This window comes from Styela clava, chromosome 12 (assembly GCF_964204865.1).
Source record: "Styela clava chromosome 12, kaStyClav1.hap1.2, whole genome shotgun sequence".
Lineage (NCBI taxonomy): Eukaryota > Metazoa > Chordata > Ascidiacea > Stolidobranchia > Styelidae > Styela > Styela clava.
In genome coordinates, this window is record NC_135261.1 from 630,182 (window position 1) to 702,270 (window position 72,089).

The 72,089-nt window shown below is 37.3% G+C and overlaps 2 protein-coding genes across 2 annotated transcripts; both read right to left on the reverse strand.

The window, feature by feature from the left end:
- Window positions 1-13,248: 13,248 nt before the first annotated feature.
- On the reverse strand, window positions 13,249-13,862 carry LOC144430410 (uncharacterized). The gene is made up of 2 exons (XM_078118344.1): window positions 13,731-13,862; window positions 13,249-13,659 (listed from the first exon to the last, which is right to left on the reverse strand). The coding sequence occupies exons 1-2, from the start codon at window positions 13,860-13,862 to the stop codon at window positions 13,249-13,251; spliced, it is 543 nt and encodes a 180-aa protein (XP_077974470.1).
- Window positions 13,863-17,046: 3,184 nt separating this feature from the next.
- Window positions 17,047-36,653, reverse strand: LOC120329714 (zona pellucida sperm-binding protein 3 receptor-like). The gene is made up of 15 exons (XM_078118677.1): window positions 36,499-36,653; window positions 33,504-33,562; window positions 33,307-33,346; window positions 32,595-32,708; window positions 32,285-32,410; window positions 26,490-26,675; window positions 25,772-25,873; window positions 25,178-25,316; window positions 24,358-24,442; window positions 23,378-23,459; window positions 23,055-23,228; window positions 22,491-22,664; window positions 22,002-22,178; window positions 19,641-19,849; window positions 17,047-19,063 (listed from the first exon to the last, which is right to left on the reverse strand). Exons 1-15 carry the CDS (start codon window positions 36,566-36,568, stop codon window positions 18,869-18,871), a joined length of 1,932 nt encoding a protein of 643 aa, XP_077974803.1. The 5' UTR covers window positions 36,569-36,653; the 3' UTR covers window positions 17,047-18,868.
- Window positions 36,654-72,089: the final 35,436 nt, after the last annotated feature.

The window sequence follows — 72,089 nt, forward strand, 5'->3', positions numbered from 1 at the left end:
TTTCTCAAGCCCCGATATTACCATCTAACATGGCGAAGCTAGCTGGAGGCTCGGATGTAGGTATTGGAGCCGAGAGAGCCCTCCCCGTCGCGAATTTGTACGGGCCTCTCCACCAGCGTTGAAAGTATAGCAGGAAGCTTTGTATACTTAAGCTAGGAAAAGAATCTATAATTGGATTTATCACCTACCTGGATATTATGTGTAAAACATATCTTCCACGAGAACTATACGTACCAACGTGCGGACGATGCCTGCAAACAGGGCACACCTTTGCAGAATGCGAAAATGAAGCCGTTTGTAGGCATTGTAAAAAACCTGGGCACGTTCAAAAGAACTGTACCTTGCGGGCGAAGGAGTTTCCTGCCCTACTTAGCTCGGGAAATGGATGGGCCTTACCAAAACAGAGGAGAGGAGGACAGACACAACAACTAACTGTCCCAAACCTTGCTGGAAACCCACCACCAACTAACGGACAAAAGCTAGTAACTAACCCAGAAAAATCAGGGGAGATGATTGCTCAGAACAAAACGTCAGAGAAAGACACCAACAATAAAAAATCTCATATTACCGCTAAAGCAATTAAAGAAGCTGTAAACGCATCCACAGTTCCCGAAAATACAAAAATAGAAGGAAACAACGAAAGAATTATTCATGCGGAAAAAACAGACAAATTAGATGAAGATAATCAAAACAAAACGAACGCAGACATTTATGAAATCTTATCCACACAACCCTCTGCTGACTCGTCAAAACAATCCAATGATTGGTCAGAATGTTCTGAAATTGACAACGTCAGTCCTATAAGAACCTCGCCGCCACGGATGAACAACCAGCAGTTACCACGATTAAAAACAACATCAACGATTGGTAACACCCCATTCCACGCACCACCAAAAGGAGGGGCCTATGTCAAAGTTAGGGTTCATAACTACGAGTTGCAGGACACAACATCGTCCTCGCTCTTTGCCGCATCGCCCCATGAGATTCTTTCGGCCCCAGCAAATATGGAAACACCTCTGCTAAACCTGGACCTGGCCCTAGAGTTAGACGAATCGAACCCGGATAATACAGACCACAACAAAAGATATAGAGAAGACACAACCTCGTCTGAGTCGTCTCTCGCAAGCAGCAACCCAAAAAAGGGTGGGACAGGTAAAAAGAAAAAAGAAAAGTGAGTAAAAATTTTGTGTGTCATTACCTCTCTGTTGAATTTAACTAGTTCTTCACTCTACCCACCACAACCCGTAGGATAGTCAGCAAAAAAACATCCCAATATGGCCGACTTGAATATAATTTCCTTGAACGCCAATGGCCTCGAACACCATCTAGCGGAAATGATGGCCTTCATAGGGCACGAAAACCCGAGTATCGTGTGCGTCCAAGAGGCTCACCGCCTAAATAAAGACAAAATTACGCATTGGTCAAATCAGCTAGGTTTCAATGCTTTTTTTAACACCTTGGATAAGGACGAAAAGCACCACGCATCCTTTTGGCAAGGAACTCTGATAATGATCAAGCTAGAGAACATCTTAACACCGTCCAGTTATACCATACATATTAGGCATCGCTGCGACAGTATTGAAGTTCAGATCGATCAGAAAATCATAAAAATATTTAATGTCTAGGCCCCGGCACAAAACGGGCCCCGAAAAACCGAATTCTACGAAAACCTAGTATATATTTTAGCAAATTACTCTGATACAGGAAACTTAATATTAGCCGGTGACTTTAATATCATTCTGGAACCGATTGATGCACAAAATATCAATAACTTTAAATTACGACCACCCGAAAAAAATTTTCGCCACTTTATACAAGCCAACAACATTCTGGATACTTTTAAGGACAAATACCCCAATAAACAGATTTTTACTTACAAATTCGGAACTCAGGGACGGAGAATTGATCGGATCTACTTCTCTTTCGACCTATACAGTACAATCTCAACCATCACCCACACAGTGAATACAGTTTCGGACCACCTGCTCTGCCCTCAAATTAAGCTTAAACAAACAAAGAAAATCCGCTGGGGTAAAGGAACCTGGCGGAATAACATCACACTCTACGGGGATCAGACTTACATCGAAATAATAAAACATTCATACAATTTGGCCCTTCTCGAACTAGAAAATAATGACTCAATACTTGATTGGTGGGATAGTACAAAACAAAAAATCAAAAAAGTCACCGTCGCCTTCTCTAAAAATGTCGTAAAAAATAAAAAGAACAGGATTACTCAGATACGTGAAATGTTGCATAAACTCATTAATGAAGGAAGAATGGAAAATGTGGTAAAAATCGAAAACCTTAAATCCCAACTACTAACGTTGCATGGTGAGCGGAGTGGGCTGGACATACTAATGGCAAATATGAAAGAAATGGAGCAAAATAAAAAACCCACATCCTCCTTCTATGCCAGAATTAAGAAACGCGCGAAAAATACCACAATAGGGAGTTTAAAAACATCAAATAACGACCTAGTTTCCGACCAAGACGCTATTATGTCCTTAGTTGAAGGCTTCTATTGCGATCTGTGGGGCAAAGAACAAAAAATAAACAATTACCACCAGCGATACTACTTATCCCTAATGGGCTCGTCCCAAATATCAGAACAAGAAAACTGCGTTATGGAGCAACCCGTTAAGAGCGGATAAATCTACAGCGCAATGAAATCACTTAGCAACAATAAATCACCTGGTTTCGATGGACTCAGTAAAGAATTTTACATAACCTTTTGGAGCACCATAAAAACTCAACTCACCCAAGTCATCAACAATATCTTCTCATTCGGCCTTTTCCCAAAATCTTGCGCATTAGCTAAAGTTAAACTTCTGTATAAAAAGAACGACGAGACGGATTTGAAAAGCTGGCGGCCCATATCAACCCTAAATATGGACTATAAAATCATATCTAAAATCGTAGTAAAAAGATTGGAACCGGTCATATCGAGAATAGTAAGTGCGTCGCAGAAGTGTTCTTTAGCCCAAAGGAGTATACATGACGTCCATTACAACATCGATGTGATTGTAAGATACTGTCAACACAAAAACATCCCAGGGACATTGGTCCTGATAGATAACTTAAAGGCATTTGATAACGTCAGTCACACTTTTCTTTTTAATATCCTGAAACAAATTGGACTGGGAAACAAAATTCATAGTGTAATAAAAAAGTTGTACCAGAACATAGAATCTCAAATTGACGTCAACGGCGAGCTATCAAACAAAATCACCATAAAGCGTGGCATAAGGCAGGGATGCCCTCTAAGCATGCTGTTATACGCAATAAGCGTAGAACCTCTGGCAAGATCCGTACAGATGAATTCCAACATTCACGGTATAAAACTAGGTGTATGCGAACACAAGCTGGACCAATACGCCGATGATGTCACCTTTGCTATAAGCGACCAACCATCTATAAATGAAGTATTCAAAGAACTATACCACTTTCAATTGGCGTCAGGACAAAAGATAAATCAAGAAAAAACAGAAATTCTATGTATAACAAAAACCTCCCATATTTCAATATTCAACTCTCCATTTAGGCAATATATTAAACAGGATGTTAAACTACTGGGAGTACATTTCGGACGAAAGCCACTAGACAAAATGTGGGATGAAATTGTGACCAATCTGATTCGAGTAAGACTCGGACATGAAGTGTCTTTTAGACACCGATCCGAAAACTGGAAAAATTCTGATCCGCAATAAAAAAAAACGTGCGTGAGATTTTAGTGAGTGGAGTGCCAAAAGTTCAAGAGAGGGCAGCGGGATGAGGCTGGCGCCGAGGAAAGGAAGACAGGTTATAGTGTCGAGAATAGGAAGGTTGGGGCAGTGGGTCGAGGATATGGGGAGCTGAGAGAAATAGGGTGAGTGGGTCGAGTATAGGAGGAGTGAAGGAGATAGGATGTGGGGTCGAGGATAGGGAACCGGGAGGAAGATAGGGTAGTGGTTCTGTAGTGTATTCTGCCTTTAGATCTTTATAAACAAGCACCAAGTTTCCATTACAACTACTTTATTATAAGAGTCGAGCACTTCAACATTAAGACACCATAGCAGTAACAGACTAAACAGCAAGTCAGCACTTAACACGTGCACAGATAGAACAAGAATGACAGCCTCGGATATACAAGGTCAAATCAGTCTGGGTCAATAGCGTCACCTAGCGGTATTACATCATATAATATACAACACTTTTTCCCCCCTTCAAAAAAATGAGAATGTCATTACATTTCATTTACATTGTTCCAATCAACCGCTCAGGCTTAACCCTAAGACGTTTTGGATAACGTGAAATTTCAACAGATGTTTCATCAGGGCACAGGGTTTCACTTTCAGTACTAACATTAGGATTAACAGGTAAATTTTCATTAGCACTAGGGATATCAACATTAAGATCAATTACATCAGTATTTGGAAACACAGAAGGCAATGAAACGTCATCATCCAAACTACTATCATATGATTTCTCTAATTTCACTTTAGACATGTCCAATATTTGATCAATATGTCTTTTCCAGATCATTGAACCAACTTTTACACGATAGGTTACAGGACTCAACTTCTTTACGATTATTCCATGAATCCATTTTCGGTTTGGATCTCTATAATCACAAACTTGAACACGATTTCTAACTTCCAGATTTCTAATAGGCTTTTGCACTGGAGTTGTTCTTTTCTGCATCGAATTACTCAAATTAGGTTTCATTAAATCTAATCTTGTTCTCAGTCTTCTTTTCATGAATAATTCAGCTGGAGTACATTTCGTTGTAGAATGTGGCGTTGTTCGATAAGTTAACAAGAACGATGCCAACTTCTGATTCAGTGTTCCAGGTAATCTTTTTAAAGTTTTCAGTGCAGTTTTGAAGGTACGCACATTTCTTTCAGCCTCACCATTAGAGGACGGATGATACGGACTTGAGAAGATTTGCTTAATTCAATTTCGTATCATAAAATCTCGAAACTTTTTCGATGACAGGTTAGGAGCATTGTCGCTTACCAATATTTCAGGTAGTCCATATTTTGAAAATAAATATCTCAATGCATCAACAGTCTTTTCAGAAGTAGTTGAAGGCATTCTCAACACTTCAGGCCATTTAGAATGAGCATCGACCACCACCAGAAAGTTTTCATTCATTATTGGACCAGCATAGTCAATATGAATTCTTTGCCATGGCTTCGTAGGCCATATCCATGGATTTCCAGACGTTTTATTCGCAGGACTTCTTACTTCCTGACAATTTGAACAATCTCTCACTTTCTGTTCAATTCTTTCATCAATATTCGGAAACCAAACATGCAATCTGGCTAATGATTTCATCCGAACCATACCAGGATGATTTTCATGCAGTTCATCTAGTGTAAGATGATATTTATGACGTCATTATTAATGCTATACTTGTCACCTTTGACCTTGCTTGCTTGCTCTCTCTCTCTGCTTGTGCTGCTAGATGTTGAGTGCTGTGATCTATGATGTCTATGTTATATCTATAATATACTCAAGCATCCTGAATAGTTGTGTATTTACCCACAAACAAACATGGTGTCAGAATCGGGATTGATGTAAAGTTGCTTGAAAAATATTCTAAAAATCGCGTCAGTGAGCAATCAATTAAGGATGGCTGATTCGTCGTTGAACAGACCAGATCCTCTGATTTTTGATGGAAATGTTGCTGAAAACTGGAGAATATTCGTACGTGAATATGATATTTTCATCGGAGCACTGCACAGTGATAAAACTGACAAAGCTAAAGCTTGCATATTGCTTAATTTGATTGGGAAAGAGGGCAGAGAAAAAGAAGAATCTTTTACATATGAGGCAGCTGAAGGTGACGTTCCTGCTGAGTCTCGTGATGATCCAGAATGCCTGAAGAGAAAATTTGCAGAAATATGCCTACCCAAGTCAAACATAGGACTAACAAGACATCACTTCAACACAAGAGCACAGATGCCAGATGAATCTATCCAATCATTCGTTGTAGACTTGAAAAACAAAGCCAAGTCTTGTGAATTTGGTGATCTCAAAGATGAGTTGATTAAAGACAGAATTTTGACTGGCGTTCATGATGATAACCTGCGAAGGCAATTGCTAAAAGAAGCTAATCTTACATTGAAAAAAGCTATTGATATATGTGTAATATATGAACTTACAAATGAGAGAATGAAATTCCTATCGATGAATGCAACGAAAGAAGTTGATTCCGTATCTCATCATAGAAGAAACACACGCTATAGTCCGAAATTTAGACCTAACAAGTTCGAAAAGAACAATAGAACATTTCGTGCAAATAATGACAAATTTTATAAGCCTGATTGTCATTTTCAGAGTGTGTCTAAATTTAATTCAGCTTGCCAATATTGTGGTTTAAATCATACTAAATCACGTGATTCTTGTCCAGCATTTGGCAAGAAATGTAATTTTTGGCACAAAATGAATCATTTTCAAAGAATGTGCTTTATTAAACGTGGTCAATCAAAAGAATGTCATAGATCTTCATATGATGTTCATGGCAATCAAAACCAGACCCCAGTTCATGAGATTAATGACCTGTATAATGCTGATTATTTTTATGTTGGTTCATTTGATTGTGTCAATTCAGTTAAGACTACTGGTCCTGATGAAGCTTTTGCTGGTTTATATGTGAATAACAACCATGTCAAACTCAAAATTGATACTGGTGCTAAGTGTAATGTCCTACCATTGCATATTTTCAATTGTGTCAGATCTGATGAAAAGATTGACAAGAGAAATCCTGCATTTTTGATTGGTTATGGGTCTAGTAATAGAATTCCTACAATTGGATCTGTTGTTATAAAATGTATTTTCCGTAATGTCCCATATTTGCTTAAATTTCAAGTTGTTGATAGAAATGTCACACCTATTCTTGGAATTAATGATTGTTTAAATTTGAATGTTCTTTCTTTGAATGTGCATGAGTTGAAACCCCAAAGTGTTCCCTCTGTACTTTCGCCCGAGTCCGTTCAAAAATATGTTGAAAATAAGTTTTCTGATCTATTTGATGGTAAGCTAGGTGAATTGCCTATTACTTATCACATGAAACTTCGATCTGATGCACAGCCAGTGATCAGACCTCCCAGAAAAGTTCCTGTTGCAATGCAGAAACTTGTGAAACAAGAATTAGATAAAATGGTTGCCAATCAGATTATTTTACCAGTTGACGAACCAACTGAATGGGTGTCAAGCATGGTAGTCACAAAGAAAAAATCTGGTGCCATTCGTATTTGTTTAGATCCTACTTTATTGAATACATATATTTTACGTGAGCATTATCCAATGAGAAATATTGAAGATATTGTTGCCACAATGCCCAATGCTAAATATTTTGCTGTATTAGATGCATCTTCTGGTTTTTGGCAGATTAAGCTTGATCATGAATCCTCACTGAAAACTACCTTTAACTCACCTGTTGGTAGATTTCGTTTTTTGCGTATGCCATTTGGAATTTCGTCTTGCCCAGAAGTGTTTCAGAAGGCTATTGATCAACTTTTTGATAAGCTACCCTGTCGTATTGTTGTTGATGACATTCTAATTTGGGGCTCGACTGAGAAAGAATTATTTGATCGTATTTTGCTTATACTTGAAAGAGCTAGAGAAGTCAATTTGAAATTGAATTTGTCCAAATGTAAGTTTATGACACAAGAAGTTGAATATTGTGGTCATATTTTGACTTCGAATGGTTTAAAACCATCTCCTCGAATTACCCAAGCTATTCGTGATATGCCAGAGCCTACTGATAAACATTCTTTGCATCGATTTATTGGAATGATTACTTACCTTGCTAAATTTTTGCCGAAATTGAGTGAACATACTGCTAATTTACGATTATTGCTTAGAAATGATGTTGAATGGTATTGGAATGAAAATGAACGTAATGATTTTAATATGCTCAAAATTATGCTTTCTAATATGCCAATTTTGAAATTTTATGATTGTAACAAAAGTGTAACTTTAACATGTGATGCATCCCAGAAAGGGTTGGGAGCTGCTTGTTTACAAGATAATGTACCCATTGCTTACGAGGTGTGGCTAAAAAGAAACGAGACTGACGTCACAGATTGCGCAACACGATTAACCATTGGTAATCAACACTTTTACAGTGTGGTGTAATATGTGTTCTTTGTTCAACAGCTTTTTTGACACAATATCGCAATTATTTTTGCTCTTTAGGAGCCATAGGTGAATGTGATTAATTGCTTGTTGAAAAAAAAATTGCCGTGCGAGATCTGATTGAGTTTTTTGGCGATAGGGGGTTCAATTGCAGAATGACGATTGAGCAATGAATTAACATTAAATTTTGTGTCAAACTTGGAAAAACGGCGACTGCGACTTTGAAGAAATTGTGTGATGTTTATGGAGATTCTTCCATGTCCAGAACAAGAGTTTTTGAATGGCACAAGCGATTTGTGGGATGCAGGGAGGATGTGGAGGATGATTCGAAGTCAGGAAGGCCTTGCACTTCCACAACTGATACCAACATCGAAAAGGTATCAGTTGTGAGTTCAGTTGTGAAAGGCAGTTGATTCGCAGCGACCGTCGCTCAACAATTCGCGTCATTGCGAAGTTGGAAAAGACAAAAAAAAACGGTTCGCACCAGTTTGGTTGACACTTTTGGCTTGTGAAAGGTGAGTGCCAAAATGGTGCCAAGGCTGTTGACTGAGGAGCAGAAAGCTCAACGATTAAATGTTGCCCAGTTGACATGCATTTTTCCAAGTTTGACACAAAATTTAATGTTAACTCTTTGCCCAATCGTCATTCTGCAATTGAACCCCCTATCGCCAAAAAACTCAATCAGATCTCGCACGGCAATTTTTTTTTCAACAAGCAATTATTCACATTCACCTACGACTCCTAAAGAGCAAAAATAATTGCGATATTGTGTCAAAAAAGCTGTTGAACAAAGAACACATATTACACCACACTGTAAAAGTGTTGATTACCAATGGTTAATCGTGTTGCGCAATCTGTGACGTCAGTCTCGTTTCTTTTTAGCCACACCTCGTATGTGTCCCGTGCATTAACCGATACTGAAACAAGGTATGCACAAATTGAAAAAGAACTTCTAGCTGTTGTTTTTGCTTGTGAAAAATTTCATCATTATATATATGGTAAAAAGATTTTGATTGAATCTGATCATAAACCCCTAGAATCTATATTGTCGAAACCTTTTCTGAGTGCACCTCTCAGATTGCAAAAAATGATGTTACGTTTACAAAAGTATGATTTGAAAATCATTTATAAAAAAGGTACTGAAATGTATATTGCTGATACATTGTCACGAGCATATGTTCCAAATGATAAACTTGTTGATATTATGCATAATTATGATGATTTTGATATTTTGACAATTGTTTCTATTTCCCCACCAAGAGCACACGAGTTGGTTGAAAAAACCAGGACTGATCAAACATTACAAGAACTGATTAAAATTATCAAGCAGGGATGGCCTAATACTGTAAAAAGTTTGCCAATCCAAGTTCAGAAATATTTTCCATTTCGAGATGAACTCATTGAACATGATGGTGTTGTGTACAAGTCAAATAAAGTTGTTGTTCCCGAGTCATTACAACAAGAATACATTGCACAAATACACCGAGGACATATAAATGTTGAATCCACAAAGAATCGTGCACGTGATTATTTGTTTTGGTGCAATATGTCCAAAGATATTGAAGAAGCTATTTCACATTGTTCTGTTTGCAATAGTCTGAAGAATCATCAACAGAAAGAACCATTGAAATTACATGAAATTCCTGATCGTCCATGGTCTATTCTAGCTACAGATATATTTCACTGGTATGGAAGTGAACATTTAGTACTTGTTGACTCTTATTCTGGATGGTTTGAAATTAACCACTTGCCTGATATTTCCTCATATACTGTTATAAAGAAACTAAAAGAACATTTTGCTAGATTTGGCAGTCCAGATGTACTGTTCAGTGATAGTGGTCCCCAATATTCGTCGCTTCTTTTCAAAGAATTTGCTAGAGAATGGCAATTCAAACATGTTATGAGTAGTCCTGAATTTCCTCAAAGCAATGGACTAGCTGAAAATGCTGTAAAACAATCTAAAAATTTATTGGAGAAATGCAGACGAGATCGATCTGATCCTTACCTTGCTCTATTAAATATTCGAAATGTGCCTAGAGATAAAATACTTGGTTCTTCTGCACAACGTTTGTTATCACGTCGAACAAAAGGTGACATACCTATATCAAAGAATTTGTTGAATCCTGAAATGAGAAATCCAAAAGAAGTGCATGATCAATTGCTGCACAAAAGAAGCCAACAAAAGAAATATTTTGACAAGTCTTCAAAACTGCTACCTAATTTGAACACTGGTGATATAGTGAGAATGCAAACTAAAAAAGGATATGACAAGAAAGGTATCATATGCCAGAATCATCACTTACCAAGATCTTACATTGTTGAGTCTGATGGAAGAAGGTATCGTCGCAATCGAAGACATATCCTTAAAGCAAATGAATCTTACTATCCTCGAACAGAAGAAGATATCGATTATTCTAATTTATCTGATTCAAATACTGATGTTCCAAGTCAATCTAATATTGTTAATGGAAGTCCTAATTTTGTGCCCAGTATGACTTTTACTAGAAGTGGAAGAAGAATAAGGCCAAATCCAAGATATTACTCTAGTGATTTTGTGAAGTGAATATTGCATTTTGTAGCTTTGCTGATTGATGACAAATTGTTGTAAATGAGATTTGAACTTTCCAGTTGGCATTGCTATTATGTGCATTAGTGTTGTATTTCATGTGTTGATATTTGTTTAAAGAAAAGGGGATGTAAGATGATATTTATGACGTCATTATTAATGCTATACTTGTCACCTTTGACCTTGCTTGCTTGCTCTCTCTCTCTGCTTGTGCTGCTAGATGTTGAGTGCTGTGATCTATGATGTCTATGTTATATCTATAATATACTCAAGCATCCTGAATAGTTGTGTATTTACCCACAAACAAACATCTAGTACTTCTGCAATATACTTTTCAGGAATAATAACTCTTATTCCCCACAGCAATATTCCTTCTTCCACAGTAATTTCATCTTTCCTCCTGTGGAATGGCAACAATTCATTTGTAATTTCCTCCTTTGCAGGCCAACCATTTATAGTATACAGCAACACTCGTGAGAGCTTTGGATCATTTTCAGTTGCATGGCGGAGCTTTGCAGGAGTTATGGGAAGCGTATGAACTTGGTTTATGTTCATAATCGTTTCCTCTTCTTCCCAACAATCACGTATTTCAGACTGATCTGTTTTCATGGGCAATCGGGATAATGCATCTGCATTCCCATTATTTTTCGTGTTTCGATAACATATTTCATATTTATATGCAGACAGTTTTATAGCCCACCTTTGCAATCTGGTTGCAGTTAAAACAGGTATACCACGTTTTGGACTCAATAGCATAGTTAAAGGTTGGTGATCAGTCAACAATTTGAAATTTCGACCATATAAATACACATGAAATTTTCTTACACCATATACAATTGCTAGTGCCTCCTTCTCGATTTGGGAATAATTTTTTTCAGCACTTGTTAAAGTACGAGAAGCATATGCAATAGGTTTTTCAGCACCATTTGGAAGTATATGAGAAATTACAGCACCAATACCTACAGATGAAGCATCAGTGGCAAGTACTAATGGTTTTTCAGGGTCATAGTGTACTAGCACCTCAGATGACACCAATATATCTTTCAGTTTCACAAAAGCTTTTTTACAGTCACTATTCCAATTCCATTTCATACCCTTTTTCAGTAACTTATTGAAAGGATCAACAAGGGTAGACATTGCAGGAATAAATTTACGATAATAATTTACAATACCAAGAAAAGATTGCAATTCTTTTACATTTTCAGGGCTAGGGATTTCCATTATTGCTTCAATCTTTTTCGGAGAAGGGTGAATACCTTCTGCATTAACAACAAAAGCAAAATATTCAACAGATGATTGCAAAAAACAACATTTAGAACGTTTCAATTTTACACCAAATAAATTCAATCTATATAGAAGTTTATCAAGAAATTGCAAATGACTATCATCATCTTTTTCAGTGACAATCAAATCATCTAAAATACAACCCACATTTGGCAATCCCTGGAGAATTGTCTCCATAGTTTCTTGGAAAATACTAAGACTAGAAGCTGCCCCATATGGTAACCTTAAATATCTAAATAACCCCATATGAGTATTAATAGTGACATATTTTTGAGATTCATCATCAAGTAAGACTTGTTGATAAGCTTCTGATAAATCAAGCTTTGAAAATTTCTGCCCCCCATTCAATTTACTAAAAAGGGGTCCTCAGGTCTAGGCAAGAGATATTCAGGGACATCTAATTCAGGGTTTATAGTTACTTTAAAATCCCCACAAATTCTTACTGAACCATCAGCTTTCAATACTGGAACAATGGGTGAAGCCCGATCAGAACTTTCAACTTTTTTCAGGACCCCCATATTTACTAGTCTTTTCAGCTCATCCGAAATTTCATCACGAAGAGCAAAAGGAACAGGACGTGGCTTGTAGAATTTCAGAATGGCACTTTCTTTCACCCTTAGTTTAGCAGTTATACCTTTTATAGTACCAAGGGAATTATCAAAAACAGGGTACTTTTTCAAAATATTCTCAAGCGTGAGCTTGGAACCAATATGACAAATACGATGCCAATTCAATTGCAATTGGGATAACCAATTTCTACCCAATAGTAATGGACCATTGCCACGAACAATTTGCAAAGGTAAATTTACATACTGTGACTCATATTCAACAGTAACATTCACTTTACCTAGGACCGTAATATTTTCACCAGTATAAGTTGTCAATACAACATTAGATTTCAGCAAAGGCAAATGTTTAAAATTCCTTTCATACATGCTTTCAGAAATGAGTGACACCCCACTACCAGTATCTAATTCAAATTTACAATCACAATTTTCGATTCTCAGTGGAACTACTATTGGACCATAAGAACTAGACTTAGTAGTAAATACAGGACACATTTCATTTTGAGAACAGTCCGAAGACAGGTTATCATCATTCGTAGGTTGCATGTAGTCACAATTCGAAGACTTTTTACTTTTCAGAGGCTTGGAACCTCGATAGAAGTTACGTTGCATTGAGCATTTTCGACTTATATGCCCAATTCGTTTACATTTATGGCACTTTGCATTTCTGTAGAAACAGCTTTCAGCAGGATGATTACTTTTCCCTTATCGAAAACATTCTTTGAATTTTCGAATTTCAGAACGCGTTGCAAATCTTTGATTATTTTGAACTTTATGAACTTTTGGTTTACTTTCATCTACTGGCAATTTTTCAAATTTGCAACTTAATTCATTGGCTTGTTTTTCTGCCAATTCCATACCAGTAGCAATTTTCACAGCATTCTGCAGAGTTAGGTCAACTTCAGTTAATAATTTACGTTTCATTCGAGTTGACATTAGTCCACTCACAAATCTATCTCTTAGTGAATCATTTAAGAACTCACCGAATTGACAATGTTCAGATAATTTCCTGAGCTGTGCCAGGAACTCATTCACAGTTTCTCCATCATGTTGGATTCTTTCATGAAATTTGACTCTTTCTGCTATCACCAATGGTTTGGGGTTGAGATGCAAGTTCTTTCAGTTGGACATAAGTCTTTTCACCAGGCTTTTCAGGAGCACAAACTGTATGTTTGAGCCCCGCAAACGCTTAATAATATGGCTTTCTTTTTATCAGCACTTTCAATCTCGTTTGCTTCAAAATAATGTCCTAAGCGTTCAACATATTCAGACCAATCTTGGCCATTACTATACTCTTCTATTTTTCCAAATGTAGTCATTTCAGGTATAGTAATGTTTCAGCTATGGAATTTCAGGCTCATAAATTTCAGTCTATAAAGACAATTTCAGCTGCTTATATTTCAGACTCTTCTTTTCAGGTACTTGTAATAACGTTGATTTGAAACACTTACTGTGACACCGGCATGCAGCAGACCGATCCCATTGACACAGCTAACGTTATATGGCAGCAGACTAATCCAATCCTCGTCGCCAAATTGTAGTGTATTCTGCCTTTAGATCTTTATAAACAAGCACCAAGTTTCCATTACAACACTACTTTATTATAAGAGTCGAGCACTTCAACATTAAGACACCATAGCAGTAACAGACTAAACAGCAAGTCAGCACTTAACACGTGCACAGATAGAACAAGAATGACAGCCTCGGATATACAAGGTCAACTCAGTCTGGGTCAATAGCGTCACCTAGCGGTATTACATCATATAATATACAACAGGTTCGATGGTAGGAGGCCGGGGATAGGAAACCGGGACAAGGGTTGAGAGATATGGGTAGAGGGTATAGGAAGGCAGGGTGCAGGGCAATGGGTCAGGCTTACGAATGTAGGTTGTGGTTGTAGGCCTACCAAATTTTAAGCAAGGTTGCGAGCGCTTAATAACGTGCCAAGAGCTACTGATACTATAATATTGAATTAATTATTGTGTAAAATTGTGCGTTAGTTGTGCAGTTTTTCTTAATTGTGCAGCCATAGTGTTATAAATTTCGTGGGCAATGCCGATCCGGGAACATTTTGGTCCTTACAAGGACAGTATGGAAACCCTTATATATATTTAACATGATAAGGACCTGGGACGAGCTAATTCTTTGATCACCGAGACGAAAACGAAGCCCAGATGGCAATTCTTTCATCTGAGTTATGTTGTCCAGCCTAAGTTGCGTTGTCTGGTTACGTCTATACGTACGTCTGATGGACAAACCAACGAGCTCGTAGCATTCTACCCCTTGATTAGCTATTCGTATCATCAGCGCTGTAGTTGTCATGGTTACCCTACAGTCAGCGCTCGGAGTCGTTTGCTCCTAATAATACCGTGAATACCCTGTCTCTCAAACATATGCATATACGCCACAGGCGATTCTTGTTAGTATCGGGTTTTCTACTTTTTATTCTAGTTTGATTTAATGTTAGTTTTTTTTCATTTCGACTACTCACTCTATGATTTAATGTTAGACTTTTCTATAGGTGTTGCTGCTTGATAACCAGTACTGGTTTATCGCGTCGCCTTTCATCATGAAATGCAATTTTTCTTCTTTTTACTTCATTTTGTATTTACAATGTGTATTTTCAGTATGGTGACAGAATAAACTGCTGATTTGTTACAAGAGAGGGAGATTAAAACTGGGTATTTGCATTGCGATACGCAGGTATGATAAGGAAAAGTCTCTTGTGGGACGATGAAAGACATTTCAGAATATCTGCAATTTACATTGTTTTGCCAACACCGGTTGTGCTCTGATTAAAGTCCGTATACAAACGGGCACTGGTACGTAATATAGAGCAGGCCAAAATATAAGTTTGCCGAACATGAGTGAACGTAGAAATATTTTGCAATTAAATCGTGTCTTCTAGAGAGGATAAATAATGCTTGATTTAAGCCTGAGCCGGAGAAACGAGTGGATTCTATTAAGGGGTCCTTCTGATATCTGGTGGACCTGGGTCATTTTGACACCCCTCTTTAATTTTTTTAATATTTCACCAACCAAGAATGCCAAAAACATTAATGTGTCCTTAAAAAGCTTATTTTCGTCGCTTTCCACTAAAACGCGCCCAAATTACGTAGCGCAAATGTGTACGCCGTACGACGGTAAGAAAAGAAAAATTTCAAAAAATTTCGAGAAAAAGTTTCTCACTTTTAACGCTGTGGTCGACACGTGATTGATATGCGAGAAAAATAGTTCTCTTTTAGAAGAGCTATACGTCACCTTCAAGATAAAACAAGACTGGGATTTGTAAGTGAAGTGATATTCGTTTTATCGAAGAGCATTTGATCGCGTGCTGTCTGGTATCTTTGTTTGTTTATTATGAGCCGAAGAACGTTGTTGTTGCAAAATAAAAATTATACATAAAAAAATATGATGACATCACTGTAATTAAGAACACTCGGATCAAGCATGGATATTTTAAACTTAAACATTTTGAGTTTTGAAATTGGTTTTGTTCACATGCAGACCACTATGAAATACTATTGATCCCCCAAAATACATTTAATTTAGCCATAAACCCAAATTATGACACAGATCAGCCATTTATGACCAGGCCGAAACCCTAGGGAATAACAAGAGCTCGTACGAGGTCGAGTTTGGTTGAACAGAGAGGATTTTGTGTTTCAATATGGTAATGTGGTCGTTCGCTCTGTTTATTTATCTTTAAATGTTACATCTTTTAATGCATCTGAAAAAAAAAAAAAAAAATACAGCGCATTGTTGGCCTACGAAAGCGATGGGCAATTTCAGGCCAAGCAAAGACTTTTGTGGGTTACCCATACCTACCTCTTCGAGAAATATTTACGAAAACCGAGTCTATGCCGTAGTTTAAATTAGCTTTAAAATAGGAAATATACAAAGAAGTTGATAAATAAGAAGCTTGTTCAAGATCAATTCTGGCTGAACGGCGATAATTTCTGTTTTTCAATATCGGAGATATCGCTTGCTTATTGGCAGTATGTTAACGTATCTCAAAATGTGGCACTACCGTAGTATGTGTACCAGGTTAGGGCATAATTTGATTCCTGTTCTCCCTTTTTTAGTTCTATTACGAGTTCGAGAACTGTTTGTGTAGCCAAGTGAAAATACCCCCTGCCCATAGCATTCCGTCCCTTTACACAACTTTAAGTAAAATAGCCGAACAAAATTAGTTACCCTACATATTGGTACACAATTCTGGAGCGCCCAAAATGTTACATCCACTTCATAGAAAATAGTCCGACTCATAGCTGTGTTACTTATACCAGTGATGGAATTCGCGATTTTAAGAACGGGTTCTCTTTTGTACCGAACTCGCTAACAACGATTACCTCAATAAGAGTGTTCCCAACTAAGTGTTCTCTTTCCCTACTTGTCTAATTAAGAAAAAAATGTTTTTAAATTTCCAATTCTCCGATTAAGCTAATTTCTTAGTTTTCTGAGAAATAAATTTGAACTTTATCATTTTTATAATTCATCGATAACGTTTTGTAAGACAATTTTATTCACACAAAGTAGCAAATAATATTTCTGCACTGAAAGTTTACATTATTTTTCATGAATTTCATTTGTTAAGTTCAGTTCGTGAAAAATAATTTGAACTTTCATTGACAAAATATTTTGCCAAAAAATGATAAGATCCAGAAACACATCTAACAAATAAAATATCTGTATGTTCATATTATATATCACACTAATTCACACACAAGAAAATTGAAAAACAAAAGAAATAAAATTTTTGTCATGTTTTGAGAGCCTGAGGGGGAAGGGGCATACGAAAAATAAAACTTGATTAATTCAAAGAGAAGACAATGCTGTAATTTGTTTTAATTTTGATAAATTCCTAACATTTCCTCGTATTTTGTTCTTATCCCACTGAAGTTTCAAATTATTTTTCAGCTTTTTTAACTATTGAATAACCAGGAAAATGTCTTATTTAATGGCGTGATTAAGAACAATTCAAATAAATGGAATACGATAGCAAATATAATAAAAAAAAATCATCAATCCTTAGAATTCACACACAAGAAAAATAAAATGTTAAGAGAGCTGTGAGTAATAAAACTTGCTATTGTAAAGCAAAGACAATGCTGTAATTGATTTCAGTTTTTAAACCTAAAATACAAATTGAAAACTCGAACCCAAAGTTAAGGTAAAACAACTTGATAGTTGTAAAGGATTTCTCAACCTAATTTGATTTTCTGGGAGTTCGAGTGAAAAATGCGACATGCTCGGGGGATTACTCCTGGAAAAATTTTGTCTTATTTGGACAATTTCAATATGACTGTTTTTTGATACCGATTCTCTGATTGAGCTGATTTCTTAGTTTTTTGGGAAATGAATTCAGTCTCTATCGTTTTTAAAATACACCGATGACGTTTTGCAAGACAATTTTATTCACACAAAGTAGCAAATAATATTTCTGCACTAAAAGTTCAAGTTATTTTCCATGAATTTCATTTGTTAAGTTTAGTTCGTGAAAAATAATTTCAACTTTAATGGATAAAATATTTTGCCAAAAATTGATAAGATCCAGAAACACATCTAACAAACAAAATATCGGTATATACCTATTGTATATCACACTAATTAACACACAAAAAAGATATAGCAAAAGTAATGAACTTTTTTTCATGGCTTAAAGAGTCGATGGGCGGCGAGTCTGGTAGGTTCAACGGAGAATTTTGCATTTACCAAAGTTTTTATCGTTAAAATTTGATTTTTTTCAGCTTTATTCAAATAAAGTTCAATGACAAATATCTGAAAACAATTTCTTCCTGTAATTTTTTAAAATTTGAATTTTACGATATTTAGACTCTAAATAGGTTACAGGTACGAAGCCGTTATTCGTATTGAACATTTTTGTAATTTAATGAAATTTCCTGGACATGTAATATATATTTGAATAAACCAAATTGCCAAAATTTTAAGATTATTTACATCAACACAGAAACAAATTGAGTTAAAATAATAAATTCAAACTTTTCTTGGACACATCTAGAAAATACAAAACAGTTTGTTTGTTAGAAATCTAACAATGAATATAATATGAGGTTTATATACCGCATGCAGAATCTATTTACTTTATATGCTTGTTCAACTGTGATACGTGGAAATAGTGAATTTGGGTGTAAATTAAGCTGAATGTATGGATAACGAATATTCGGGAATTCAACAGCATAAGCTTGTTCAACTGTGGAAATAGTAAGTTAAAGTTTTAATAAATCTACTAGGGTGAATAACAATTAATCTCAAACTCAAGTAATTTTACAGTTTTTGTTTATCGATCATTCAATGTACAGAGTTATAATTCAATTTCACAGATGACTCCGGGATATAACTGGGAAGGAGAATAATTATAAATCCATTGATCATCCGGGTTTCGATTGACATGAACAACAACAGTTGTGTACGATGCATCGAAATGCTGACGACCATTATACCAAACCTCAGTTGGTAGAGACATAGCTTGGCCCGTCGTTGAATACAGCTGACCGCCCTGGCGATATAAAATATATTTTCAGAAATATAACAAAGTGCAGTTTGAGAATTTGGTTTAACCAGTAATCCTTGCCATATAAACTGACAAAGCAAAACAAACTTATTTCGTCTTCAGTAAAAAACTTATGAAGCGTAACGTCATCACGTGACTCTTCTCCTCAGTCACACTTCAGTGATTACCGTTGGTGGATAAGAATTGAATGAAATAGACACATAAATCAAATTAGTTTGAATTAGAATTTTCTGATTAGGTAACAGAGCTGTAAACTTGAAGCGTTCCACTGATGTTGGAGTCAAATTTTGAATCTCCCGGAAATATTACAGGGAGACGAAAGTTTGAAGTTGAATTTTTTGATAGAAACCGAAAAACCCTGTCAAATAAATTTTTCTAATCCTGTAGGATTTGATTTGAACTTCTCTTATCAACGGTTATATGGGTTTGGAAACAAAATGTAATAGCACGTGGTAATGCGGAAGCAATATCGGCCATAACATTTATATTTCATATTATAAACATTATTTTATAATGATTTCATGTATGATCGCATAAACAACATGATTCAGACCCGACCTACCACGTAAGTCATTCCCGTACGAACAACAATGTAATCCGATCCATCAGGAATCATTGGTCGTAAATAATCAACAACCCGGTTGTAGTGTGTGACGTCATAAATGTTAGCAAGTTTCTTTTCGCAAATAGATTCAGCGACGCTTAATGAGACGTTCCAAGTGTCATAAACGATCGCTCGAATACATCTTGAATTATAGACGACTCCACATTCTGAAACAAAAATGACATTCAAAAATGTTTGAAGTCAGATATTTATGAAACTATTATTAAGGAGAATATTTATTTCTACGTTTTAATTGAAAACTTTTATTCGTTTTATTCAGGATAATTGTCTTTTGTAGTTTTTTACAATAATATGATTGTGATCCCTCAGTAGTTTTGACCATACGTCATTTTGTTGGATTCAAGAAAGGACTCGCAAACTAACTCAGATATAAAGTGAACGTTTTTATGAGCAGATTACGTGCATCCACTGAGCTATTAGAACTGAAGAAACATAGCAGTGAAATATGCGATTGAAAATACAGGCCGATGGGACTTGACGAATATGAGCAGGATAAATCTATAACGTACTGAATATTAGATAAATGGAGTTCTATAAAAAACTTTTTGTCACGAAGCGAGTTCGTAGATAACCGACACGATCGCCAGTGGTAGCCGCAATTAATCAACAGTATCAGTGGTTGCCTGCACAGTTTCTTATTTTAATGTAAAAATCTTTCCAAAAATATTAGCTCGTTGCCTATCTGTAAACGTTTGTGCAGAGATTTGTTCTGAGTGAAGGGATGGTTGAAACCAATAGGCTTTCACCTATCTTTGGTTGCTCCTGTAGAGCCTTGTTCAGAGAGAATGTGTGAAAACTACCAGTCATAACAGCATCTGCTTAAATATCAGTAATTGCTTGTTCATTCAGAATGAACGTGTTTTAACGCCTAGCTCTTCACGTCGCAATATTTGTTTGTGTAGAATGTTGTTCAGGGTGAAAGCATGAAAACCGGAAGGTTCAATTCATTTCTGAGTGAGTGCGATGCCAGCAGGCCAGCGGTAATGGCTCGCGAGTCACATACGCTACGCCCCGAATTTAGGAGAGAGCACCCGCTGAAGTTAATTTTTAAGAGTAGAAAACGAGGGCAACAGGGTGATGAGTAATGGTGAATGAACTGGAAAAAGTCTGGTGTCCAATCTGCGCGCAGGCAACAAGAATGAATACGGTGGCGATAGGGATGGATATATAGTCCCAATCGCCATTTTAAATGCCTCCCCTATACAAGGCTATTGGGCTGCCAAATGGATAGCAGGTTATGGATCGCCATTTAGATGGCCTCTTCCACACAGGGAATATAGACGGTAGTTTAGGGATGGATATATTGCCCCAATCCTAGACTTGGAGGAATTTACGAAATTACGAAATTTATTTTCGTATACCTCGGCAAATTTCAAATTGCCTAAAGTCGTAATTGTTGACTAAACGCACATAGTGTTAGAAAAGAGTCGGAAACCACCTTTTTCGTTTTTTTTGGATGACTGAAAAAGTCGCCAATAACGCGTGCCATTGCATTTTCTTTAAATCGCAGATTGTTTTCATCAGCGCGGTGTGCTACTTAAAGCCTTAAACACCTTCACGTTGATATTTATTCTCTCTAAATCACAAATTACGCGAGGACGATAATATTTACTTTTCGGTTCTCGCAAGGAATTGTGAGATTGTTGTTAAAAACAAGTCATGATATTATATTCATCGGCGAGGAGATGCTAGAGATAATAAAGAGGTGAATCCACAACCCAAATATTTTGATTGAAAAACGGCATTGTAAAATAATAAGAGTAAAACTAAGAGAAAAGCCATAAGTTTTGTTTTAGGAGGCTTGGGACAGATCAAAAATGCTTTTTGGACATTGTCAATCGCAAATGGCTCACATTATGTTGGATTGTCTTTGACGCTAAAGCGTTTATCGGAAATTACGAATGAAAACAAGATTATCGGACACAATGCCACACATTTTTATGACGGCGGCATTTTGAATTAGTAATCCTTTTATATTTTTAGTCAACAAAACAGCAGGTTACATTGAACACAATTAAAGCATGATATTTTAAATATGTCTGTATGTGGATTAAATGGATTGATGGGTAATGGATTAAGTACTTTGGGCAATTGTGAATTGTACTTGCGAAGTTTTTAACGCAGACCCAATCGCTATTTAAAGTACCTCTCCCATACGAGGACGTTGGTCTGCAACGTCCCCGTATGAATATATGATCCCAATCGGCATTTGAATGGCCTCCATCATACAGGGCTACTGGGCTGCCATACAGACAGCAGGCTAGAAATAGGAAATATAGAAAGAAAAAAAAAAACTACCTGGAGCGCACACTGGTGTTGTGGACCATGAACCGTCAGCTTTGCATGTTCCCGTCTGCCCCCCAGCCAAAATGTAACCATTGCTGCAAGAGTAACTGACTTCCTGACCCTGACTGTATAATTCAAGCTCAGGAGTAATTGTTCCCTTATCAAGATTTTGCTTTACACATTGTATAGCTACAAAAAAAAAGATAAAAAAGTTCAACTTAACTTGAGGAGTATTTGGTACACTAAACCTAACGGCTTCTGTGCGCTCTCAAAACCTTGTTCAGAGAAAACATGCTCAATTTTGTGGTCACGATGGCATTGCGGTAAAATCGTTAAACACAGCTGTGTTTCCATCTAACCTTCATGGATATATGATTTATATATGACCCTAATCGCTATTTAAATGACCTCCTGCATACATGGCTATTGGACTGCCATATAGACAGCAGGTTAGAAACAGGGATGGTTGAATGGTCCTGATTGCTATAGTAAATAACTCACGAGTGCACACTGGTGTTGTGGACCATGAACCGTCAGCTTTGCATGTTCCCGTCTGCCCCCCTTCCAAAGTGTAACCATTGCTGCAAGAGTAACTGACATCCTGATGCTTACTGTACAATTCCTGCTCAGGAGAAATTGTTCCCTGTTCAAGATTTCGCTTTACACATTGTATAGCTACAAAAAAAATAAAAAAGTTCAACTTAACTTGAGGAGTATTTGGTACACTAATCCTAACAGCTCCTGTGCGCATTTAAAACCTTGTTCAGAGAAAACATGCACAATATTGTGGTAAAGATGGCCTTGCGGTAAAATCGTTGAACACAGCTGTGTTTCCATCTAACCCTCATGAATATATGATTTATATATGAACCAAATCGCTATTAGAATGTCCTCCCTCACACAGGGCTATTGTGCTGCCGTATGGACAGTAGGTTAAAGGATGGATATGACCCCAATAGCTATTTAAATGGCCTCCTGCATACATGGCTATTGGGCTGTCATGTGGACAGCAGGTTAGAAACGGGGGTGGTTGAATGATCCTGATTGCTATAGAAAATAACTCACGACTGCACACTGGTGATGTGGACCATGAACCGTCAGCTTTGCATGTTCCCGTCTGTTTTCCTTCCAAAGTGTAACCATAGTTGCAAGAGTAACTGACCTCCTGATCTTGACTGTATAATTCATGCTCAGGAGAAATTGTTCCCTTCTCAAGATTTCGCTTAGCACATGGTGTAGCTACAGAAAGAAATGATAAAAGTTTACCTCGCAGAGTATTTGTTTGTGATTCTTTTAAATTTGTAAAATATTTCGTCACTTCAATCAATGCTTCTTTTGCAAACAGCCATTGATACATTTTAAAAAATACTGGAATCTTACTTACTTACCAAAACCATAACATTCGGAAGAGTTCAAAGTTGTTATGTTGTCTAACTCTACATTCCCGGATGCGTCAAGCACAAGTTGGACCTAAATGAAATAAAAAAGATTGAAGTTTGAGCGAGGCAGAGACTAGAGCAGGAATGGGCAAGGTTTTCAGAAAAGGGGCAAAAAAATTGCAATATAAAAGCGGACCATGTAAAAGTGAAGTAAACAGTTACGTTTCATAAAATATTTGAAAAAGCAAAGTTTAAAATCAAGGAACCTCGAACCAAAACAAAATTTAATCGTAATCTTAACAATTTCTTTGAGCCATTTTTTTTTTAGCTTAAACGCCAAACTTTGATTTTAGTTTGATTGTGGCAGCATCGGGCGGGCCAGATTAAATTACCCATCGGGCTGTTTTTGGCTAGCGGCCCGTACTTTGCCCATCTGTATTTGAACGTATCGTAATTGTAAAGGGATTCTCACAGAGTCAAAAGATCTACATTTGAGGTTTATACATGCGGAGTGAAAGGTTGGTAATATGTGTTCCCTGTTTGTAAAGGAATTCTAGAAAAACTTCAATTATGCGAAAAAATGATTATAACCCTCTGAGCGCTGATAAAGCTAGACCTGGACCTGGAGCAGAAATTTGGACATTTAGACTGGCGGGCCATGTAAGTGCGACGTAAAAAATTACATTTTATGAACAATTTCGCAATCGCATTTTTAAAAAATTCCTCAAGTTATTTTCAGCAAAAATGTCAAAATTTGGTTTAGTTTGGTTGTGGCAGGATCAGGCGGGCCAGATTGAATTTTCCAACTGGCCGAATCTGGCCCGCGGGACGTAGTTTGCCCATGTCAGAGCTAGACTACGCCCAACCAAAATTTTAAAAAGCTTTCGCGTTTTACGAATTGGGATTCACATCCCAAGCAATTCCGATTTAAATTTTCCAATTTTAAAATTCCAATTTTCCCAATTTTTGCTAAAAGATGTGTTACAAACCTCGGTATCTGTAGAGTTTACTTTCTTTAAAACGAATTTCTCTGTTTTCCAGGTAGTCGAGGCAGAAAACGGCCAGATTGCTTTCCTAAAAGTTACAAAACATATAATTGCTGCCTTTACATAGACTTCCACAAAAATCAAAATATGTTATACTCGGTTTTTTCAAGGAATCCCATTTACATGAAGTCTATTTTTCAGCTCTTTTTCCAAGCGCATCAAATTTAACTGTCTCAAGTCTCCCGCCAATCAGCATTTACCAATGTGAAATTCACCGCTATAGTTATTTATAGTTTTAGCAGATCTTCATATTACAGTGCTTGCCAGTAGTTTTGTTCCCAGATGATACTCAAAGCAAATTTTTTGGAATACTCTAAAACAGGGGCGAGCAACCTTCAATAAAAAGGGCCAAATACAAATAACTGAGTGAAGCCGCGGCCCACACTTTTATTTAACATAAGCTTTGCGTGACAACATGAAATGTTCATAGGCATAGATAATAACTTGGACCGAAATATAGGTTTTGCAACGCAAAGGGATTGGAATTACTCAAAAGTATCAGATTAAACTACAAATTAGTTTTTCATGCCGCACATTAGACAAAACTGGCACTATGCCGCGGGTCGCACAATTTTTTTTTGTGAGCCGCATTTTCCCATCAGGCGACCGGTTGCACACCCCTGATCTAAAACACTGAATTTTCAAATTCCGTTATTGTTTTATAAAAATTATAATTGTATAGTTGCTGCCAACACAAGGCCTTCTTTGGAGTGAAAGCGGGGAATAATCCGGTAGAAAAATAAATGCAATGTTAGCTACTCACGTTACATTTCCATTGTGAGCCTTGGCCACCAGTTCTCCATCAGATGTCCCTTTTATGTCGACACTCATGCATAGTTCCTCATTGCCAGCCAAAGCCTTGGGTAAGGATCTGATTGTACCATTACCAACAAGAACATAACCTAGAATGAATTAGAATATAAAAAAATGTGTATCTGGTGTGAGAATCCGGATAAAACTTGAGCATTTTTCAACGAGCAGAGTTACAGGCACTCACTCAGAAGTAAAATTGACTCATTTGTAAGCAAAGTTACAGGCATTCACTCAGAAGTAGAGGTGATTCGTTTGTGAGCAAAGTTACAGGCACTCACTCAGAAGTAAAGGTGACTCATTTGTAAGCAAAGTTACAGGCACTCACTCAAAAAATAAGAGTGGCTCATTTGTATGCAAAGTTAGAGGCACTCACTCATGAGTAAAGGTAACTCATTTGTGAACAAATTTACAAACACTCACTCAGAAGTAAAGGTGACTCATTTGTAAGCAAAGTTACAGGCACTCACTCAGAAAGTAAGAGTGACTCATTTGTAAGCAAAGTTACAGACACTCACTCAATAAGCATTTCATATGGAAACATTACCTGTAACGTCTTTATCTCTGTATTCTCTCTGAAATGTTCCATTAATTTTCGTGTAGCCGCATGTAGGGTTAGTTGAAGACTCAAAATCACATGTAAGATCGACTGAAAAATACAAAAGAACTTTTTTAGAGACAGAGCCATTCTTGTCTAAACCGAATATTATTTTACTGTGAACAGGGCTGTAAAGTCAGATCAAATTATCAATCGACATCGGGTTGAAACAATTTTAACTCTGTCTCAGCTTTTAAGTCCAGAGATAAATAAATGTCGAAATGTCAGAATGTCAATGGTTACAAGTCAAGATTATCAATAATAATTCATAAACAAGTCTAATTAGGAAAACTCGCAGAAGTTGGACTTGAGCGCAAATTTCTTTTGAATAAGAGTCAGATTTTGATTAGGAGTTAGCTAAGCTTTGAATATAAGCTTTTCGTATTCATCACACGGCAGAGGGAAGTCAATGAGACGGTTCAATCCAATCCCACCAGTGGTCTCATTACCAGTCCATTGTGGATTTATAAATAGGTAACTAGTTATTTGTTTCAGTTAATTTTTGGATGGCATAGTCAGGTGGGGGTTAGGATTGACATATGCAAAAATCGTTTTGATACACCCACTAGAACTACCTGGCGTACGAAACTACACGAGGCACCAACCACCGATCACCCTGGAGTTTGGAAAATTATCCTCGAATACACAGCGCTTTGTCAACACTTACCTACGCAAGTGGGCACCTCACCCCAGGTTCCATTTTTGTCGCATTTTCCTATATTTGATCCTTGAAGAACGTATCCAGCATTGCATGAATATTCGATAGTCTGATTAACCTCTAAGGCAGGTGCGGTCGTAGTGTCTACAGTCCCGTTGTCTGGAGCTTTAGGGGCTGGGCAGGTAAGTACTGTAACTGAACATTGAAACAGTTATAAGTTGCAGACCAAACTTTTCAACAAATTTGCCAAATTCTGATTTCATAATTATTTCCACCTCCTTAACCTCGAATAAAAAACAAACAAACAAGGATTTAGAGCCTGGATGGTCAAAACTACAACCCGTTACAACCTTTTGTGCGGTCGATCAGCTCTTGATTTTTTGATGATGTAATCAGGTGGGGGTCAGGAATAATGTTACGCCACACCCACCAGAAGTTATTCAGATAAGAAACTACAAGAGACCCAGAGTATCAATGTTTTATCATTTACGGTTCAGTCACCATTAAATTCGACACTATCATAGTGAATGGGAATAGTAATTGTGAAGTCACATATATAGAACATAAAGTCCAAAAAAAAAAATTCCACTGTGCGGAAAAAAGGGAAATTCCCCCCAATTTAGGGAAAAAAGTTTTGAAATTGTCAATTTAACTGAGTTAAAGCGTAATTTTGGTAGGAAATAATTTTTTCTCATCCAATTCATTAATGCAATGTACTTGTTGGACATAATAAAACAGGTATCAAAATTTAAAAAAATTCCACCTTGCGGAAAGTAGGAAATATCCCCCCACTTTATCGAAGAAAACGTCAAGTTAAGTGAGTTAAAGCGTAATTAGGGTGGGAAATAAATTTTTCTCATCGAAATCATTAAAACAGTATATTTGACGGACATATACTAAACACATACTAAAATTTGAAAACCTTAAATTCCACCTTGCGGAAAGTAGGGAAATTCCCCCTATCTTAGGAATAAATTTACGAAATTGTCAATTTAACCAAGTTAACGCGTAATTTTAGTAAGAATTAATTATTTGTCATCCAACTCATTAATACAACCGAATACAATCTCCCATACTAATACAACCAAATACATTTCCCCTCTTAATACAACCAAACATAATCCCTGTCGTAGTACAATCAAATACCCAATTCCCATCTTAATACAACCAAACATTGTCCCATATTATTACAACCAAACAACTTTTTTCCAACTTAATACAACTAAATACAACCAAGAACCCATTCCGATCTTAATAAAACCAAATATATTTTCTCTTCTCAATACAACCAAATATCCCTATTCCCTTCCTAATACAACTAAACATACTACTTTCTTACTACAACCAAATACATTTTCTCTTCTCAATACAACCAAACATATCTCCTTTCTTAATACATTCAAATACCATCTCCCGTCTTAATACAACCAAATACCCTCTCCTGTCTTTGATGCAACAAAATAGCCTCTTCCGTCTTAATACATCCAAATACCATCTCCCGTCTCAATACAACCAAATACCCTCTCATGTCTTAATACAACCAAGTATACTCCTATCTTAATATAACCAAAGACCATCTCCCTTTTTAATACAACCAAAAATCCTCCCATCTTAATACAACCTAAACCATCTCATCTTAATACAACCAGAAACCATCAATCTTAATACAATCAAGTACCCTCCAAGATTATTACAACCGAACACCATCTCCCTTCCTAATACAACCATATTCCCATATCATATTATTACAACCAAATGTCCCAATTTCCGTCTTAATACAACCAAACATCACTATTCCCCTATTAATGCAACCAAAAACTATCTCCCGTCTTAAAACAACCCAATACCCTCTCTCGTCTTAATACAATCAAATACCCTCTTCTTTCTTAATACAACCAAAAACCTTCTCCCTTCTTAATACAAACAAACACCCATACCATCTTAATACAACCAAATTCCCCAATTCCCCTATTAATACAACCAAAACTATCTCACTTCCTAATACAATCAAATACCCTCTCCTTTCTTAATACATCCAAGCATACTCCTATCTTAATATAACCAAAGACCATCTCCCTTCTTAATACAACCAAACCTACTCCCTTAATACAACCAAACAACTCCCGCCCTAATACAACCAAAAACTATCTCCCGTCTTAATACAACCAAAAATTTCCCATCTTAATACAACCAAAAATTCTCGCTTCTTAATACAACCAAAACCTCTACACATCTTAATACAACCAAATAACCTCTGACGTCTTAATACAACCAAACAGCCTCTCCCGTCCTAATACAATCAAAAATACTCCTATCTTAATACAACCAAACCCTGCCAATCTTAATACAACCGAACATCCTCTTCCTATTTTAATACAACCAAGTATACTTCCGTCTTAATACAACCAAAAATATCTTCCCGTCTTAATACAACCAAATACATCTTCCCGTCTTAATACAACCAAAAAATATCTCCCGTCTTAATACAACCAAATACATCTTCCCGTCTTAATACAACCAAAAACTATCTCCCGTCTTAATACAACCAGATGATCTCTCCCGTCTCAATACAACCAAAAACATCTTCCCTTCTTAATACAATCAAAAATACTCCTATCTTAATACAACCAAAAATACAACCGAACATCCTCTTCCTATTTTAATACAACCAAATATACTTATACCGTCTTAATACAAGCAGTACCCCCAAGATTAATACAACAAAACGCCTTCTCCCTTCTTAATACAACCAAAAACCCATACCGTCTTAATACAACCAAATTCCCCAATTCCCCTATTAATACAACCAAAACTATCTCACTTCCTAATACAATCAAATACCCTCTCCTTTCTTAATACAGCCAAATAGCATCTCCCGTCTTAATACATCCAAGCATACTCCTATCTTAATACAACCAAAAACCCTCCCTTAATACAACCAAACAACTCCCGCCTTAATACAACCAAAAACTTCCCATCTTAATACAACCAAATAACCTCTGACGTCTTAATACAACCAAACTGTCCTCCCGTCTTAATACAACCAAACATTATCACATCTTAATACAACCAAATACATCTCCTTTCTTAATACAGCCAAATACCATCTCCCGTCTTAATACAACCAAAGATATTTTCTTTTCTTAATACAACCAAAAACTTCGCTTCTTAAGACAACCAAACCCTCTACACATCTTAATACAACCAAAAACTTCCCATCTTAATACAACCAAATAACCTCTGACGTCTTAATACAACCAAATAACCTCTGACGTCTTAATACAACCAAACAGCCTCTCCCGTCCAAATACAATCAAAAATACTCCTATCTTAATACAACCAAACCCTGCCAATCTTAATACAACCGAACATCCTCTTCCTATTTTAATACAACCAAATATACTTCCGTCTTAATACAACCAAATATATCTTCCCGTCTTAATACAACCAAAAACTATCTCCCGTCTTAATACAACCAGATGATCTCTCCCGTCTCAATACAACCAAATACATCTTCCCTTCTTAATACAATCAAAAATACTCCTATCTTATTACAACCAAACACTTCCAATCTTAATACAACCGAACATCCTCTTCCTATTTTAATACAACCAAATATACTTCCGTCTTAATACAAGCAAATACATCTTCCCGTCTTAATACAACCAAGTACCCCCAAGATTAATACAACAAAACGCCTTCTCCCTTCTTAATACAACCAAAAACCCATACCGTCTTAATACAACCAAATGCCCCAATTCCCCTATTAATACAACCAAAACTATCTCACTTCCTAATACAATCAAATACCCTCTCCTTTCTTAATACAACCAAAAACCTTCTCCCTTCTTAATACAAACAAACACCCATACCATCTTAATACAACCAAATTCCCCAATTCCCCTATTAATACAACCAAAACTATCTCACTTCCTAATACAATCAAATACCCTCTCCTTTCTTAATACATCCAAGCATACTCCTATCTTAATATAACCAAAGACCATCTCCCTTCTTAATACAACCAAAAACCCTCCCTTAATACAACCAAACAACTCCCGCCTTAATACAACCAAATACTATCTCCCGTCTTAATACAACCAAAAATTTCCCATCTTAATACAACCAAAAATTCTCGCTTCTTAATACAACCAAAACCTCTACACATCTTAATACAACCAAATAACCTCTGACGTCTTAATACAATCAAATAACCTATGACGTCTTAATACAACCAAACAGCCTCTCCCGTCCTAATACAATCAAAAATACTCCTATCTTAATACAACCAAACCCTGCCAATCTTAATACAACCGAACATCCTCTTCCTATTTTAATACAACCAAATATACTTCCGTCTTAATACAACCAAATATATCTTCCCGTCTTAATACAACCAAATACATCTTCCCGTCTTAATACAACTAAAAACTATCTCCCGTCTTAATACAACCAGATGATCTTTCCCTTCTTAATACAACCAAAAATACAACCGAACATCCTCTTCCTATTTTAATACAACCAAATATACTTCCGTCTTAATACAAGCAAATACATCTTCCCGTCTTAATACAACCAAGTACCCCCAAGATTAATACAACAAAACGCCTTCTCCCTTCTTAATACAACCAAAAACCCATACCGTCTTAATACAACCAAATGCCCCAATTCCCCTATTAATACAACCAAAACTATCTCACTTCCTAATACAATCAAATACCCTCTCCTTTCTTAATACAGCCAAATAGCATCTCCCGTCTTAATACAATCAAGCATACTCCTATCTTAATATAACCAAAGACCATCTCCCTTCTTAATACAACCAAACCTACTCCCGTCTTAATACAACCAAATACATCTTCCCGTCTTATCACAACCAATAACCCCACTTCCTTCTTAATACAACTAACAATACTCCCTTCTTAATACAACCAAACATTCTCCCATCTTAATACAACCAAGTACCCTCCAAACTTAAGACAACCAAACTTTATCTCCCGTCTTGATACAACCAAAAACCCATACCGTCCTAATACAACCAAATGTCCCAATTTCCTTTTTAATACAACCAATTTTCCCTATTCCCTTCCTAATACAACTAAACATACTCCTTTCTTAATACAACCAAATACATTTTCTCTTCTTAATACAACCAAAAATTGTCTCCCGTCTTAATACAACCATATACCCTCTCCCGTCTAATACAACCAAATACATTTTCTCTTCTTAATACAACCAAATATCCTCTTCCCCTCCTAATACAACCAAATACATCCCCTGTCGTAGTACAATCAAATACCCAATTCCCATCTTAATACAACCAAACGTTGCCCCCTATTATTACAACCAAATAACTTCTTCCCATCTTAATACAACTAAATATCCATACCGTCCTAATACAACCAAGAACCCATTTCGATCTTAATACAACCAAATACTCCACACATCTTAATACAAACATCCACTCCCCATCTCAATACAACCAAATAGCCTCCCATCCTAATACAACCAAAGACCTCCCCATCTCAATACAACCAAAGATCCATTCCCATCTTAATACAACCAAATATCTTCCCGTCTTAATAAAACCCAACTTCCACACATTTTAATACAACCAAAAACTTCCTATCTTAATACAACCAAAGATGTTCCCATCTTAATAGAATTCCCCCCAAGATAAGGAAAAAATTTACGAAATCGTCAATTGAACTCAGTTTAAGCCTAATTTATGCAAGAAATATTTTTTTCTTTTAGGGGAGAAATATTTTTCGAGTAAAACACGAGAAAGAAAAGGCCACACCAACCTGTACTCTGTTCGACTTTGGTAGTTTGTGGGCGAAAAGTAGATAGAAAGGCTTCCTTAGTTGACCACGGGGATGTGGCAGGGACGATTGAAGTAAGAGCCGAAGAAGTTTTCTTGACTTTGTTACCTGTGTGAAAAAGTGAGTTTATATTACAAATTTATAACAATGTATATAGTTAGGTGACTTTAAGATAAGAATAAGACACTGTTGGCAGCGTTTTTGCACAATCCCTTATTACCAATTACTATAACTGAATGAGACTTTTTTAATATCCAGTGCATGCAATACCAAAAGACATAGATTTCCATACCCTGAGGAGTGGTCGTTTCTTTGACATCTACAACAAAGTTCGTCTCTGCTTCTTCCATCACCTTTTCCAATTGATTGAGCTCACTTTTCATCCCGTCTAATCGTTCCGTTAAGGCTGCGAAACATAAACAAAAACAGAATTTAAGCAGAGCCCTCAGTTTTACAATATGTCGCACAACCTGAATCCTAACCGGTACACTTATATACTAAGTTCAGGTTGCGTGACATTTTAGTGCACATACTTTTGAAGCTCTGAATTTTTGTTAGAAGAGATGAACCCCTTTTTCTGGTTAAAATAAGAAATATGAGATAGGTATTGCTAAACTACACGTCATGATTTGATTGTTAAAAATGGCGCGATAAAAATATAAAATGATTGAAATTTTCTAATAAAACGATGGTACCCTAGGTACTTCTGAAGTATGCGTACCAAGATGGCGGACATCGGAACGTAGTATGTGTACCAGGTTGGGGTTGGGCCATAATTTTTTGTAATTTACTTACGAGTTCGGTGTCTAGCCGAATGACCCCCGTAGTATTTGTTACTTAAATTATGGCTTTACCCCAACCTGGTACACACACTACGTTCCGGTGTCCACCATCTTTGTACGCATACTTCAGGAGTACCAATACGATTATTTGCTATCAGACCGATTGACAAATATGAAAAATAGAAAACCCATTTTGAAGGGAATTATATTGTGGACACGAACCTTCCAAAGCTTTCTCTTCTTCTTTTGTGCACTGTCCTTCCTGAAATAGAACAAGAGAGAAATGTTTAAATATATGGACATGAAGGTTGCACATCCATGCAGTAAGGCCTTAGCTTAGCAAGTGTTCCCCGTGAAAAAGTGTTCCCATAGATTAAAGTGAAATACCACCAATATGAAACTACTACTAAAGCTCTCACCGTAAGTTCTCTCCAAGTAGGTTGATCGTCGCAAATCATAGGAATCCAGCATTCCTCTCCTGTTAGAAAAAAAAAAAAATTAGAAATCGAGTTAATTGTTCATTTTAAAATAGGTTTTTTAACATATAAACGAAAGTTATGTCACTGAACTTTTTTTATAGAGAGACTATTTTAGTACCTATTTCCTTATGGCGCGCATTCGCTTATTCCATATTTAATTTTATACTGCTACCTACGTCATGCGAACGCACTATTTTCCTCGATGATGATTGGTCGAATCAAATTCAAATTTCACGCCCGCCGTTGAGGAACCTAATAATGTTCATCGAACGTGCGCCATATGCAAAGATTTGATTCATACCGTCGGTTTCTAAGAATCGTTCCAATTTTTCTGGCGAACAATAAACTCGCGAAAGTTCTCCATAGTTTGATGCTTCCTTTATACACCTTTATAACCGAATTCGGCATTTCTACACCCTGGGTGAGGTGATGGGTATAAAATGGAACGCGAGTTTTTACCCTGCGATGCTAAAATATCCAACAGGATGCTGAGTCCAACGCTTTACCAATGGGCCAGCACACCCGCTAATCTATGAGCGATTTTTCACTTCTGAACATTTGAGTGTATTTGGCGATATTTATTTAGGATTTAGCTTTAAAAACCAAAACATTTTGAATGAGGAAGTTCTCTCATTGGAGATTTCAAAACAAAAATCTTTTTACAATGAAGGAAGGGCCATTTAGTAAGATCCACGGTCAGGGTGAAATTCAGACGACAAGAGGCCCTAGGCTGCTGAGTTTTCGAGAGTCCTCTTAAACAATAACGTCATAAAAAAAAATACATTATGACGTCATAAATAAATTACATGGTATTTTAGCTACTGGCAGCATGCCAATTGCACAAGTAGATTAAGAAATTGTGTCGTAATAAAACGCCATGAGACCAGAGTACAATTTTTTGAATTTATACAAATTTGTTAGTCTACTATTTTTAATTTTCGAGACGGTGGGTATTTGAGACGATAATTTATTTGATTAATATCAGCTTCATAAAATTCTGAATTGGTTTTATTCTATAACAATCTTTTACAATTCAAAAGGGACTTGAAACCGAATAATTGTACAAAATTGAATGCCGAGGCCCCAAGACTTGGCCTATTTTGCCCGGTAAACTCAGCCCTGTTTACAGTACAGCAACGCATCAAATACGAGACAAAATTAACGAGGTATTCGAGGGGGAAATCTATCAGATAAAAAATTATTATTTTCAAAATTCAAATTTTGGTTCAACTTTCATCGAGAGACCGAGGTTCGTCATATTATAACGCCGTCATACCGGCTTCCCCTACGCCGCAATATATGAATATTCATCCTAACACAAATATTCCAGCCGTAAATCGAAAAAGCAGATATGAAATTTGTCAAATGAATTGTTTCAATCCACAGTTACGCCGTGTCACCTATATTGGCTAAATCGCCAATTTACGAATACATTATGAAATGTTAAAATTTGTTGAATTCGACAAATATAGTGTTTTTTCATCGTATTTTTGCCCAATTTTTTCGATGTGGTTCGGAAAAAATATTGGAATTTCTACAATAATGTCACTAATACACTGTTACAATTAGAACGTATATTATTAAATTTTTGAATTTTATACTTATAATCTTAATACGCTCCGGTGGTATGGCACCAAGATGGCGCACAACCTAATAATCCTAGCCTGGTACACATACCATGTTTAGGTTGTACGCCATCTTGGTGCACATACTATCGGAGCGCCCTTAATACTTATATAAAGCGTTCATGCCGTTTGGATATCATTGGCCTGATTGTTTGAGTCTTCATAGAATTTTTAAATAACTAACAAGCAGGTTCACGCCATGACGACAAAAAATGGCTGTAGCGAATTGGTAAAGTGTGTGCAATTTTACTGCAATAGAATAGTGCAAAGAACATATATATATATATTCATTGAATAGTGTGAAGTGTTTTTTTTTTTCACAATATTTTAGTGACAGATTTTCCATAGTTCAGCACGAAATGCTATTTTGCGAAGTGCTTTTTATTTCACTTTTTAAATAAAAAAAAAAAAAAATAAAAAAAAAACTAACCCTCTGTATAAACCACTAATTTTTATATTCGAAAATCGCTGGGGAGGATTTTAGTATTTATTTTACTTTTTGCTTTTGTAAAATCAACAATAAATATAAGCCGATTAAAAAACGGTAATGCCGAAGTATGTGTACCAGGTTAGGATGAGGCCAAAATTTTATTTCATTTATATTACGAGATGTTGGGCCATCTGTGTTAGCCGAGTGAATACCACCCTGCTCATATGTTTCAGTTCCTTTACACAACTTGATATAAGTTAGGCGAACGAAATTAGTCACCTTAATATTGGTACATACACTTCTGGAGAGCCAAAAAACAGCCAACACTAACAATTTGTAAATTTTAACACAAATTATTCCAGAATATTATTCATGCACAATTATTCGATGTGCAGTTTCATTTAGAGCAGCTCAATTATCTTGCCTGATATACTGAGGCAAAAGTTTTACTTGATGTAATAATTATCAATTGGGTATCAAATATCCAACGAAATTATTTATTTTATCGTGCAGGGGTGGCAAGGTTTTTGGACAGGGGGTCAAAAATTTTACTAGACTGGCGGGCCATGTAAGTGTGACGCAAAAAGTCACATTTCATCAACAGTCTTAACGGTTTTACAAAATCAGAAGAGGAAACCATAAGCCTCCTACCAAAATTTAATCATAATTTCCTCAAATTCCTTGAGCTTTTTTTTAGCTATAACATCCAAATTGGGTTTTAGTTTGGTTGTGGTAGCATCAGGCGGGCCAAATTAAATTAACAAACTGGCCAAGTATAGGCCCGCCGGCCATAGTTTGCTCATGTCAGTTTTAGTGCGCCCTAAAAAACAAAACTCAGGCAAGCAAGCAAACCCAACAAAGCATGCACGGTTGTACTGACCTTTAATCAATAAACAAGCTTCCATCATTAGTATGAGTCCGATGAAACTGTGTCGAATCGGAATCTTCATTTCGAATCCAAGAATTTCGTCAACTTTGCTTCGATGAAAGTAAATTTTCGAACAGCGAAGATTAGAATGAAGCTTCAGTCTATTCGCATCGGAATATATCCTATGCAAGCTGACTCACTACTTTTGAGCGGAAAGTGAAATTGTTTTCTCTCTTTCAAATTTCAGGAGACGTGTTGCGTCACAAAAAGAGAGCTTGGGCTGCTATTTCTATCTTTATGAAACGATGACGACGACGTCACTACCATGCCCGTGAGAGTCATATTTGATGGAATTTTGGTAAATTTTCGCGCAATATGGCATATTAACCGACACCATGAATCCTATTATATGAAAATCCAGGCCAGACATGTCTTGCCGGCTTTTAATATTGCGTGGCCCAGTCTGGGTAGATATAAATGTATATATATCAACTGAAAATTAAGAATTTAGGGTTAGAAATGATCTAAAAATTTGACTTTCTTGCGCAATCTGCTTTCCTAGCCTTCAATCTAACTGGATAATTACAATTTTTTTTGAGCGGGGGCTTACAGGATTTCGGACATCGAATACAATATTTTGCATGTCGAATATTGAACTTTACACGTCGAATATTAGAATTTGGACGTCGAATATAGTATTTCAGACGTCGAATATAGAATTTCGGACATCGAATATGAGGTTTTAGACCTTTTTTTATCGAATTATACATTTTACAGTTTTTCAAGAACTTTGTATACCTTACAAATACCAATGTTCATTTAGGGCTCAAATAAACAATAAATTTTAAGAACATATTGTACTGCAATATCATTATGCAATCTAATAGGCTAGTGACCGCAAGTTATAAATTTGACTGACTGCCTTAGCGTCGACGGGGATATTGTTCGACGTACATCAAACAAAGTGTATGGCGTCCGAAATCACCAACCCAGACACATGCCCATATTATCTATATAATTTGTGATGTAACACCGTGCTCACGTCGGTTCTTAGCGTTAATAACATTTTACATTTCATGTGCGCCGCGTTTGCATTGTTGTATCCAATTGAATATTTTATAGGCTGTACACTTTTCGTATACCCTTTATCAGTTGTATACCCAACTTTTGGTCTGGTGTACACTTGGGTATACCGTATACCCGGTTGAAGAGCACTGTTTTAGACATCGAATATAAGATTTCGGACGTCGAAAATGAGATTTTAGACATCGAATATAGCATTTCGGACGTCGAATTCTCGGTTCACTTACTTCAGAAGCGCAAAATAAAAAATAGCCACATATGAGCGCCTCGTCGCCAAATTCCATTCGTTTTGAGGAAAAGATTTGAATACCCTATGATTCGCTACACGCAAGACTCGTAAAGTAATATTAAGCATGATTTTGTTAAAAAATTCAAGTTAAAAGCTAATAAAATGGAAAAATGAATAACTTTAGTTATGCGGTTATAAGTTTCAATCAATTTGACCCAGCAATAAAGTATGCAGCTCTGCAACGCGACCCATCATCGTTCATACCTGGTCAGTCCTTGCAATAGGAGACAAAGGTATGATTATGTTTTATTTATCCAGCGATGATTTCGTAGATGGGCAAGCGATACGAGTGGCTGTTCAGTTGATCACAACATTGCGCATGGCCGTGTGTTAGTGCGTTGAATTTATGTTTGTGCCACAGTTGAACTAGGATAAATAATAGAAGTTGGCTTCCAATTTAATATATGGAGCTCTGGTCCAGGCCTGGTACTAGATAACATTTATCAAATATGCCGTTGTAGGTATAGTATAGCATATGGTGCTGAGAACCTGATTATCATAACTTCCTGTGCAATTCCCGCTATCGTTCAACTAATTACCGCTGCATCGTTCATGAGTAACACCATGATTTCAAAGTAACGCAGTTCCAAAGTATATTCGTGGTGAATATACGAGCTCATTATCGTTTAAAATGTCGCGGCAGTTCACGTCAATCATTTACTTTCTGTTCAAACAGCGCAACGCAAATTTAATGCTAAATATATCAGTACGATATTCTGATTATGCTTGTAATCGAAGCCCTTTTATATTTTCCAAAAACTGACATATCACACGTAAAAATGCATTGAAATGCCGCGATTTATGAACATAAAACACGTCGGATTTTGCCATGGCGGGTTGAATTTTATTTTAAGTTCGCAAAAAGGTAAATTAGGGAAAAAAGGCTGAAAACCTTTGCTATAAATCCCGATAACAGCAAACGAATGGGAGATAGATGGCGGCTTTATTTGCATTGCTATTTCGTTGGCAATGGCTAAAATGTGAAAAATCGGATGCCAGGGTTATGGCAGTTCAAATCGGCATAAATTTTCAACTTTCATTTCCTGGAAACTAATGGTTTATTGACGTAAATCGTGCAGTTATCGTTTAAATTTTTCGATTGAAATAAAATTAAAAATTTTTTATGTCGGTTACTCACTGTTGGATCAGGCATTGATCACACACTCTGGAGTTAGAAATATCAGTGACTATCACATGTTATGAAACGTTGTTTTTCCTGATGATCTCCCTTAACCCCCAACGCTTCCGTTCTTCTTGAAATATTTACCATAAGCGCAAAATTGCCGCTTATTTTTGGTGCTATGATTTTAAATTTAATTGGCTTTGTGACAAACCAAGCAGGGCGTTCATATTATTTCAAACAACATTTTTATGAGAAATCTACCTTGTGTGGGAATTATCGCTTCGATTTTTATTTCCACTTGTTACGACTTCAAATGGTTTTGGGCGACCTTTTATAACAGAAGTAAATTAAAGTGGAAATTTAATTTACAAATACGATAAAAACCCAACATAATTAGAATTTAATTGAATTTTGCTGCCAATATGACCCAACACTAGACAGGGTGTCCGAAATTGTAGGGGGGTGTTTGCCCTCTATGGGAGTGGCGTGGGGAAATCACTGCGCTCCACCAGACATTAAACAGCTATTTGCCAATAAATAAAGAAAGCCGTCACCTCAAATGAATATAATGAGATAATTTACTAATTTCTTTTTCAATTAATGAACACTATTGGGTACTTTTGGGTTAAAATTAGTAAACTAAGTAAAGTGCTAAAGAGTTAAGAACCGCTGCGCTAAAGTGATATAGTGGGACTCGGGTTAGAGTCTTCCTTGTAATTCCCACACAAGGTAGATTTACCACAAAAATATTGTTTGCGCGTGCTTGATACATGGGTGGGCTAATTACGGCCCGCGGGCCACCGAAGTGTTTCATCCGGCCCACTTGTGTCTTCTGAAATTCCGACTATTCTTTTTATGGATATAAATATACGTTGAAATTATCGATGTAAATTACGTCACGTCAGCCAATCAAATTTGTAATCGGGGTACCGAATGACGTGGCAATATTTCTGACATACATCGAAAATTTGAAAATATAGAAAAAAAACACCCTTGGACGTAAGCCAATCAAATTTAAAATCGGGGTACCGAATGTGACATACCACGAATATTTAAAAATATAGAAGAAACTTTATTCCAACTTTTAGAATTCATGCTATCGAGGCGCGATATATGTTAACAAAAAAGTAAATTTACCCAACAACTTACGCTACAATTGTTACGCTATGTGTAGATTGAACCAGGGGTTCTTAAACAATCTCGAGACGCAACCCAATTTAGGGTTTTATGAACATCTCGCAACCTATACATCGGGAAGATGTTTTCTCCTGTTAGCTAAGTTTAGACGAGACATGGCAATGCAATTTCACTAATGTAAAAAGGTGAAATTTGAGAAAAAAACACACCCATCGTAAATATGCAGTTGATGGTTAGAGAGGATTTGAAAATTTGAATTTCTAGCGCAATGGAAAATTACTAGTTTTTTTTTGAGTTTTGGAAATATTGATGGAAAAAGTCCTGCGATGAGAACTAGACAATATTATCAACTTCCCTTTGCAATTCTCGCTATCGCTCAACTAATTTCCGCTGCATCGTTCATGAGTAAGACCATGCTTTCGAAGTAACGCATTTCCAAAGCACATTCGTAATTTTACGAGATTATTATCGTTTTAAAAAATCGCGGAAGCTCACGTCAATCATTTACTTTCTTTTCAAACAGCGCAACGCAAATTTAACGCTAAATATATCAGCGAGATATTCTGATTATAATTTTACTCGAAGCCCTCACTATATTTTCCAAAAAAATCACATATCACACGTAGAAATGCATTGAAATACCGCGTTTCATGGACATGAAACAAGTTGGATTTTGCCCCTTTGTGAATTTGCGAGGATTGCCCTTCACCACGTGATTTGTAACTCCGGGAGTCGGAATCGCAGACTTTCAATGGCGATAAAATGACTCAAAACTTCCTACTAAACTCAATAAAACATTGGCATTGGCATTGCTTCCCCTAATTTATCACAACCTAGGTTAGGAGGTGGGTATGAAATTTGAACCAGAGATGTAAAACAGCGCTTTAACCACACGGCCTACGCTCTATAAAGGAGGAATTAGCATTGTAGGGGATAATCGTAGTTGTATAAACGCAACGCAATCAATTTTATACATCTGCACAATGCTAAGTTGAAATTCCTTTTTCTAAAGACTTTTTCGTCCGTCGCCCATTGCATAGTGTGGGTACATTTTATTTTCAGTTCGCAAAGAGTTAAATTAGAGAATGAAGGCTGAGAACTTTTGCTGTAAAGTATACAGAGATGAACGAATTAGCGCAGAGATTAAATTCGATAACAACAGACGAAAGCGAGATGAATTTCTGATTATTTTTCGCATTTCTTTTTTCATTTGCAATGGTTGGGGATGTGAAAATTCTGATGCCAGGGTTATGCTAGTTCGAAGCAGCAAAAATTTTTAACGGTCATTTCCCGGAAGCTAATGGTCCATTGACGTAAATCGAGCAGTGATCGTTTAAACTTTTTGATTGAAATAAATTTAAAATATTTTTATGTCGGTTACTCACTGTTGAATCAGGCAATGATCACGCACTCAGGAGTTAGAAATGCCAGTGATTAATATCGTCGTGTTATTATCGTCGCCATATTGTTTCAAATAACATTTTTTCGAAAAATCTACCTTGATGGCAATTATCGCTACAATTTTATTTCAATTCACACATTTTACGACTTGAAATGGTTTTGGGCGTCCTTTTATAGCAGAGGTAAAAGTGGGAGTTGAAAGCCAAAATACTTCAAAAACTACATAATTGGAATTGAATTATATTTCGCGGCAAATATGAGCCAGCAGTCGCCAGGGTGTTTAAAATTTTAGGGGGGTGTTCACCCTCTATGGGGGTGGTGTGGGGAAATCACTGCCATATCAGACATTAAACAGGTATAGTTGCCAATAAATAAAGGCAGCTGTCACTTTAAATGAATATAATGAAGTAATTTGTTATTTCTTTTCCAAAAAATGAACACTATTGGGTGCATTGTGGGTAAACCTAGTAATCTACTGTTGAATACGGCAATGATCACACACTCGACAGTTTTGGCTTTGTGACCAAACAAGTAGGCGCCGCCATATTGTTTCAAAGATTATTTTTGAGAGAAATCTACCTTGTGTAGGAATTATCGCGTCAATTTTATTCCTATTTCCATCTTCTACGACTTAAAATGATTACAGGCGACCTTTTATAGCAAAAGTAAATTAAAGTTGGAATTGAAAGCCCAAATACTATAACACTCAACATAATTGGAGTTAAATTATATTTTGCGGCAAATATGACTCAACACCTGCCAGGGTGTTTAAAATTTTAGGGAGTGTTCACCTCTTATTGGAGGGATGTGGGGAAATCACTGTACTCCGCCAGACATTGAACAGCTTGTTGCACTTGTATAAAGGCAGCCGTCCCTTCAAATAAATATAATGAAATAATTTGTAATTTCTTTTTCAATAAATGAGCACTAATGGGTGTTTGGGATTAAAGTTGTGCTAAAGATTTAATTACCGCTGCTATAAAGTGATATAGGTGGGCTCTGGTTAGATTACCCCTTGTAATTCCTACAGAAATATTGTTCGCGTGTGTGTGATACATGGGTAGGCCAATTATGGCCCGCGGGCCATCGGAGTGTTTCATCCGGCCCACTTGTGTCTGCTTAAATAACGACTATAGTTTTTATGGATTTAAATTTGTAAATATGTGTAATTAGCCCACTCGGAAAAGTAATTGCCCACCCTTGGACGTCAGCCAATCAAATTTGAAATCGGGGTACCAATTGATGTGACGATATTTCTGACATATCACGAATATTTAAAAAAATAGAAAAAATTTTTTTTTTCCAAATTTTGCAATCCATGCTCTCAACGCATGATAGCTGTTAACAAAAATAGCAAACTTACCACACAACTCACTGTCAGAATTGTCTTTGTCACAGCTATTTCCGGATGATTGACATAAGCCCACTGTTTTGGCGACGCGATGGCCTATCGGTTGAAGCGTTCGACTTAATATATATTATACCGAGCTTGTACGGATCCTTCGCCCCCAACAGAGTCCTGTACAGACAGTCACTGATATTTAACAAATGTAACGCCCAAATCCTTTTTTATCTTAAAAATTGATCGTGCGCTTATAAGCAAGTTACACAAATGGGTGCTACCGTAGTATGTGCACCAAGATGGCGCACAACCTGAACATATGATTGCGTACCAAGTTCGGGTTCAGGTTGTGCGCCATCTTGATCACACACTCAGGAGTTAGAAATGCCAGTGATTAATATCGTCGTGTTATTATCGTCGTGTTATTATCGTCGCCATATTGTTTCAAACAACATTTTTTAAAGAAATCTACCTTGATGGCAATTATCGCTTCAATTTTATTTAAATTCACACATTTTACGACTTGAAATGGTTTTGGGCGTCCTTTTATAGCAGAGGTAAAAGTGGGAGTTAAAAGCCAAAATACTATAAAAACCCAACATAATTGGAATTGAATTATATTTTGCGGCAAATATGACCCAGCTCTTGCCGGGGTGTTTAAAATTTTAGGGGGGTGTTCACCCTCTATGGGAGTGGTGTGGGGAAATCACTGCCAAATCAGACATTAAACAGGTATAGTTGCTATAATAAATAAAGGCAGCTTTCACTTTAAATGAATATAATGGAGTAATTTGTTATTTCTTTTCCAATAAATGAACACTATTGGGTGCATTGTGGGTAAACCTAGTAATGTAAGTTAAGTGCTAAAGAGTTAAGAACCGCTGCTATAAAGTGATTTAGTGAGACTCGGGGCAGATTTCGCCTTGTAATTCTCACACAAGATGAATTTTTCACAAATATATTGTTCGCATGTGTTTGATATATGTGTGGTCCAATTACGGCCCGCGGGCCACCAAAGAGTTTTATCCGGCCCACTTGTGTCTGCTGTAATTACGACTATAGTTTTATTGATATAAATTTACGTTGGAAATATCCTTCGAACGTCAGTTAATCAAATTTGAAATCGGGGTACCGAATGACGTGGCAATATTTCTGACATATCACGAATATTTAAAAATATAGAGAAAATTTTATTCCAACTTAAAGTAAATTTACCCAACAATCCTGAGACGCAACCCAATTTAGAGTTTTATGAACATCTCGCAACCTATACATCGGTAATGTTTTCTCATGTTAGCTAAGTTTAGACAAGACATGGCATTGCAATTTCAATAATGCAAAAATGTGAAATTTGAGAAAAAATCGCAATGGAAAATTACTAGTTTTTTTTTTTGAGTGTATGGAAATATTGACGGAAAAAGTCCTGCGGTGAGAACTAGGCAATATTATCAACTTCCTTTTGCAATTCTCGCTATCGCTCAACTAATTTCCGTGGCATCGTTCATGAGTAACACCATGCTTTCGAAGTAACGCATTTCCAAAGCACATTCGTAATTTTACGAGATCATAAACTTTAAAAAAATCGCGGAAGCTCACGTCAATCATTTACTTTCTTTTCAAACAGCGCAACGCAAATTTAACGCTAAATATATCAGTGAGATATTCTGATTATAATTTTACTCGAAGCCCTCACTATATTTTCCTAAGAATGACATATCACACGTAGAAATGCACTGAAATACCGCGTTTCATGCACATGAAACAAGTTGGATTTTGCCCTTTCGAAAATTTGCGAGGTTTGCCCTTTATCACGTGATTTGTAACTCCAAGAGTCGGAATCGCAGACTTTCACGGGCGATAAAATAACTCAAAACTTCCTACTAAATCTCAAAAAAATTAATTTTACCGTCTGTTAACTAGTTTTATAGATAGGTCACTCATTCACGCCGTTTGATATGAACAAGGCTTTGTATGAGCTACCACTGATATCTAACGATATGTAAAGAACTACTATCATTCGGAAATACCTAGATTTTTCCGGCTCGGCATTGCTTCCCCCAATTTATCACACCCTGGGTTAGAAGGTGGTTATGGAATTTAAACCATTGATAGGAAATAACGCTTCAACCACTAGGTCAAAGGGAATCAAACACAATTTACATAGTGGCCACTTGAGGCAGAGTTTGGCCGGTTGTGTGCCACATCAGGTTGTTCACAATAAAAGCTCAGATTAAAAAATTCAAATCTGTTCTTACTTTGATTTTTTCAATCAAATATTTTACCGATGGACAGTGATGTCTCACGACAAGGAATATATGGTTACAATGTATCAATATAAATCTACGCGTCAGTGATTGTGACGTTAAGAATCCGAGAACTTATATAAAATGTATTACTCCTAAACATCAAACTTGTATAGAAAGTCGGGGGCCACAAACTGTCATCGTGCGGGCCGTAATTGGCCCATCGGGCCTAGAGTTTGAGATCCCTGCACTAGGTCATCGCACTATAAAAGAGAAATTAGCATTGCGTGGAATAACTGTAGTTGTGGATACGAAACCAATTTAAGTGTTTGCTCAATGCTGAGTTGAAATTCTTTTTTCTTCAAAGATGTTTCCGTCGCATATTGGATAAGAGATAAAAAAAAAATTCAAATTCGTGAAGAGGTGTAATTAGAGAATAAAGTCTGGGAATGTTTGTTATAAAGATATTTTTATGTCGGTTTCTCACTGTTGAATCAGGTAATGAGTTTTGGCTTTGTGGCCAAACAAGCAGGCCTCGCCATATTGTTTCAAAGAACATTTTTGAGAGAAATCTACCTTGTGTGGGAATTATCGCGTTAATTTTATCCCTATTCTCATCTTCTACGACTTAAAATGATTATAGGCGACATTTTATAGCAGATGTAAATTAAAATTGGAATTGAATGTCTAAATACTATGAAAACCTAACATAATTGGAATTAAAAATATATTTTGCGGCAAATATGACTCAACACTCGCCAGGGTGTTTGAAATTTCAGGGGGTGTTCACCCCTTATTGGAGAGATGTGGGGAAATCACTGTACTCCGCCAGACATTGAACAGCTAGTTGTATAAAGGCAGCCGTCCCTTCAAATAAATATAATGAAATAATTTGTAATTTCTTTTTCAATAAATGAGCACTAATGGGTGTTTTGGATTAAAGTTGTGCTAAAGATTTAATTACCGCTGCTATAAAGTGATATAGGTGGGCTCTGGTTAGATTACCCTTGTAATTCCTACAGAAATATTGTTCGCGTGTGCTTGATACATGGGTGGGCCAATTATGGCCCGCGGGCCATCGAAGTGTTTCATCCGGCCCACTTGTGTCTGCTTAAATAACGACTATAGTTTTTATGGATTTAAATTTGTAAATATGTGTAATTAGCCCACTCGGAAAAGTAATTGCCCACCCTTGGACGTCAGCCAATCAAATTTGAAATCGGGGTACCAATTGATGTGACGATATTTCTGACATATCACGAATATTTAAAAATATAGAAAAGAACTTTTTTCCAACTTTTGCAATCCATGCTCTCAACGCATGATAGCTGTTAACAAAAATAGTAAACTTACCACACAACTCACTGTCAGAGTTGTCTTTGTCGCAGCTATTTCCTGATGATTGACTTAAGCCCACTGTTTTGGCGACGCGATGGTCTATTGGTTGAAGCGTTCGACTTAATATATATTATACCGAGCTTGTTCGGGTCCTTCGCCCCCAACAGGGTCCTGTACAGACAGTCACTGATATTTAACAAATGTAACGCCCAAATCCTTTTTTATCTTAAAAATGGATCGTGCGCTTATGAGCAAGTCACACAAATGGGTGCTCCCATAGTGTGTGCACCAAGATGGCGCACAACCTGAACATAGTATGTGTACCAAGTTCGGGTTCAGGTTGTGCGCCATCTTGGAGCACATACAACAGCAGCGAAGCTTATGTATAGAAAATGCCCCAGTCACCCCTTGTCCATATTCGGCGTTGTGTGCGTTGATTTCATAGATGGGCAAGCGATACGACCCAACAGTCGCCAGGGTGTTTAAAATATTAGGGAGTTGTCAACCCCTCATGGGAGTGGTGTGGGGAAATCACTGCACAAATCAGACATTGAACAGCTATTTGCCAATAAATAAAGGTAGCAGTCACATTGAATAAATATAATGAGATAATTTACTGATTTTTTTCCAATAAATGGGCTTTTCTGAGTGTTTGAAGTTAAAATGATAAATCTAATTAAAGTGCTGAAGAGTTGGTGAGAACCGCTGGTGATATAGTAGGTTCGGTTTAGATTTCCCTTGTAATTCCCACACAAAGTAGTTACCTCACAAAAATATTGTTCTTGTGTGTTTGATACATGGGTGGGCCAATTACGGCTCGCGGGTCACCGAAGTGTTTCATCAGGCCCACTTATGTCTGCTTAAATTACGACTATAATTTTTATGAACATAAATAAACGTTGAAAATATCGATGTGAATTACGTCACGTAAGCCAATCAAATTTGTAATCGGGGTACCGAATGACGTGGCAATATTTCTGACATACCACGAGTATTTGAAAATATAGAAAAAAAAACACCCTTTGACGTCAGCCAATCAAATTTAAAATCGGGCTACCGAATGACGAATCGATATTTGTGGCATACCACGAATATTTAAAAATATAGAGGAAACTTTATTCCAACTTTTAGAATTCATGCTATCAAGGCGCGATAGATGTTAACAAAAAGGTAAATTTACCCAACAACTTACGCTACAATTGTTACGCTATGTGTAGATTAAACCAGGGGTTCCTAATTAAACGTTTTTGAGACGCAACCCAATTTAGGATTTCAAGAACATTTCGCAACCTATACATCGGAAAGATGTTTTCTCATGTTAGCTAAGTTTAGACAAGACATGGCAATGCAATTTCAATAATGCAAAAATGTGAAATTTGAGGAAAAAACACGCCCATCGTAAATATGCAGTTGATGGTTAGAGAGGATTTGGAAATTTGATATTTTAGAGCAATGGAAAATTACTAGTTTTTTTTTTTTGAGTTTTGGAAATATTGATGGAAAAAGTCCTGCGATGAGAACTAGACAATATTATCAACTTCCCTTTGCAATTCTCGCTATCGCTCAGCTAATTTCCGCTGCATCGTTCATGAGTAACACCATGCTTTCGAAGTAACGTATTTCCAAAGCCCATTCGTAATTTTACGAGATCATTATCGTTTTAAAAAATCGCGGAAGCTCACGTCAATCATTTACTTTCTTTTCAAACAGCGCAACGCAAATTAACGCTAAATATATCAGTGAGATATTCTGATTATAATTTTACTCGAAGCCCTCACTATATTTTCCAAAAAAATCACATATCACACGTAGAAATGCATTGAAATACCGCGTTTCATGGACATCAAACAAGTTGGATTTTGCCCCTTTGTGAATTTGCGAGGATTGCCCTTCACCACGTGATTTGTAACTCCGGGAGTCGGAATCGCAGACTTTCAATGGCGATAAAATGACTCAAAACTTCCTACTAAACTCAATAAAACATTGGCATTGGCATTGCTTCCCCTAATTTATCACAACCTAGGTTAGGAGGTGGGTATGAAATTTGAACCAGAGATGTAAAACAGCGCTTTAACCACACGGCCTACGCTCTATAAAGGAGGAATTAGCATTGTAGGGGATAATCGTAGTTGTATAAACGCAACGCAATCAATTTTATACATCTGCACAATGCTAAGTTGAAATTCCTTTTTCTAAAGACTTTTTCGTCCGTCGCCCATTGCATAGTGTGGGTACATTTTATTTTCAGTTCGCAAAGAGTTAAATTAGAGAATGAAGGCTGAGAACTTTTGCTGTAAAGTATACAGAGATGAACGAATTAGCGCAGAGATTAAATTCGATAACAACAGACGAAAGCGAGATGAATTTCTGATTATTTTTCGCATTTCTTTTTTCATTTGCAATGGTTGGGGATGTGAAAATTCTGATGCCAGGGTTATGCTAGTTCGAAGCAGCAAAAATTTTTAACGGTCATTTCCCGGAAGCTAATGGTCCATTGACGTAAATCGAGCAGTGATCGTTTAAACTTTTTGATTGAAATAAATTTAAAATATTTTTATGTCGGTTACTCACTGTTGAATCAGGCAATGATCACGCACTCAGGAGTTAGAAATGCCAGTGATTAATATCGTCGTGTTATTATCGTCGCCATATTGTTTCAAATAACATTTTTTCGAAAAATCTACCTTGATGGCAATTATCGCTACAATTTTATTTCAATTCACACATTTTACGACTTGAAATGGTTTTGGGCGTCCTTTTATAGCAGAGGTAAAAGTGGGAGTTGAAAGCCAAAATACTTCAAAAACTACATAATTGGAATTGAATTATATTTCGCGGCAAATATGAGCCAGCAGTCGCCAGGGTGTTTAAAATTTTAGGGGGGTGTTCACCCTCTATGGGGGTGGTGTGGGGAAATCACTGCCATATCAGACATTAAACAGGTATAGTTGCCAATAAATAAAGGCAGCTGTCACTTTAAATGAATATAATGAAGTAATTTGTTATTTCTTTTCCAAAAAATGAACACTATTGGGTGCATTGTGGGTAAACCTAGTAATCTACTGTTGAATACGGCAATGATCACACACTCGACAGTTTTGGCTTTGTGACCAAACAAGTAGGCGCCGCCATATTGTTTCAAAGATTATTTTTGAGAGAAATCTACCTTGTGTAGGAATTATCGCGTCAATTTTATTCCTATTTCCATCTTCTACGACTTAAAATGATTACAGGCGACCTTTTATAGCAAAAGTAAATTAAAGTTGGAATTGAAAGCCCAAATACTATAACACTCAACATAATTGGAGTTAAATTATATTTTGCGGCAAATATGACTCAACACCTGCCAGGGTGTTTAAAATTTTAGGGAGTGTTCACCTCTTATTGGAGGGATGTGGGGAAATCACTGTACTCCGCCAGACATTGAACAGCTTGTTGCACTTGTATAAAGGCAGCCGTCCCTTCAAATAAATATAATGAAATAATTTGTAATTTCTTTTTCAATAAATGAGCACTAATGGGTGTTTGGGATTAAAGTTGTGCTAAAGATTTAATTACCGCTGCTATAAAGTGATATAGGTGGGCTCTGGTTAGATTACCCCTTGTAATTCCTACAGAAATATTGTTCGCGTGTGTGTGATACATGGGTAGGCCAATTATGGCCCGCGGGCCATCGGAGTGTTTCATCCGGCCCACTTGTGTCTGCTTAAATAACGACTATAGTTTTTATGGATTTAAATTTGTAAATATGTGTAATTAGCCCACTCGGAAAAGTAATTGCCCACCCTTGGACGTCAGCCAATCAAATTTGAAATCGGGGTACCAATTGATGTGACGATATTTCTGACATATCACGAATATTTAAAAAAATAGAAAAAATTTTTTTTTTCCAAATTTTGCAATCCATGCTCTCAACGCATGATAGCTGTTAACAAAAATAGCAAACTTACCACACAACTCACTGTCAGAATTGTCTTTGTCACAGCTATTTCCGGATGATTGACATAAGCCCACTGTTTTGGCGACGCGATGGCCTATCGGTTGAAGCGTTCGACTTAATATATATTATACCGAGCTTGTACGGATCCTTCGCCCCCAACAGAGTCCTGTACAGACAGTCACTGATATTTAACAAATGTAACGCCCAAATCCTTTTTTATCTTAAAAATTGATCGTGCGCTTATAAGCAAGTTACACAAATGGGTGCTACCGTAGTATGTGCACCAAGATGGCGCACAACCTGAACATATGATTGCGTACCAAGTTCGGGTTCAGGTTGTGCGCCATCTTGATCACACACTCAGGAGTTAGAAATGCCAGTGATTAATATCGTCGTGTTATTATCGTCGTGTTATTATCGTCGCCATATTGTTTCAAACAACATTTTTTAAAGAAATCTACCTTGATGGCAATTATCGCTTCAATTTTATTTAAATTCACACATTTTACGACTTGAAATGGTTTTGGGCGTCCTTTTATAGCAGAGGTAAAAGTGGGAGTTAAAAGCCAAAATACTATAAAAACCCAACATAATTGGAATTGAATTATATTTTGCGGCAAATATGACCCAGCTCTTGCCGGGGTGTTTAAAATTTTAGGGGGGTGTTCACCCTCTATGGGAGTGGTGTGGGGAAATCACTGCCAAATCAGACATTAAACAGGTATAGTTGCTATAATAAATAAAGGCAGCTTTCACTTTAAATGAATATAATGGAGTAATTTGTTATTTCTTTTCCAATAAATGAACACTATTGGGTGCATTGTGGGTAAACCTAGTAATGTAAGTTAAGTGCTAAAGAGTTAAGAACCGCTGCTATAAAGTGATTTAGTGAGACTCGGGGCAGATTTCGCCTTGTAATTCTCACACAAGATGAATTTTTCACAAATATATTGTTCGCATGTGTTTGATATATGTGTGGTCCAATTACGGCCCGCGGGCCACCAAAGAGTTTTATCCGGCCCACTTGTGTCTGCTGTAATTACGACTATAGTTTTATTGATATAAATTTACGTTGGAAATATCCTTCGAACGTCAGTTAATCAAATTTGAAATCGGGGTACCGAATGACGTGGCAATATTTCTGACATATCACGAATATTTAAAAATATAGAGAAAATTTTATTCCAACTTAAAGTAAATTTACCCAACAATCCTGAGACGCAACCCAATTTAGAGTTTTATGAACATCTCGCAACCTATACATCGGTAATGTTTTCTCATGTTAGCTAAGTTTAGACAAGACATGGCATTGCAATTTCAATAATGCAAAAATGTGAAATTTGAGAAAAAATCGCAATGGAAAATTACTAGTTTTTTTTTTTGAGTGTATGGAAATATTGACGGAAAAAGTCCTGCGGTGAGAACTAGGCAATATTATCAACTTCCTTTTGCAATTCTCGCTATCGCTCAACTAATTTCCGTGGCATCGTTCATGAGTAACACCATGCTTTCGAAGTAACGCATTTCCAAAGCACATTCGTAATTTTACGAGATCATAAACTTTAAAAAAATCGCGGAAGCTCACGTCAATCATTTACTTTCTTTTCAAACAGCGCAACGCAAATTTAACGCTAAATATATCAGTGAGATATTCTGATTATAATTTTACTCGAAGCCCTCACTATATTTTCCTAAGAATGACATATCACACGTAGAAATGCACTGAAATACCGCGTTTCATGCACATGAAACAAGTTGGATTTTGCCCTTTCGAAAATTTGCGAGGTTTGCCCTTTATCACGTGATTTGTAACTCCAAGAGTCGGAATCGCAGACTTTCACGGGCGATAAAATAACTCAAAACTTCCTACTAAATCTCAAAAAAATTAATTTTACCGTCTGTTAACTAGTTTTATAGATAGGTCACTCATTCACGCCGTTTGATATGAACAAGGCTTTGTATGAGCTACCACTGATATCTAACGATATGTAAAGAACTACTATCATTCGGAAATACCTAGATTTTTCCGGCTCGGCATTGCTTCCCCCAATTTATCACACCCTGGGTTAGAAGGTGGTTATGGAATTTAAACCATTGATAGGAAATAACGCTTCAACCACTAGGTCAAAGGGAATCAAACACAATTTACATAGTGGCCACTTGAGGCAGAGTTTGGCCGGTTGTGTGCCACATCAGGTTGTTCACAATAAAAGCTCAGATTAAAAAATTCAAATCTGTTCTTACTTTGATTTTTTCAATCAAATATTTTACCGATGGACAGTGATGTCTCACGACAAGGAATATATGGTTACAATGTATCAATATAAATCTACGCGTCAGTGATTGTGACGTTAAGAATCCGAGAACTTATATAAAATGTATTACTCCTAAACATCAAACTTGTATAGAAAGTCGGGGGCCACAAACTGTCATCGTGCGGGCCGTAATTGGCCCATCGGGCCTAGAGTTTGAGATCCCTGCACTAGGTCATCGCACTATAAAAGAGAAATTAGCATTGCGTGGAATAACTGTAGTTGTGGATACGAAACCAATTTAAGTGTTTGCTCAATGCTGAGTTGAAATTCTTTTTTCTTCAAAGATGTTTCCGTCGCATATTGGATAAGAGATAAAAAAAAAATTCAAATTCGTGAAGAGGTGTAATTAGAGAATAAAGTCTGGGAATGTTTGTTATAAAGATATTTTTATGTCGGTTTCTCACTGTTGAATCAGGTAATGAGTTTTGGCTTTGTGGCCAAACAAGCAGGCCTCGCCATATTGTTTCAAAGAACATTTTTGAGAGAAATCTACCTTGTGTGGGAATTATCGCGTTAATTTTATCCCTATTCTCATCTTCTACGACTTAAAATGATTATAGGCGACATTTTATAGCAGATGTAAATTAAAATTGGAATTGAATGTCTAAATACTATGAAAACCTAACATAATTGGAATTAAAAATATATTTTGCGGCAAATATGACTCAACACTCGCCAGGGTGTTTGAAATTTCAGGGGGTGTTCACCCCTTATTGGAGAGATGTGGGGAAATCACTGTACTCCGCCAGACATTGAACAGCTAGTTGTATAAAGGCAGCCGTCCCTTCAAATAAATATAATGAAATAATTTGTAATTTCTTTTTCAATAAATGAGCACTAATGGGTGTTTTGGATTAAAGTTGTGCTAAAGATTTAATTACCGCTGCTATAAAGTGATATAGGTGGGCTCTGGTTAGATTACCCTTGTAATTCCTACAGAAATATTGTTCGCGTGTGCTTGATACATGGGTGGGCCAATTATGGCCCGCGGGCCATCGAAGTGTTTCATCCGGCCCACTTGTGTCTGCTTAAATAACGACTATAGTTTTTATGGATTTAAATTTGTAAATATGTGTAATTAGCCCACTCGGAAAAGTAATTGCCCACCCTTGGACGTCAGCCAATCAAATTTGAAATCGGGGTACCAATTGATGTGACGATATTTCTGACATATCACGAATATTTAAAAATATAGAAAAGAACTTTTTTCCAACTTTTGCAATCCATGCTCTCAACGCATGATAGCTGTTAACAAAAATAGTAAACTTACCACACAACTCACTGTCAGAGTTGTCTTTGTCGCAGCTATTTCCTGATGATTGACTTAAGCCCACTGTTTTGGCGACGCGATGGTCTATTGGTTGAAGCGTTCGACTTAATATATATTATACCGAGCTTGTTCGGGTCCTTCGCCCCCAACAGGGTCCTGTACAGACAGTCACTGATATTTAACAAATGTAACGCCCAAATCCTTTTTTATCTTAAAAATGGATCGTGCGCTTATGAGCAAGTCACACAAATGGGTGCTCCCATAGTGTGTGCACCAAGATGGCGCACAACCTGAACATAGTATGTGTACCAAGTTCGGGTTCAGGTTGTGCGCCATCTTGGAGCACATACAACAGCAGCGAAGCTTATGTATAGAAAATGCCCCAGTCACCCCTTGTCCATATTCGGCGTTGTGTGCGTTGATTTCATAGATGGGCAAGCGATACGACCCAACAGTCGCCAGGGTGTTTAAAATATTAGGGAGTTGTCAACCCCTCATGGGAGTGGTGTGGGGAAATCACTGCACAAATCAGACATTGAACAGCTATTTGCCAATAAATAAAGGTAGCAGTCACATTGAATAAATATAATGAGATAATTTACTGATTTTTTTCCAATAAATGGGCTTTTCTGAGTGTTTGAAGTTAAAATGATAAATCTAATTAAAGTGCTGAAGAGTTGGTGAGAACCGCTGGTGATATAGTAGGTTCGGTTTAGATTTCCCTTGTAATTCCCACACAAAGTAGTTACCTCACAAAAATATTGTTCTTGTGTGTTTGATACATGGGTGGGCCAATTACGGCTCGCGGGTCACCGAAGTGTTTCATCAGGCCCACTTATGTCTGCTTAAATTACGACTATAATTTTTATGAACATAAATAAACGTTGAAAATATCGATGTGAATTACGTCACGTAAGCCAATCAAATTTGTAATCGGGGTACCGAATGACGTGGCAATATTTCTGACATACCACGAGTATTTGAAAATATAGAAAAAAAAACACCCTTTGACGTCAGCCAATCAAATTTAAAATCGGGCTACCGAATGACGAATCGATATTTGTGGCATACCACGAATATTTAAAAATATAGAGGAAACTTTATTCCAACTTTTAGAATTCATGCTATCAAGGCGCGATAGATGTTAACAAAAAGGTAAATTTACCCAACAACTTACGCTACAATTGTTACGCTATGTGTAGATTAAACCAGGGGTTCCTAATTAAACGTTTTTGAGACGCAACCCAATTTAGGATTTCAAGAACATTTCGCAACCTATACATCGGAAAGATGTTTTCTCATGTTAGCTAAGTTTAGACAAGACATGGCAATGCAATTTCAATAATGCAAAAATGTGAAATTTGAGGAAAAAACACGCCCATCGTAAATATGCAGTTGATGGTTAGAGAGGATTTGGAAATTTGATATTTTAGAGCAATGGAAAATTACTAGTTTTTTTTTTTTTGAGTTTTGGAAATATTGATGGAAAAAGTCCTGCGATGAGAACTAGACAATATTATCAACTTCCCTTTGCAATTCTCGCTATCGCTCAGCTAATTTCCGCTGCATCGTTCATGAGTAACACCATGCTTTCGAAGTAACGTATTTCCAAAGCCCATTCGTAATTTTACGAGATCATTATCGTTTTAAAAAATCGCGGAAGCTCACGTCAATCATTTACTTTCTTTTCAAACAGCGCAACGCAAATTAACGCTAAATATATCAGTGAGATATTCTGATTATAATTTTACTCGAAGCCCTCACTATATTTTCCAAAAAAATCACATATCACACGTAGAAATGCATTGAAATACCGCGTTTCATGGACATCAAACAAGTTGGATTTTGCCCCTTTGTGAATTTGCGAGGATTGCCCTTCACCACGTGATTTGTAACTCCGGGAGTCGGAATCGCAGACTTTCAATGGCGATAAAATGACTCAAAACTTCCTACTAAACTCAATAAAACATTGGCATTGGCATTGCTTCCCCTAATTTATCACAACCTAGGTTAGGAGGTGGGTATGAAATTTGAACCAGAGATGTAAAACAGCGCTTTAACCACTCGGCCTACGCGCTATAAAGTAGGATAATCCTTTGTAGGGGATAATCGTAGTTGTATAAACGCAACGCAATCAATTTTATACATCTGCACAATGCTAAGTTGAAATTCCTTTTTCTAAAGACTTTTTCGTACGTCGCCCATTGCACAGTGTGGGTACATTTTATTTTCAGTTCGCAAAGAGTTAAATTAGAGAATGAAGGCTGAGAACTTTTGCTGTAAAGTATACAGAGATGAACGAATTAGCGCAGAGATTAAATTCGATAACAACAGACGAAAGCGAGATGGATTTGTGATTATTTTTCGCTTTGCTTTTTTCATTTGCAATGGTTGGGGATGTGAAAATTCTGATGCCAGGGTTATGCTAGTTCGAAGCAGCAAAAATTTTCAACGATCATTTCCCGGAAGCTAATAGTCCTTTGACGTAAATCGAGCAGTGATCGTTTGAATTTTTGATTGAAATGAAGTTAAAATATTTTTATGTCGGTTTCTCACTGTTGAATAAGGCAATGATCACACACTCGAGAGTTTTGGCTTTGTGACCAAACAAGCAGGCGCCGCCATATTGTTTCAAAGAAACTTTTCGAGAGAAATCTACCTTGTGTGGGAATTATCGCGTCAATTTGATCCCTATTCCCATATTCTACGACTTAAAATGATGATTGGCGACCTTTTATAGCAAAAGTGGGAATTGAAAGTCCAAATACTATGAAAACCTAACATAATTGGAATTAAACTATATTTTGCGGCAAATATGACCCAACACTCGCTAGGGTGTTTAAAATTTCAGGGGGTGTTCACTCCTTATTGGAGGGATGTGGGGGAATCACTGTACTCCGCCAGACATTGAACAGCTAGTTGCACTTGTATAAAGGCAGCCGTCCCTTCAAATAAATATAATGAAATAATTTGTAATTTCTTTTTCAATAAATGAGCACTAATGGGTGTTTGGGAGTAAAGTTGTGATAAAGATTTAATTACCGCTGCTATAAAGTGATATAGGTGGGCTCTGGTTAGATTCCCTCTTGTAATTCCTACAGAAATATTGTTCGCTGTGTTTGATACATGGGTAGGCCAATTACGGCCCGAGGGCCATCGAAGTGTTTCATCCGGCCCACTTGTGTCTGCTTAAATAACGACTATAGTTTTTATGGACATAAATTTGTAAATATGTTTAATTAGCCCACTCGGAAAAGTAATTGCCCACCCTTTGACGTCAGCCAATCAAATTTGAAATCGGGGTACCAATTGATGTGACGATATTTCTGATATATCACGAATATTTAAAAATATAGAAAGAACTTTTTTCCATCTTTTGCAATCCATGCTCTCAACGCATGATAGCTGTTAACAAAAATAGTAAACTTACCACACAACTCACTGTCAAAATTGTCTTTGTCACAGCTATTTCCTGATGATTGACATAAGCCCACTGTTTTGGCGACGCGATGGTCTATTGGTTGAAGCGTTCGACTTAATATATATTATACCGAGCTTGTTCGGGTCCTTCGCCCCCAACAGGGTCCTGTACAGACAGTCACTGATATTTAACAAATGTAACGCCCATATCCTTTTTTATCTTAAAAATTGATCGTGCGCTTATGAGCAAGTCACACAGATGGGTGCTCCCATAGTGTGTGCACCAAGATGGCGCACAACCTGAACATAGTATGTGTACCAAGTTCGGGTTCAGGTTGTGCGCCATCTTGTAGCACATACAACAGCAGCGAAGCTTATGTATAGAAAATGCCCCAGTCACCCCTTGTCCATATTCGGCGTTGTGTGCGTTGATTTCATAGATGGGCAAGCGATACGACCCAACAGTCGCCAGGGTGTTTAAAATATTAGGGAGTTGTCAACCCCTTGTGGGCGTGGTGTGGGGAAATCACTGCACAAATCAGACATTGAACAGCTATTTGCCAATAAAGAAAGGTAGCAGTCACATTGAATAAATATAATGAGATAATTTACTGACTTTTTTTTCAATAAATGGGCTTTTCTGAGTGTTTGAAGTTAAAATGAGTAATGTAAGTAAAGTGCTGAAGAGTTAAGAACCGTTGGTGATATAGTAGGACTCGGTTTAGATTTCCCTCGTAATTCCCACACAAAGTAGTTACCTCACAAAAACATTGTTCTTGTGTGTTTGATACATGGGTGGGCCAATTACGGCCCGCGGGCCACCGAAGAGTTTCATCCGGCCCACTTGTGTCTGCTGTAAATACGACTATAGTTTTATGGATATAAATTTACGTTGGAAATATCCCTTGAACGTCAGTTAATCAAATTAGTAATCGGGGTACCAAATGACGTGGCAATATTTCTGACATATTACGAATATTCAAAAATATAGAAAAAATTTTATTCCAGCTTAAAGTAAATTTACCCAACAACTTACGCTACAATTGTTACGCTATGTGTAGTTTAAACCAGGGGTTCTCAAACAATCCTGAGACGCAACCCAATTTAGGGTTTTATGAACATCTCGCAACCTATACATCAGTAATGTTTTCTCATGTTAGCTAAGTTTAGACAAGACATGGCAATGCAATTTCAATAATGCAAAAATGTGAAATTTGAGAAAAAATTGGAATGGAAAAAGCGCAATGGAAAATTACTAGTTTTTTTTGAGTGTAAGGAAATATTGATGGAAAAACTCCTGCGATGAGAACTAGACCATAATATCAACTTCTATTTGCAATTCTCGCTATCGCTCAACTAATTTCCGCTGCATCGTTCATGAGTAACACCATGCTTTCGAAGAAACGCATTTCCAGAGCACATTCGTAATTTTACGAGATCATTAACTTTAAAAAAATCGCGGAAGCTTACGTCAATCATTTACTTTCTTTTCAAATAACGCAACACAAATTTAATGCTAAATATATCAGTGAGATATTCTGATTATAATTTTACTCGAAGCCCTCACTATATTTCCAAATAAATGACATATCATACGTAGAAATGCACTGAAATACACCGATTTATAGACATAAAACAAGTTGGATTTTGCTCTTTCGAAAATTTGCGAGGTTTGCCCTTTATCACGTGATTTGTAACTCCAAGAGTCGGAATTGCAGATTTTCACGGGCGATAAAATGACTCAAAACTTCCTACTAAATCTCAAAAAACTAATTTTACCGTCTGTTAACTAGTTTTATATATAGGTCACTCATTCACGTCGTTTGATATGAACTAGGCTTGGTATGAGAATACATTGATATATGACGGCATGTGAAGAACTACCATTATTCGGAAATATCGATATTTTTCCGGCTCGGCATTGCTTCCCCAATTTATCACACCCTGGGTTAGAAGGTGGGTATGAAATTTGAACCCAAGATGTAAAACAACGCTTTAACCACTCGGCATACTCGCTATTAAGGAGGAATTAGCATTGTAGGGGATAATCATAGTTGTGTGAATGTGAAATTTGAGAAATAACACCCACATCGTAATTATGCAGTTGAGGGTTAGAGAGGATTTGAAAATTTGAATTTCTAGCGCAATGGAAAAATACTAGTTTTTTTATTGAGTGTATGGAAATATTGATGGAAAAAGTCCTGCGATGAGAGCTAGACAATATTATCACCTTCCATTTGCAATTCTCGCTATCGCTCAACTAATTTCCGCTGCATCGTTCATGAGTAACACCATGCTTTCGAAATAACGCATTTCCAGAGCACATTCGTAATTTTACGAGATCATTATCGTATAAAAAAATCGCGGAAGCTCACGTCAATCATTTACTTTCTCTTCAAACAGCGCAACGCAAATTTAACGCTAAATATATCAGTGAGATATTCTGATTATAATTTTACTCGAAGCCCTCACTACATTTTCCAAAAAAATGACATATCACACGTAGAAATGCACTGAAATACCGCGTTTCATGCACATTAAACAAGTTGGATTTTGCCTCTTTGTGAATTTGCCCGGTTTGCCCTTTGTCACGTGATTTGAAACTCCGAGAGTCGTAATTGCAGACTTTTAATGGCGATAAAATGACTCGAAACTTTCTACTAAATCTCAAAAAATGAATTTTACCGTCTGTTAACCAGTTTTATATATTGGTCACTCATTCACGCCGTTTGATATGAACAAGGCTTTGTATGAGCTACCACTGATACCTAACGACATGTGAAGAACTACTATTATTCGGAAATACCGATTATTTTCCGGCTCGATATTGTCTCCCCAATGTATCACACCCTGGGTTAGAAGGTGGGTATGGAATTTGAGCCCGAGATGTGAAACAGCGCTTTAACCCCTCGGCCTACGCGCTATAAAAGCGGAATTAGCATTGTAAGGGATAATCGTAGTTGTATAAACGCAACGCAATCAATTTTATACATCTGCACAATGCTAAGTTGAAATTCCTTTTTCTGAAGACTTTTTCGTCCGTCGCCCATTGCATAGTGTGGGTACATTTTATTTTCAATTCGCAAAGTGTTAAATTAGAGAATGAAGGCTGGGAACTTTTGCTGTAAAGTATACAGAGATGAACGAATTAGCGCGGAGATTAAATTCGATAACAACAGACGAAAGCGAGATAGATTGCTTGTTATTTTTTGCATTGCTAATTCATTCGCAATGGTTAGAATGTAAAAATTCTGATGCCAGGGTTATGCTAGTTTAAAACAGCAAAAATTTCAACGATCGTTTCCCGGAAGCTAATGGTCCATTGACGTAAATCGAGCAGTGATCGTTTGAATTTTTTGATTGAAATGAAGTTAAAATATTTTTATGTCGGTTACTCACTGTTGAATAAGGCAATAATCACACACTCGTGAGTTTTGGCTTTTTGACCAAACAAGCAGGTGTCGCCATATTGTTTCAAACAACATTTTTGAGAGAAATCTAGCTTGTGTAGGAATTATCGCGTCAATTTTATCCCGATTCTTACTTGTTACGACTAGAAATGATTAAGAGCGACCTTTTATAGCAGGGGTAAATAAAAGTGGGAATTGTCAGGTCATTTGACATTTCAGGGGGTATTAACACCTTTCCTTGAAAGAATCCTTACAAAAATATTGTTCGCGTGTGATTGATACATGAGTGGGCCAATTACGGCCCGCGGGCCACCGAAGTGTTTCGTCCGGCCCACTTGTGTCTACTTAAATTACGACTATAATTTTTATGAACATAAATATACGTTGAAAATCTTAACTTTGGAAAATGCTCATTGCTCACAAGATTTTAAAATACCGTTTTAATTCAATGTTGTTGTCACCGACACAACTTGCCCGTATATGAAGCAAGCCATGTGGTATTTTCCTATTTTCCCTCCTATGTCCAGTTGAAAATCTGTTTGAATTTGCCAACTTTCTTTTCAAACTCATGTTTACAAAATAATTACAGATAGATAGATTACCAAATGTGAGGTACAGAAAGGTAATGACCTAATTTTCTGAAATACAGTCATATTTAGACTGCCAAGCACATCATCCAACTTCGCTCAGCTAGCCATAACACTAGTCAATGCAGTGACATCAGTGATGTAACAATATGACAAAAGATTTTTCTTGTTGATTTTATGACGAAACAACACGGAATGCAATTTTATGATTATTCACTGAATTCGACGCGGGCCACAGATAATGAAGCGGCGGGCCACATGCTTTGAATAAATCTGACACATAACCTTCGAAACGCCAAATTAAATTTCGATCGTTTTTTTATGACAGCAATGGATATTCGCCCGCAAGCATCTATCATCTGACATGACCCGTAGCCGTCAATATAAGACAAGAGCCTAGCCAGAACCCTTGCTGAATATAAAATTGTACTATAGAAAGGATGAAAGGCAACAATAGTGAAAAGTCAGACTGTATGTCAGATAGATGCTTTATATATTTCATCATTGGCCGTAGCTGACTCGAAAATGTTTTGTTCAATTATTTTGTTCTTTCATTGGACAGAAGCGTATATTCTTCGTTATCCGCGGGCTGTAAAAATACGTACATAGGTCGCTCGTTCACAGACGATTCATGATATAGAAAACGATTTATAGCGTGTTATCGACTTAACCAAATACGTGGGAGACGTATGGTCGGTCACCATACACGGCCTATAGGTAAAATGAGTGAAAACTTAGGCTCTATGTCAGGCCAAGCATGTTTGATAGATGCTTGTGTGTGAAATATGTGGCCCTTACATGGCCCGTAGTTTGAAAGAGTGAAAATTCAGGCTATATGTCATGTCAAGCAAGTCAGATAGATGCTATATATATATCATCATTGGCCGTAGCTAACGTGAGCTAGTTCTTTGGCAATGTATCGTTGACTGCAACAAGTCGATTTCCGTTTTTGTAATTTGTTCCTTTTACATTTATTTTATATTGTATATTGGTTTGACTAAAATGAATATCTGAATCTGGAGGGATTTGCTCAATCCAAACCCCTTGAATTCAATTCTTTTATTGAAGAGAGGCGTATGGAAACGGGGTATATGCTTCACCACGCGTAAGGTCGTAGAAATACATAGGTCGCGCTTTATCTGACGATGGTAAGAAAGCCGAAAATATAGCGTAGTACATACATAACCAAATATCCCGAAAATTCAGCTTTATCATTGAAAAGACAGAGCGTTCAGATTCAATACTACTGAACTTTTGTTTGAAGCGTTTAATCTTTAAATCGGATAAAGAATAAAAAAGAATACCATTTCATGATTAAATATCCTATGTTATTTCCGAACGAAAACCGTTGGAGCAATGGAATTGAAGCCTGTACGTCCGCGTTTATATCAATGAAGTAACCGGAAAAAATCTGAAAAGAGGCATTCACCGAGGTACTCCCGTAGTGTGTGTACCAGGTCAGGGTTAGGCCATAATTTTATTCCATTTTTTCTCATCCTAGTTACATAACGAGTTCGGGGACTAGCCAATTAATTCCCGTAGTATTTGCATATGTATATTGCATATTTGTATATGACCCGTACCTCGAGCAAACTAAATCCTAGGAAAGACAAAATTTCCAGCTGAACAAAGATTGCGCTAATGATTGGGTTTCTGCGGGACTAACAACTTATCCTTCTTCTATGCCTTCGTGCCTTTGGATCCATATGCATATAATACAAGGATACCGTAGCAAGGTTCAAGGTAACTATCATAAGTGATTCAAGAGTCTATAGAAATATATTTGCGTTAGTGTGCAGCAGGACTCTTGAATCACTCAGACCAAGATTTCCTGGAATTCACATTCCAACATAGGCGACATAAATACATACATTGGGCGCTCTATCATTAAATATACGTTGCATATGCCCTAAGGGGCAAAATAAAAGGAACCCGAAGATATGCTCCTGAAAATAAATAACAAACTGATTCCATACCCGACATGGAATGGTAACCGGTTCGCCATTTGGTTAAGACTCATGGCTTTCCTCTCACCTGGGATAAATATGTAAATCCTAAGTACTGAGGAACGAGGACAGCGAACACGTGCACCAAACAATTTGAGCACTATAAAGTATAAACTGACCTTACGATTGTAAAGACATTCAGTTTTGAAGTATCCAGAGATGTATCGATATCGACCATTTTTTACACCGTCGACCCACTGACCTGACAGAGGAAGACATTTTTCATATTTTAGCTAGCATACAAAAAAAAAAAGTTAAGAGCCTGACTCACTGCCCTGCACCCTCTCAACCTCCCTCCCGAATTCCTATCCTCAGCCCCCTTATCCTCCAACCACCACCCTATCTCCCTCCCGTTTCCCTATCCCCGACCCCATACCTATCTCCCTCAGTCCTCCTGTCTTCGACCCACTGCCCTAACTCCCTAGCCTTCCTATCCTAGACACTATAAACTGTCTCCCTTTTCTCGACGCTAGCCTCATCCCGCTGACCTCCCCTGACCCTCCCGCTCTCGACTCAATCTTACGCACGTCCTGATCGTCATATTCAATCCTCTTTGTTTCCGAATACCTTCCAGGCTTTATACAGATCAAGCATGCCAATGATATTATTGAAGAATACGTCGAAGACAGGTTGACAGTTAATGCAGGCTTATATTCCTGGAATCTCAAATAGTGATTACCATAATTGGTAGCTCAGAAATGGGCAACTTCATCCAATGTATACAGAGCGCCTCAAAAGTGAGTACTGTATACAATTTTGATTTTGATTTGCTTTTCAGGTACTCATCATAGAGCGTTCATTTGTTTAGGTAACATAGTACATGGATAAATAGTGAAATATAGATATTGTTCGCTTTTTTAGCAACCCACAGAATGACAGGGAGATTAACCTAAAAAATGAGGATTACAATTTCCAATTGGCAAGAAGATTATAAAACAGTAAGGCATTCGGCGCTTTTACGACGAAGAATTACGCAATTCATCAAAAATGAATGGAAACTGGATCTATAGTTGATGAACAAAGATCAGGAAGACCAAGGAGCGGACACTCTGAGGAAAACATTCGAAGCTGAATTAATTTCAAATTTTCTGTTGAAGAGGCGCTAAGTTTGCCTTACTGATTTACATGCTTCTTGCCAATCAGCAATTGTGATCATCATTTTTTCGGTTAATCTCCTTGTCATTCCGTGAGTTGTTGAAAAATGCAAACAATAACTGAATTTTACTAGTTACCCATATCATGTTTCGTGAAAATATGAACTAACAAAACGAACACTCAACGATGAGAACCTGATAAGTAAATTAAAAGTGTATACTGTACTTACTTTCGTGACACCCTGAATACATTGGATAAAGTTGACCATTTCTGAGCTACCAATTATGGTAATTACCATATGAGATTCCAGGCATATAAGCCTGCATTAACTTTCAACCTGTCTGTACTCGACGTACGCTTCAATAATATCATTGGCATGCTTGATCTGTATAAAGCCTGGAAGTTATTCGCAAACAAAGAGAGTTGAACATGACGATTTGGACGTGCGTAAGATTTAAGTGAGTCGAGTTCGGAAAAGTCAGGGAAGGTCAGCGATATGAGGCTAGCGTCGAGAAAAGGGAGACGGCTTATAGTGCCGAGGATAGGGAGTTAAGGCAGTGGGTCGAGGATATGGGGAGCTGAGAGAGATAGGGTGCGGGGTCGAGAATAGGCAACCGGAAGGGAGATAGGGTAGTGGTTCGCTGTTTAATTAAGGTAAGCTGTCTTGCGCTCTTACCTGAACAGCAGACAGCTTAAGTCGTTTTGGGCGTCGAAACCCCGCTCCAGTCCGTCTAGTTTGGGGGAGGCCCTCCCGCCGCTTTATCGCTCTGGGACTCTCTGTTAAAAGTTTATAAGGCAGAAAAGATTGTATAAAAAGAGGCAGTAGACCAGGTCAGGAAGGTTTTCTTACTCGGATTACCTCGAATATACGGATACCATAAAGGATGGATTACGCCACTGCAGCCGCGGCGAATGGAGCAACTGATACTACTACGACAACGAGAACAACCAGACCCCGGACTCTTTTTTTGAAATCGGAACAAAATTTGGATTTCCCAACACTCATGGACATTTTCAGGAAAGATGATTTAATAATGGAATACTGTGAACAAATTAAAGGGCTATTGGTAAGCCCGGAAGGAACCTGGATACTGACATTTGCGGCCTTGGACAACCCAAACGAAAGCTGTCGTGAGAACTTCTTACGAGCAACGAATGGACAAATTCAAACGGCGAACATATTAATATCGGTGTCATTACCAAATGAACCCCCTACTCGTATTTCAGTGAGAGGGATACCTGGTGAAACAACCTATGCAATAGCAGCCGCGGCCATAAACCGGCTAGGTTGCGGGAAAGTAAGAAGTGCGACAAGGAATTGGTACCGTGGGACAGATGTGTACAATGGTTAAACATCATTTCTGATCGATGGATTTAAAAAACAACATCTGCCTGATTTCGTCCCAACTGACGGAGTCAGCTGTGAAACGTTCCTCCCTCGGGAACTATACGTGCCAACATGTGGTAGATGCCTCCAAACGGGCCGGCATATTTTCACCAATTGCGAAAACCAGGCGGTATGCAGATACTGCAAGAAGCCAGGGCACTTGCAAAAAGATTGCCAGGAGAGGGCTAAGGAGTTCCCCAAAATACCAAATCTTGGAAACACTTGGTCTATCCCTAGATCAAAAAGGGTGTGACAGGAAAACGCTGCCAAAACACCTAGGAAAACACACAATTTGGGAAACAAAACACAAGACAACGCAGAAAAGGTAATCAATCATGATAAAGAGCAATCAACGGAAAAACAAACATCCGAAAAACCGATAACTGAACTAACACAGAACGACACGGTAAACGAATTTTCTTCGTCTGCTTCTGATCTACACAATACTAAGGTGTTAAGCGACTGGTCCGAGTGTGAGGACTGCATAAGTCCACTGAAAAGCCCCCAGAAAGACCTGCAACATATAGGACGACCAAAAGATGACGTGCAGCCTGAAACACCAATAAATGACGCGCAACAGGAGAAACAGAAAAAACCAGTGGATCTAAGATCTACTTCAACAATAGGAAACACGCCGTACCACCCGAAATCAAAAGGACATGCCTGTGCACAATATTGAATATCCGGACTCATCAAATTCTTCGGTATTTTCAGAAACTCAAAGAGAAATAATTTCGGCCCAGCAGATTTGGCATCAAAAGAAAACTCGGATCTATCGGATATAATGTACAAGTAATATACAAGGTCGTAGATTAGACAGGATATACAATTCATCAAACTCAGAAGATTCAATTTCCGACATAACCCACGTCACGAATACCATCTCAGATCACCTACTATGCCCCAAAATAACCCTAGAAACAATTAAAAAAAGTTCGATGGGGTAGAGGGATATGGAAGAATACACCTCCCTATACAAAGATAAAAAATATATAACCATAATTAAGAACACCTACCAGGATGCACTCACCGACATAGAGAAATTTGACTATCTACAAGAATGGTGGGACATGGTAAAAAACAGAATCAAGAATCAAACAATAGCCTATTCGAAAACCCTAAAAAGAAACAAAAAGAACAATTCGATTCGACTAAGAAAACGTTTGGACAAATTAATCAATGAAGGCAAAAAAGAAAATCTGGTGGAAATCAAACGGCTAAAATCCCAACTGATGATATATCAGGAAGAACAAAACGAACGGGATATTATAATGGCTAACATGGAAAACCTTAAACAAGGTGAAAAACCGACTAAAACGTTTTACGACAAAATTCGACAAAGAGCAAAACAAATCACTATCGAAAAACTCAGGGACGATAACGATTGCATGGTAACCGAGGAAGGGGAAATTATGGCCTTAGTAAAAAAGTTTTATGCGGATTTATGGGGGGAGGAAAATTTGGTACAAGAACAAAACCAAAATTACTACCTATCTTTGATGGATGTACAATTATTACGGAGGAAGAAAATCTCATTCTAGAACAAAATGTCACACAGGGGGAAATATATAATTATAGGGCAATAAAAAACATGAAAAATAATAAATCTCCTGGCATGGATGGATTAGGTATAAAATTTTATTTGACTTTATGGAACTGCATAAAAAAGGAATTTACTCATATGATCAACAACATATTTAATTTCAGCCATCTTGCCAAATCTGCAATCACAGCAAAGGTTAAGTTATTATATGAGAAGAGGGACAAAACGTATCTCAAAAATTGGAAAGCCCATCACTACATCGAACGTAGATTACAAAATTGTATCCAAAATTCTCATTAAAAGACTGGAACCGGTGTTAAATAATCTAATTAGTTCGTCCCAAAAGTGCTCTCTCTCCCAGCGAAGCATGGAGGATATACACTATAACATAGATTCTGTCATACGATACGCTTAAACAATAAACATCTCAGGGGCAATAGTGCTTATCGACAACCTGAAGGCATTTGATAGGGTCAATCACAACTTCCTGTTCAAATTGCTTCAACGGATAGGACTTGGACAAAGATTTTGTAATGTAATAAGAGGTATGTATGACGGAAAAAAAAGCGTCATAGACGTAAATGGGAGACTGACAAAAGAAGTAGGCATAGAGCAAGGCATTCGACAAGGATGCCCTTTGAGCATGTTGCTCTATGCACTAACTTCGGAACCGATGGCAAGATCGGTACATCGAAACGGCAACATAAGAGGGATAAGACTAGGTAAATATGAACACAAAATTGATCAGTATGCCGATGACATCACTTTTACAATCAGAGACCAGTCATCGATACCGGAAATATATTGAGAACTAAACAATTTTAAATTGGCAGCTGGTCAGAAAATCAATATTGATAAAACTGAGATACTTTGTATAACGAAAACCGCGCATGATTCCATACATAATTCGACATACCGAAATAACATAAAAAACAACACCCGGATACTCGGCATAAATTTTGGAGATAAGGGACAAGAAAAAATTTGGCAAGACATCGAAAACAGGCTAATAAGGAACTTGAATCACATAAAATTACGGAACCTTACCTGGTTTGGAAAACTAATCGTAATCAATGCATTGGTCATGTCGATTATGGTTTTCAATAGCCGAATCAAATTTGTCCCTAATAGAATAATACCCAGGATCCAGAGCGCATGTTATAAATATTTATGGCATCCACAACGAATAGAAGCAGTGGGTAGAAAGACCCTACAGAACAGTTGGGAAAACGGGGGGATAAACATGTTTGATCTCCAGGCAAAAATTAAAGCATGCCTAGTTGAAAGGATGCGGGACCTCATAAGCATAAAAACGCCATCACAGTTTTGGGACTTTGAGGCCCTGTACGCACTGGGTTCCAAAATAAATGCGGTTAACAAGCAGCTATACAGCAATTCGATGCCGCACAGTAATGAACTTCCAAAGAAATGGCAGACAATATTCGACATTTTCAAAAAAGTAAATTACACGCAATCATAATGGGAAACTGCTCGCCACAGGGATCTGTACGCGAGATTAAAATAGAAGCACCCAAATCAACAACAACTAGATCTCAATTGGAAAGAATCACATCCACATACAAATGCATATCGGACCAAATTCACGAATACAGGAAGGGTTTTCTTACACCGGATCGCAATAAATGCAGTGGCTGCGCGTCAATAGGGCCAACCGGGGCAATTTTTTCGGTATAATAAAAAATATTCGGAAAATACCTCAATATCGGTTGCACAGACTGTCTACACTAGCCATATTCTCCCGACATGGTTCATTTTTCACTCGCAAAGCCTTCGCCGAACGTCGACGGGGCGACGCCGATTTTGCCCCGGTTGCTCATTGTATATCGTATCCTCTCTTTTATCTTCCACTCGCCGCGTTTGTTTTCTGTTTCTTTTACCAAATCATCGGTGCCGATCGGGGCTAGCCCCGAAATTATGACGACACAATGCCGACGTTTCTTACAACAACGTGTTGACATATTCACGCATTCCTTCTCGTTCGTTGGTTGCTTGAAGAGTTGATAGTTTCCTCGCCTTCGTTTTTGTCTCTTGTTTCGCTATTAGAATCAGTTAGAGACCTTTAGTCCATTTGCTTTCGATTTTCCACATTCCTTTTGAGCTTCTCACTTCTTTCCGGCTTCGCATTTCTTAGCCTTAGACCTCATAATGAATAAGGTTGATGCACTACTTCGCACTCCGTTTTCGCAGCTGCCGCTGGAACCAAAATTAGAGGTACAACGTCTTGGGCCTTATCAACCAAAAAATTGTTCACTGGAACAATCCCATGACGGAGGAAAGCGTCGGCGTACATTCTTCGCAGAAACTTGGTATAAAAAACACGAATGGTTGTGTTACAGCGAGGACAAAAATGCACTTTTTTGTTTTTATTGCTTACTTTTTGCTACCGCCCGTGACTCACGTTGGTGTAAATTTGGTTTTAGAGATCTTAAACATCTTTCCGAGCGTGCCAGGGATCATCAATCTTCTATGGAGCATCTGGACAATGCAGTAAAATACCGAACATTCGGAAATGTTAATATTGCAGCACAGTTGGATGAAGGACGCGCGGTTTCTATTCGTCGGCACAACTAAAACGTCGAGAAAAACCGCCATGTTCTCGGTCGATTGATAGATGTTTTGAAGTTCATTGGTTGTCACGAGCTGTCCCTCCGTGGGCACGATGAACGGGGCTGGCTCTTCTAATAGAGGGGTATTTTTGGATATGGTGGAATACACCGCATCCCTAGATACAGTATTGAGAAATCATCTTGATGCCGCAACTGTTTCGAAAGGTACATCTAAGGATATCCAAAATGATTTGCTCGACTCAATGTATAAAATTTATTTACAACATTTGGCTCTGGAAATTGAGAATTGCCAGTTCCTTTCGATTCAGTCTGACCAGACAACTGACATCACGTGCGTTTCCCAACTGGGTGTGATTTTTCGGTTTGTGAAAGATGGTAAACCTACCGAGAGATTTCACAGCTTTGTACCATTCGTTGATCGCACGGCTTGCGGGATATCGGCTGTACTGAAAGAAGTGTTACAGCCTTACAACGCGAAGTCAAAATTGATAGCTCAAACTTATGACGGCGCGGCAGTCATAAGTGGGTCGAAACATGGTGTGCAAGTTTATATAAAAGAAGATTTTCCTCATGCGCATTTTTTACATTGTTATGCACACCAATTTAACCTCGTTATTAAAAATATGTGTCTTGATACCCCTCTCGTCCGTATATTTTTTGCAAATGTTTCGGGGTTTTCTTCATTTTTTTCCGTTTCGCCGAAGCGCTCTGACCTCCTTCGCCAGATATGTAGCCGCCGTCTCCCAGCTTGTGCACCAACACGTTGGAACTTCCAATCACGCGTGGTGCAGGGCGTGTCCGAAATTAGGTCTGAGCTCATTGAGTGGTTCAATGGCATTCAGAGCTCTCCGGTTTGGGACGAACGCTCTGTGAGGGAGGCGGCAGGTCTAAAACGTCTGCTACAAGATGGTGAAAAAAATTGCACTTCATTTTTCCATCCATTTGTTGGCTACTGTCTCCAAATTTTACCCCATGATAAACGTGGGTAAATTGGAAAATGAATTGCGATGTATATACACCAATCAAACTTTTTTGAACATCACATCAACTTGCGCGCTCTATGGGTTCCTCATAGATAACACTCTAGTAACTACCTTTGCGGCGTCTGCAAAATTTCTGGACATCATTTTGACAACGCCTATTTCTTCCGCCGACGCAGAGCGAACATTCAGCACGCTGAAGCGTATTAAAACGTATCTCAGAAACACAATGAAGCAAGATAGATTAAATTCCTTGGCTGTTTTATCCATTCACAGAGACGTTATTTCTGGGATGCATGACTTTAATCAGCGCGTTACTGAGCCTTTTGCTTACAAAAAACCGCGGCGTGTTGCATATATGTTCAAGCAGTAGAAGTCTAGCAGCATATATATCTATGAGTGAGCGACGCATGTCCTTATCTTTGCATTAACTTTCCTTTCTTCATAGTAACGTTTTAAACCTTATTTTAGGTTTTGTCTGCTTTCCCGAAGTTTCTGTTAATATGTCATTGTATTTATCTGGGTAAATATTGCTTTTCCTTTTGAAAGAGGTTTCAAAATAAACTATGTCTATCTTTATTAATCCCTTGACTTGGACCGGTTTTAAAAACACTTTCTTATCGTTAAAAATTGTCGCTTTTGCCAATTGGTTGTTACCGATGGAATGGTTTTTATACTCATAAAATGATGGGAGAACTTACAGCGCTCATCCTGTCCCCGTAGATGGGGGTGACTTGGTCCCGCAGTAGCTTGCCCCGGTTGTCAAAATGACCACGCGCCGCCACAAATGGATACAACTTTGGAGATAAATTGCGGAATATGGGGCTTCGCTATAAAACATCGGGTGCCCTAAAAATAATGAAATGCAAATTCTGCCAAAAAAACACGGATAATACGAAACATATCTTTCTCTCATGCGACAAAGTAGCTAATTATATTTCGGAAATCACTGGAGCATTGAACCAAATTTCCAGTAACAATGTTATAATAACCCGAGAAGAAATAATGTACAATGGATACCAAGGACCCCAGCAACTACTTGTAACTAAATGTTTCGTATTATTGAAGAAAATCATAATAAAAGAAAAAATAAAGTTGGATAACCA

Excerpts from the sequence above, each read along its gene's own strand:
- LOC144430410 (XM_078118344.1), bottom strand. The coding sequence starts at position 13,862 with ATGACTACATTTGGAAAAATAGAAGAGTATAGTAATGGCCAAGATTGG. Across the intron at positions 13,660-13,730 it reads AGAAAGCCATATTATTAAGC|AACTTGCATCTCAACCCCAA; the intron begins GTTTGCGGGGCT and ends TCCAACTGAAAG.
- LOC120329714 (XM_078118677.1), bottom strand. The coding sequence starts at position 36,568 with ATGAAGATTCCGATTCGACACAGTTTCATCGGACTCATACTAATGATG. Across the intron at positions 22,665-23,054 it reads CACATCACCAGTGTGCAGTC|CTATACAATGTGTAAAGCGA; the intron begins GTGAGTTATTTT and ends TTTTTTTTGTAG. Across the intron at positions 22,179-22,490 it reads CACAACACCAGTGTGCACTC|CTATACAATGTGTAAAGCAA; the intron begins GTGAGTTATTTA and ends TTTTTTTTGTAG.